The sequence below is a fragment of the Triturus cristatus genome, chromosome 2_1 (assembly GCF_964204655.1).
Source record: "Triturus cristatus chromosome 2_1, aTriCri1.1, whole genome shotgun sequence".
Taxonomy (NCBI): Eukaryota; Metazoa; Chordata; class Amphibia; order Caudata; family Salamandridae; genus Triturus; species Triturus cristatus.
This window is the reverse complement of record NC_140581.1, coordinates 1,191,358,946-1,191,431,034: the sequence shown is the minus strand read 5'-3', so window position 1 is coordinate 1,191,431,034 and position 72,089 is coordinate 1,191,358,946.

Here is a 72,089-nt window from a genome sequence, read left to right as displayed (position 1 = left end):
TAATTAGACGTCGGTAGCCGGCTCGGGGAGGTTGAAGGGAAATGGCGCAGGCTCTGCCGTCCCAGTCGAACAGGAGCTCCCGCAACAGGCGCGCGGCTCACCTCAGCGTCCGGCCGTTCGATGATCACAGGCACAGATAATGGAGAGCATGCACCAGCGGGGCAGACAGAAGAACGGTACGCTGTAAAAGGTCCCAGATCAGTCTTAGGGGTCAGCAGGCCTAGTCCCACGTGGGAACCAGGGGACTAGTGTAGAGGCGGCAGCCGAACAGGTCTCCAACCGAAACACCCGTCACCAAGCCCACAGCAGAAACTTTATCACCAGAGCGCATGGGCTAACATCCCAGAGCCTGGTGAGTACACAAACAACATACCCAAGATTGTGCGGCAAGGGAACAGTGAAACCATGCACCGTAAGCAAAGCTACAGTAACCAATAGATAATCATACCAAGATGTGTATGCCAGTCAGACAAACACACTACCTGCCATCTCATAGTGACTTGGAACTGTGTCATGACATGCACCAACCTACAAACAAATAGAGCAATTCAGTGGCACAAAGCTAAATAGACACTGCCAGACAGTTTGCCACCACAAACACAATACCTCACAGTGCAGCTGACTGACAGGAAGGAATAGTGGGGATGCAGGTGAAGTGAGTGTATCCAAAAGCATGATGGGGACTATAGTCACAGATAATGCTCCCCCTCCTGATTGGCCCATCAAGACCTCTCTGAAACATGCCCACATCACAGGGAGTGGAAAATGACTGACAAGATGGCTGACACTGGCTCCTGCTGTGGGGAGCACAAGGCCTTGCTAGGGCATGTGCACAAATCAGAAGCAGGACACCACTCACTGACATCCTGAAAGACAACTTGCACACCCCACAATGGAAGCAAGTTTCATGGTGGGATGTCTGGCCGGGTGGGAAGGAGGACTGACAGCTCTGACCATACTTACCAGCATGTGGAGACACACACACCCCTCAACACAAACTCCACACAACTCACCGGGTAGAATGCATTGACACACACCTCTGTGAAATATCAGCAAAAGATACACCATACTGGGTGCTGGGCTCTCTTTGGACTTGTAGCCAAACAAACACCAGGATTTCACAGTCAGCCATCTTGCCATTGCTGTCACCCCCCCTCACAGGGAAGCTGAGTCAAGAGGAAGGAAGTATGGGCATGCTGGGACGGGGGTGTAGCCAAGAGTATGATTGGAGTCGCAGACAATATACACCCACCCACATGGCCCAGTAAGCATACACTGAACCATGCTCGCCTCACAGGGAGTGGGAAGGGACTGACAAGATGTCTGACACTGGGCTCTGTTGTGGGGAGCACAAGGCCCTGCTGGGAAATGGGCTACAACAAACACCAGGACTTCACAGTGAGCCATCTTGCCATTGCTGTCACATCCCCTAACAGGGAAGCAGAGTCAAGAGGGAGGAAGTATGGGCATGCTGGGAAGGGGGGCTGTCGCCAAGAGTATGATGGGAGTCGCAGTCACAGATAATCTACACCCACCCACATGGCCCAGCAAGTTCTAACTGAATCATACTCGCCCACATGGAGTGGGAAGGGACTGACAAGATGTCTGACACTGGGCTCTCTTGTGGGGAGCACAAGGCCATGCTGGGAAATGGGCAACAACAATATCAAACTCTGTCCGTGACAAGCTGGGAAAAAGCAGTGTACAGGCAGGCATCTGTTCGTAAAGTAGAAAATGTCATGTTTGTGAACCATCGATGCATGTAGAAACATAACTCACATCGTGTGTCTCTTCCAAACACAGGTGGTGCTGGGCACCCAGCATCAAATGATGAGGATTCCCATTCCCAGACTCTGGCGGACACTGAGCTCTGTGGTTTGGCTCTGTCTCTGTACTCTTCGGATGACGACGACCAACCTGGCCCCTCCGGTGTGAGTCATCATGCAGCACCAGCAGCATCAACATCTGCACCCCCTGTACCCATGCCTCCAGCCTCTGGAAACCCACATGGCACCCCCGCCAACATGGACAGACCAAGGCCACTGAACACCCACAGCACAGGGACACAGGACCCCCCGGAAGCTACAGCAAACACCACCAGCAACACCACCCAAGGGGTCCCAGTGTCACCTGTGCGTCCCAACGCTGGTCCTGCCTGTGTGGATAGGGGTGCTGGGAGGGGTGGGAGGCAGGGGGCGCTCCTTGCAGAGGGGTCTGGACTGCATGATGACCCCCACCTGGCATGCATCATAGATGCATACCAGGATAGCACCGGAGGACTTGGCCAGGTAGTGGGGATCCTCAAGGACATGCAACACGAGCAGGTCGCCCACAATGCCCGCATGGAGGCAAAGTGGGATGCCCTTACTGCGGTGCATCGGGACATACCCCAATGCCTCCGCCAGATCAACACAAACCTGTTCACACCTCCCTGTGTGGCCACAACATCTGTTGCAACACCATCTGCCAGCGCCATAGGGAGGGAGGAGGACTCTGGCGGAGAGTCCCCTGCACCGCAGAGGCCTGCACCTGAGGATCCCCCCCCCAGGAAGAAGAGGGGTCGTCCGAAGAAGGACATGTGAGAGGCAGATGTCCCAGCACATCCCCCAGAGCCTCTAAACCTGTTCAGGACAATGTTCTTTGTGCGCAACCCGTTCACCTTGTCCAATCGCACACAACTCGCCCATATAACATGGAGGGTTCATGTTGGGCCAATGTAGCAGATGACTGTGGACTTTACTCTGGACATTTCATCTACCAGCACTTCCAACTCTAATGTCAACTTTGGATTCCAAAACCAATGTAAAGCACCCACCATCCTGTGCACTTTCCTCACACATGTTCGAAAATAAACTCACCAGTATACCATACTTGCCTCTGTTGTGATTCCACTTGTCATGTGTTATGGAGATGTCGATCTGCTACACAACACAGTGCATCCGAAATACTGCAACAATGTGACCAACGTAAGGTGAGTCATGGTGATGTGACACATGTGAGGGAGACAAACCACTATGGCACCACAACACATACTCACCATGGCCATGTTACTCATCCCACACAATGATGTTGACCTGAAAGACATTGGCATGCACAGACACAACACCAACCCCAGTCAGTGGTAACAAGTGCACAGGTGAGGTAAGCAGATGTCAGTCAGATGTGGGAAGACAGACAACGCACATAACAAAGCGTAGCACAGGTTCATTACACATCAGCAACATGTTTATTCCACAATAGTTGCACGGTAATTCAACGTAACAGTGGACACACGCTCACAAAGTGTTGGAGAATTGAAGTCCAGGGATGTGTGGTACATCAGTTGATGGGAATTGACAACTCGACTGGTGTTTGAATTCTGGGTGTTGGGGGTCAGTGTTGACCAATCAACAGGCAAAGTACCCTGGGAAGGACAGACACAAGACACAGTCAAAAGTACAGCAGAACAGGAGAGAAATGCAATACACATGCACAAAACATGTTGCAAGAAACCTACACAAAGCAAGTTAGCAGTACTACCCTATTGTGGAGTACACACCACCTGAATGGACACATCACTGCACGCATCCAGTCAAGTGGCACACAGACACACTCAGACAGCAACAGAGCAGCCACAACACATTCCAGGCTACCTCCATACATTGACATAACAACCCTGGAAACTCACATTCATGTGAAGAAGTTGTTGATGAGTTGTGAGCGGACGTCACCCTCATCCTCATCATCACTGGCACCTGGGCCCAGACCGGGATCCTCCACAGGGGTCGGAGGTTGGTCATCGTCATCGTCATCCTGGATGAGAGGCACCTCCTTCCGCACTGCCATGTTGTGTAGCATGCAGCATACAAGGATTATTTTGCACACCTTTGCAGGCTCATATGAGAGGGCCCCTCCGGTCTTGTCCAGGCAGCGAAAGCGGCTTTTCAGGAGGCCGAATGTCCGCTCAATCACCCTCCTGCTCCGACCATGTGCCTCATTGTAGCGCATCTCGGGTGGTGTCACAGGGTTCCGGAGGGGTGTCAGCAACCACGGCATGTTGGGGTATCCAGAGTCACCTACACACACAAAAATGAACAAGTAGCTGAGTTTTGTAGGAGTGCGGAATACAACATTGACAAACACACACAATGAGAAACAGTTAGTACACACCGACAAGCCAGGCATGCTGAGCTGGCATCTGTGACATCAGCGTTGCAATGCGACTACTCCTCATTATGGAGGCATCGTGCGCAGAACCAGGGAACCGTGCACACACATGTTTGATAGACATGTCAGCAAGACAGACCACCAGAGCATTGATCGAATGGTAGTGCTTCCTGTTACTGTATGCCTGCTCATGTGCCTGTGGTGGTATCAGGGCAACATGTGTCCCATCAATAGATCCGATGACGTTCGGCATCCTCCCCAGTGTATAAAAGGCATCCTTTATTTCAGAGATTTCAGCTGGGCTAGGGAACTTGATATACAGGTCTAGGAAATGCAACATCCCCTCCAAGACATCGCGTAGCACCCGACTAAACATTGTTTACGACATACCACCAGCAGTAGCCACAGTGTACAGGAAGGTACCGGTAGCAAAGAAGTGCAGCGCTGCCATCACCTTCACCTCTGGGGTAAGTGCTGTAGGGTATGTCTGGCCAGGTAGCAGAGGTGGCGCCAATTGCTCCGCCAACTCCTCAATCAGTGGCCTGGTGAAGCGGTACCGTCTGATGCAGTCGCGTTCCTGCATGGTCGCAAGGTCTGGGAATGGTCTATGGACAGCTGGTGCCCTGCAGTACAGAGATGCACAAAGGAAGATTGTCAGTTCATCCACCCATGTGGCCATGACCAGGCTCAATATCACATGATAGATCATGACATTACACAATATACTGAGGTGTGTGCTGTTGGGCATGGACACATATGTCACCTACATGACCATCACCTCACATCTCAATTCCACATGTCCACATGAGTCCCATGTAGTGCAATGGCCAATCATTTGGCTGTGTCACCCAACCTATGTACTGCTGTGACGTTCCAAACACACACCACAGTGACAAGTGAGGCCTGATGTCTCCCAGGCATCACAGAGCTTTGCCATGCAGAAACACAAGGTCCCTGTATTGCCACATCGACTCTGGCATGGACATAGCGTATCACGTACATACCACAAGGCAAGCGTAAGTCCCACAGGTAGTGGCCACTGTTGTTCCTGCAGGTTCTATTTGTACGTCTCTTAGACACACACACACACCATCAAGGTTTATGCATATACCACATGGATGTGGAGACTGTCACCCATTGGGCACATTTGATCAGACATATCTGAGATACAACATGCACACAGACTGTGGGTACACATCAGTATTGTGGCTACAGGTTTCACTGTGACGTACATGCCATCACCCCCTGGACTCAGGGTGTATGTGACATGCCCCAAAAATATCCAACATGAAACTGTGTCCGTGACTCATGCCCATTACTGTACAATTGCACATCAAAGTCGTAATGTGCACGACACACAAAGGATTCTGCCCCCATGTACATGTGCACAGCCTGGGAGCTGCACAAAAGTGCCACCCAACAAACCAAATGTGCCCCCCCAAACACCCAGGGAATGCAGCCTTACATGCCATGGGACACTGTGGCCAATGCTGTAGTGTGGTAGGTGTGCACAGGTGTCCCTGGCTAGTAATTGTGTGTTGAATCCATAGAATGGTCACACCAATGAGGTCCGACGCGGGTGACAATGCGTACGCATTGCACGGTTCATGACCGAGCCGTGTGTAATCTTTGCCATTGAATGCAATGAGGTCCGATGCGGGTGACAATGCGTACACATTGCACGGTTCATGACCGAGCCGTCGGTACGCTTTGCCATTGAATGCAATGAGGTCCGACGCGGGTGACAATGCGTACGCATTGCACGGTTCATGACCGAGCCGTGCGTACGCTTTGCCATTGAATGCAATGAGGTCCGATGCGGGTGACAATGCGTATGCATTGCACGGTTCATGACCGAGCCGTGCGTACGCTTTGTCATTGAATGCAATGAGGTCCGACGCGGGTGACTATCATGCATACGCGTCGGGCAGGCATGGTCCGAGACAGGCGTACGCCTTGGCCATTGAATCGTATGGAGACGGGTGCATGTGTATTTTCAAAATACGCGTTGTTACAGTCAGTTAACAGAGCCGGGCGCACCCATTGGCTCTGGACTGTCATGGAGACGGATGCGGATTCAAAACTTGTACGAGTTGTGCACTTGAAATTCAGTTGGATGCCTACAACAATGTTGCAATTTCAAGTGTTTCATGAAGGTGAAGATTTGAATGATGCAGAAGGCGTGTACGAGTTGTACAGTTCCATGGATTGGCCAGATTCATAGAATGCAACCGTGTTGGACCTATCACTTGGGACACATGGCACAGATTCTGCCTCTGCAGCACAGATATAAGGCTGGCTGGACCCCAGGGAGCTCATTTGCCTGCACTACATGCTACTGGACCACATCCCTGCTACCACTGCTGCTGTCTCTGCATCCTCTGGCTCCTGCTATGGCACGTACTCTGGAGAGGGCCCCAGCCTTCACTGAGGAGGAGAACCAGGCCCTGCTGGACGGGCTCCTTCCACAGTAGAGCAAGCTCTATGGGAGACCAGGGGAGCAGGTGAGTGTGCAGTCCACTGCCTTCCTAATTCTGTATGTTGTCTGACTAGCAGTACTAGCAGTGTGTACACCAGTGGCAAGCATTCTCACTGACTACTTTCATCCCCCAAAGTGTTTAGGTACATGTAATGAACAGGTGTCCTGCTGCTAAAGTGCATTAGTGCAAGCTTAAACTATCCAGGCATTGTTAACATGTCAGACATGCAGGTGATTTGTCCTTCCCCATGGTTGCACTACCTGTGTAACTCATTTCCCTTTGTGATGATGACATGTATATCCAAATGTGTGCAGCACAAATCTGGGGCATGTGTGTTAATGTACTTTTAACTTTGTCATCCTCACAGGTTGATGCCCACCAGAAGCAGGAGATATGGCTGACCATCGCCCGGGCTGTTCGTTCGGTGGGGGTCTACAAGCGCCGGATCCGCAACTGCCAGAAAAGGTGGCAGGACATTCAGGGCTGGACCCGGAGGATAGCTAGAGTCCAGCTGAAGCTGTCACCTCCACGCAGGAGGGGCGGACACCGGACCCTGACCCCCCTTATGCTCCGGATAATGGCAGTGGTCTTCCGGGACCTGGATAGGCAGCTGAAGGCCAGACAGCAGCAGGAAGGGGGTAAGTCCATGCTTAATCTGTGTACTATGTCTGACATGCTAATTGTAGTCTTTTGGCCTGGTCACAGTTCCACATTACGTAGGTTTTGTAGTCCAATACTCAGGTCCATTAATTGTGTGATGCACCCTTCTCATCTGTTCCACAGGTGTGGCCCCTGCAGTCTGTTGCTTGTGTCACTAGGGCACTGTGTCCCTACAGTCACCCTCCCATCTGCTCCCATCCCAGAGGTCCCTGTAGGCTCCCGTGTCTGTGAGCATGTCTCCTTTGTGCCAGGCACCGCACCCCCTGCCCCTGTGTCCCCTGCTGCCCTGAGTGAGGAGTCTGTGGACTTACTTAGACAGATCCATGTAGGGCAGACGTCGATGCTGAAGGTCCTCCATGCACACACAAGTCTGTTGACACAACTGGTGTCGTTCATGGAGGGAATTTCATCGGGCATGTCTGCCCTACAGAGGACCAATCAGTCCATGGCCTCCTCCCTGACGACAGCAGTGTCCCTCCTCCAACAGTCCCGCACCCCTCCTACCCCTGCACCACCCACGATTCCTAGCAGCCTACCTGTCCCAAGCACACAAACACCTGTACATTCTCACAGAGCCACAGACAAGGGCAGCACACAAACACCCAAACCAAGGTCTAGACGTGCACACAAGCAAGCGCAGGGGACTGATACCACACTCACAGAAGCTGGTTTGCAGACACACACACAGTCATCCACAACCACTCCGCAGTCCTCCGAAACCTCTCCTTCCCAGACCCCTTCCCTTGCCTCACCTGCAACCCCATCTCCCCAGAAGCTCTTCCTCTGTGACCTTGGTCTCTTCCCCACCGACCCAGCAGATCCTGATTACAAGGGGAAGAAGAAGTCCCCACACACAGAGGGGAGTGCCGCTCACACCCGGACACCCACCCCCAGGTGCAGTCAGACTGAGACCCCCACCTGCAAGTCCCCCTGGAGCCGGAAGAGCAAGACCCCCCCGCCACCACGCAGCTCCAAGGCAAAGTCTCTGTCCTCCATCCCCCAGGCCACCACTCCAGAGGTTCCCCCACGACTCCCTGCCCCGGGTTCCCCCACCCACAGATACACCATACCCAAAATGCTAAGGCCCTCCCCCCTACCACTTGCTCCTCCACACCTGGTCAGACGGTTAGTGCCACTGATGTGGGGACCGTGTCCCCCCCTGTCCTGCCGACCTCACCTGCACCCCATTCCGCTCACATGGATGTAGGCACTGCAGTGGAGTCCACGACCACCCCGTCTGACATGGGCACTGCAGTGGGGACCCAATCCCTCCATCTGACCTACCCACTGGAGTGGTGTCGGCACCCACCCCATCTGACTTGTGCCCCACAGTTGTGACTGCACCCACCAGTTCAGTCATCTCCACTGCAGTTGCAAGTGTCTCGCCTGCATCCACCACCTCTTCACTGCCTCCTTCTGCTGCGCCCTGATCCTGTCCCTGCGGTGCCTGGCCTGCCCCCATGTTTGCCCCTCCGAGGGGATGACCCGGTCCTTAGCAGTGCAGGTAAGCAATGTGTGACAGTTGTCACTCTAGTTCACTCCTTGGCATTTGGACATGGACTGGCCATTGGCCTTTTGTTTGAACGGACGTTTAACTTTTAATATGCTAAATAAAGCTTTTTTCTTTATCCCTGTGAACTTGATTTAGCTGTACGTTATGTTGATGATGTTTAACATGCCCTTGCACCTGTAATGCTTTGTTTCCAATGTTGAATACTGATGTGTTGATGTGAGGTACTCCATGTAGTCCATGAGATATGTATCCTATTCTGGTGGGTATCCATGCCATCCTTTGCAGCTACCTGGGTGTGTCATGATCAACTATTTGTGGACATCTCTGTGAACATTTCAGTTGCATGGTCACATCTCTGGCTTGCACCCATACACATATGATGTGCTTCCCATTGTCCAATTTGTCAATTTCACAGACTTTGTGCGCATCACCACTGGACCTACAGGTGTGGGCATCATTGGTATAGGAGCAACTGGGTCCCTGTGCAACTTGCTAGACATATGTTTTGAGTATGTGCAGATGACTTAGGGGAGACTCACGTACCCAGGCTGTTGTGACCAGAGCCTTTATTGTGTGCTAACTGATGGCTGACTGACCAAGAGTTCTGCGGACATGAGTGAGACGTGCTGTGAATATGTTTGGCACAGCTGGACTTCCACAGGAGTAGGGTCCCCTCAAGTAAGTGTGTTGTCCCGTGACATAGCCTGGGCCCATGGTGTGTGTTGTATGAGCATGTGTGTGTGTGTCCACATCCCTTTTCATACACAGGCAGTGTTCCCTTGATATGTTCCTGTTGTTGATGCTTGCTGAGTGGTACTGGGTTCATCCCACTACTTTCCCATGGGCTACCAGATGTGTGGGTGCATGACACACTACTGTTGATGGTGTATCATCATTGGGATTTGTCAGTTCTGAGTGGTGATGATATTGTCAGACACAGACGGGACACAGTCAGGGTTCCCCAAGGCACTTGTTTATTTGCAATATCATGTAGTTGTCCCTAGGTAGTACCTTTCAGTGATTGAGACACGTGTATGTGTGTGTGACTGCTCCCACTTGTCGGGTTCATGGCTGCAATGTTGGCAGGTGTCAGCATGTGTGCCTTGTGGTTCTCCTTGGCTTCTGCATTGTCCTGGGACTGTGGCAGGTATTCTGAAGGTTACGTGAGTTTTGACGTCATGGCCATGTACCGCATACTGTGCAGTATGTCTGTTATTCCCCAGGGTTGTAAACTGTCCTTGTGTGATGAGTCTGTGCACCTTAGTTCCTCCCAACATTACTGTGTTTGTCATGGGTGCATGTGCAATGTCACCTGTCCATGTGGGCTTCACAGATGCACATTGTTGCAGTTCAGGGTGTGTGGTGTTGAGGGTGGACTGATGTAAATGTTTGCATGGATGGTCCCCTAGCTCCCGTTTGTCCATGGATGAGGGGCCATGCTGAGTGATTTATGTTTGTGAATGTGTGATGTACGTTTGTGGAACAGAACACATGTCTGGGTTTCCCAGTTTGTACGACATCTGCCTTTGTTATCACAGTGGAGGTGTCATGCATGCTTGTGTCACCCCAATGTCCGGTCACTGGGGGTAGTGCTGTTGTGTGTCAGTCTCTGGCTGTGTTAGTTTGTGTTCATTCCAGCTTGTGTCACATGTCTGTTGTGCTCCCTCTCATCTCACAATGCCTGATTGCCCACTAAGGGTGTCCCAATGATGGTTTACTTTTGTATGGCACTGTGTCCACATCTGTGTCACTGTGGTTCAACCCCCCTCATGTGTTGTCTAGTTGCCTGGGGATACTGAGACACACACACACATATGTTGTATCAGATGTGCAGTGTGAGGTTGCCTGTTTGTGATTGTGCATCTGCATCAGTGCATTGGTATTGCTGTTGTGGGCCATTGTCTGGATGCTGTTTCTGTTATTTTCCCTGCTGTCCCTGTGAGTCATATCACATCATTGTGCACATTCATCCTGGTTGTTAGGTGCCATTGCTGGCATGGAATGGGAGTTTGTGAGCTGACACCTACAGTCTACACAGGTTGTTTTGATTAGTGTGTCTATTTTCGAGATGTGTGTATGCTTTGTGATGGTCACTTCTGCTCCTGTGTCAATGTACACTGTATGCATTGTCAGCCCCCATGTGTGGTGCCTGTCTGCTCATGGCCGAGAGTGTGTTATGTTTTCACAGCACTGTTAGCCTCACCACATCTCTGTGGGAATGGGACACAACCACTACTTCGCCCCAGAAGTGTTTAATGTGTTGGGAGCAGGGATCATACATGCTGTTTATTATTTGCAGTTTTGACCATGATGACACTTACCTTTTGGTCACTGTGATGAGGGTGGTTTAGACCCCATCACCACAATGCTCAACATCTGCTGCAGTTTGGAAGCCCACACTTAACTTTTGTTCTACACAGTGAGGGGGTGTTCTGTTTACGTTGACACAGTGCTATGGTGATGCTTGCCTTGTGTAGGGCACACACATGTGCTGTTATTTACATTGTATGTTCGAAGTCAGAATCACTGTTGTGGGCATTTGTCACAGACTACACACAGTTGTCATGATGTTAGGGGGGGATGTATTTTGCTGACATACATAATATTGGAGTATGATGGATGTGTGGCGCATCACCCATCCTATGAGTGGGGGTGGCAGTAGTGATGGGCAACAGGTCCCCTATGGATGGGGGTGGCAGGGGTGATGGGCACCAGGTCCCCTATGAGTGGGGGTGGCAAGGGTGATGAGGAACAGGTCACCTATGGCTGGGGGTGGCAGTAGCGATGGGCAACAGGTCCCCTATGAATGGGGGTGGTAGAGGTGATGGGCAACAGGTCCCCTATGGCTAGGGGTGGCAGTAGTGATGGGCAACATATGCCCTATGGGTGGGGGTGGCAGGAGTGATGGGCAACATAAGCCCTATGGGTGGGGGTGGCTGTAGTGATGGTCAACATATGCCCTATGGGTGGGGTGGCAGGGGCGATGGGCAACATAAGCCCTATGAGTGGGGGTGGCAGGGGTGATGGGCAACAGGTCCCCTATGGGTGGGGGTGGCAGTAGTGATGGGCACCAGGTCCCCTATGGATGGGGGTGGCAGTACTGATGGGCACCAGGTCCCTATGAGTGGGGGTGGCAGGGGTGATGGGCAACAGGTACCCTATGGCTGGGGGTGGCAGTAGTGATGGGGAACATGAGCCCTATGGGTGGGGGTGGCAGGGGTGATAGGCAAACAGGTCACCTATGGCTGGGGGTAGCAGTAGTGATGGGCACCAGGTCCCCTATGAGTGGGGGTGGCAGGGGTGATGGGCAACAGGTCCCCTATGAGTGGGGGTGGCAGGGGTGATGGGCAACAGGTCCCCTATGGGTGGGGTGGCAGTAGTTATGAGCAACATATGCCCTATGGCTGGGGGTGGCAGGGGTGATGGGCAACAGGTCCCCTATGGGTGGGAGTGGCAGTAGTGATGGGCAACAGGTCCCCTATGGATGGGGGTGGCAGTAGTGATGGGCACCAGGTCCCCTGTGAGTGGGGGTGGCAGGGGTGATGGGCACCAGGTCCCCTATGGGTAGGGGTGGCAGTAGTGATGGGCAACATATGCCCTATGGGTGGGGGTGGTAGGGGTGATAGGCAACATAAGCCCTATGGGTGGGGGTGGCTGTAGTGATGGTCAACATATGCCCTATTGGTGGGGTGGCAGGGGCGATGGGCAACATAAGCCCTATGAGTGGGGGTGGCAGGGGTGATGGGCAACAGGTCCCCTATGGGTGGGGGTGGCAGTAGTGATGGGCACCAGGTCCCCTATGGATGGGGGTGGCAGTACTGATGGGCACCAGGTCCCCTATGAGTGGGGGTGGCAGGGGTGATGGGCAACAGGTCCCCTATGGGTGGGAGTGGCAGTAGTGATGGGCAACAGGTCCCCTATGGATGGGGGTGGCAGTAGTGATGGGCACCAGGTCCCCTGTGAGTGGGGGTGGCAGGGGTGATGGGCACCAGGTCCCCTATGAGTGGGGGTGGCAGGGATGATGGGCAAGAGGTCACATATGGCTGGGGGTGGCAGTAGCGATGGGCAACAGGTCCCCTATGAGTGGGGGTGGCAGGGGTGATGGGCAATAGGTCCCCTATGGGTAGGGGTGGCAGTAGTGATGGGCAACATATGCCCTATGGGTGGGGGTGGCAGGGGTGATGGGCAACATAAGCCCTATGGGTGGGGGTGGCAGTAGTGATGGTCAACATATGCCCTATGGGTGGGGTGGCAGGGGTGATGCAACATAGGCCCTATGAGTGGAGGTGGCAGGGGTGATGGGCAACAGGTCCCCTATGGGTGGGGGTGGCAGTAGTGATGGGCACCAGGTCCCCTATGGATGGGGGTTGCAGTAGTGATGGGCACCAGGTCCCCTATGAGTGGGGGTGGCAGGGGTGATGGGCAACATAAGCCCTATGGGTGGGAGTGGCAGGGGTGATGGGCAGCAGGTCACCTATGGCTGGGGGTGGTAGTAGTGATGGGCACCAGGTCCCCTATGAGTGGGGGTGGCAGGGGTGATGGGCAACAGGTCCCCTATGGGCGGGGTGGCAGTAGTGATAGGAAACATATGCCCTATGGCTGGGGGTGGCAGGGGTGATGGCAACAGGTCCCCTATGGGTGGGAGTAGCAGTAGTGATGGGCAACAGGTCCCCTATGGATGGGGGTGGCAGTAGTGATGGGCACCAGGTCCCCTATGAGTGGGGGTGGCAGGGGTGATGGGCACCAGGTCCCCTCTGAGTGGGGGTGGCAGGGGTGATGTGCAACATAAGCCCTATGAGTGGAGTTGGCAGGGGTGATGGGCAACATAAGCCCTATGAGTGGGGGTGGCAGGGGTGATGGGCAACAGGTCACCTATGGCTGGGGGTGGCAGTAGTGCTGGGCACCAGGTCCCCCATGAGTGGGGGTGACAGGGGTGATGGGCAACAATTCCCCTATGAGTGGGGGTGGCAGGGGTGATGGGCAACAGGTCCCCTATGAGTGGGGGTGGCAGGGGTGATGGGCAGCATAAGCCCTATGGGTGGGGGTGGCAGGGGTGATGGGCAACAGGTCACCTTTGGCTGGGGGTGGCAGTAGTGATGGGCACCAGGTTCCCTATGAGTGGGGGTGGCGGGGGTGATGGGCAACAGGTCCCCTACGCGTGGGGTTGGCAGGGGTGATGGGCAACAGGTCCCCTATGGGTGGGGTGGCAGTAGTGATGGTCAATTTATGCCCTATGGGTGGGGGTGGCAGGGGTGATGGGCAACATAAGCCCTATGAGTGGGGGTGGCAGGGGTGATGGGCAACAGGTCCCCTATTGGTGGGGTGGCAGTAGTGATGGGCACCAGGTCCCCTATGGATGGGGGTGGCAGTACTGATGGGCAACATACACCCTATGGGTGGGGGTGGCCGGGGTGATGGGCAACAGGTCACCTATGGCTGGGGGTGGTAGTAGCGATGGGCACCAGGTCCCCTATGAGTGGTGGTGGCAGGGGTGATGGGCAACAGGTCCCCTATGGGTGGGGGTGGAAGTAGTGATGGGTAACAGGTCCCCTATGGATGGGGGTGGCAGTAGTGATGGGCACTAGGTCCCCTATGAGTGGGGGTTGCAGGGGTGATGGGCACCAGGTCCCCTATGAGTGGGGGTGGCAGGCATGATGGGCAACATAAGCCCTCTGAGTGGGGGTGGCAGAAGTGATGGGCAACATAAGCCCTATGAGTGGGGGTGTCAGGGGTGATGGGCAACAGGTCACCTATGGCTGGGGGTGGCAGTAGTGCTGGGCACCAGGTCCCCTATGAGTGGGGGTGACAGGGGTGATGGGCAACAATTCCCCTATGAGTGGGGGTGGCAGGGGTGATGGGCAACAGGTCCCCTATGAGTGGGGGTGGCAGGGGTGATGGGCAACATAAGCCCTATGGGTGGGGGTGGCAGGGGTGATGGGCAACAGGTCACCTTTGGCTGGGGGTGGCAGTAGTGATGGGCACCAGGTCCCCTATGAGTGGGGTGGCGGGGGTGATGGGCAACAGGTCCCCTATGCGTGGGGTTGGCAGGGGTGATGGGCAACAGGTCCCCTATGGGTGGGGTGGCAGTAGTGATGGTCAACATATGCCCGATGGGTGGGGGTGGCAGGGGTGATGGGCAACATAAGCCCTCTGAGTGGGGGTGGCAGAAGTGATGGGCAACATAAGCCCTATGAGTGGGGGTGGCAGGGGTGATGGGCAACAGGTCACCTAGTGCTGGTGGTGGCAGTAATGCTGGGCACCAGGTCCCCTATGAGTGGGAGTGGCAGGGATGATGGGCAACAGGTCCCCTATGAGTGGGGGTGGCAGGGGTGATGGGTAACATAAGCCCTATGATTGGGGGTGGCAGGGGTGATGGGCAACAGGTCACCTATGGGTGGGGGTGGCAGTAGTGCTGGGCACCTGGTCCCCTATGATTGGGGGTGGCAGGGGTGATGGGCAACAGGTCACCTATGGGTGGGGGTGGCAGTAGTGCTGGGCACCTGGTCCCCTATGAGTGGGGGTGGCAGGGGTGATGGGCAACAGGTCCACTATGAGTGGGGGTGGCAGGGGTGATGGGCAACATAAGCCCTATGAGTGGGGGTGGCAGGGGTGATGGGCAAAAGGTCCCCTATGAGTGGGGGTGGCAGGGGTGTCGGGCAACAGGTGCCCTATGAGTGGGGGTGGCAGGGGTGATGGGCAACAGGTCCCCTATGGGTGGGGGTGCCAGTAGTGATGGACAACATATGCCCTATGGCTGGGGGTGGCAGGGGTGATGGGCACCTGGTCCCCTATGAGTGGGGTGGCAGGGGTGATGGGCAACAGGTCCCCTATGAGTGGGGGTGGCAGGGGTGATGGGCAACATAAGCCCTATGAGTGGGGGTGGCAGCTGTGATGGGCAACAGGTCACCTATGGCTGGGGGTGGCAGTAGTGCTGGGCACCAGGTCCCCTATGAGTGGGGGTGGCAGGGGTGATGGGCAACAGGTCCCCTATGCGTGGGGGTGGCAGGGGAGATGGGCAATAGGTCCCCTATGAGTGGGGGGGCAGGGGTGATGGGCAACAGGTCCCCTATGGGTGGGGGTGGCAGTAGTGATGGGCACCAGGTTCCCATGAGTGGGAGTGGCAGTAGTGATGGGCACCAGGTCCCCTATGAGTGGGGGTGGCTGTAGTGATGGGGAACATGAATCCTATGGGTGGGGGTGGGAGTAGTGCTGGGGAACATAAGCCCTATGGGTGGGGGTGGTAGTGGTGCTGGCCATACAACCCTTATGGTGGCCTGTTGTTAGTGTTGGTAGTATGTATGTGTCATTTTGTGGGTACGTGTCATTTGTTTGTGTGGTAGGTGTCTGACTTACCGCCTGCGCCGTCGGCGTCGGTTCCTGATCCGGTCATAGATGTAAAGTACTGGTATGACCTGCGCGGGATTCATGATTTGTTTGTGTCGTACACGCTGCTTGTTGCTCCGTCTCGTACCTGCTGCAAGCTGGTCCGTCTCGTTGCAGTGGATTGAGTTGTGGCGCGAATCGTAGCTGATATGCTTGTTTTCCGGATGCTGTGACGTCCTGTACGTGGCGACCCGTCTGGAACACGTAGCAAGTACGCAACGTACTTGTCAGGCCGGAACTTGCTATGGATAATGCTTCCGGGCGACTCGGTTCAGCGTTAGGAGTTACGGCTTGGACGGAGAATGTAGCTTGAATCAAAGCCTACGTGTCGGTCGTGTTTTTGGCAGTAATGCTCATCGTACTTCCTCTGCAGGACGGACCGGCTAAGAGTACGTGTCGGTCGCACGGTAAGGCTACGGACAGCTCTCGGAGAGCTGTCAGACCCGGGATCGGAATCGACCCCCTAGTGTTAGACTTGGTTCTTCTAGATATAGGGAAAGTAACTACCTCTGGAGTGACAATTCTGGAAGATATATCTAAAGCTCTCACCTCCGAGATTTGTTTGCAGGAAACTAAGCACAGAACTTTGGCCATCTTTGCAGACAGATGCTTTGTAGATAGAAAAACATTATGTTGCCATTTGGAAAGAAACCCAACATGCACATACCACAGATTGGAATATATGGGTTCTCATGGACATGAAAGTCTAATCTCTCTTAGGAGTTTACACACTAGCAGGTGTTCTTTCACTCTGATGACATTTGCCGGGATGTCCACTGCAGATATTGCTGATCTGGGAGTACTGACGGTCGTGTAGGCTAAATATGACTCTGCCAGTTGATGGATGAATAATGTTTCTAAAGTGCACAGATGCCTCAGAAAGGAGTGTCCAGGCACTGAGAACTTGAGGATGAGCCAAAACATTTACACTTGTTGAAACAACCAAATTTTCAGGCCCCTTCTAAAGACAACATAATCCGGCAAAAACCTTAAATAGAGAAGGGAGCGCATTCTACATCTTAGCGCTGCAGTAAGAGAACAACGAGCCTCTGAATAAGCTTCTCTGAAACTAGGAACCACAGGAGCATAAAGCCACAGTGTAAGGAAAGTAGTATCTGCTTCTTATGGTTACCCCCACTTTTTGCTGATGTCACACTGTTTTTAGCCTAGTCTGACTGGAATCCTGCTATCCAGGACCCCAGTCTATCTGCTTTCTCCTCTAAATTGCTATGCATGTACTTTAGGTACACTCCAGATTGGATTCTGGGGTACCCTTATCAGTCCCTAGTATATAGTACACTATGTACCCAGGGCATAGGTACCCCAGAGGCCTCCCATGGGCTGAAGCATGTATTGTGCCACCCCTGAGAGGCCATCTAAATTGACACGATCAGCCTGCTATAGCAGACTGTGTAAGCTGGTGCTTGCACCACCTACTTAAGATATAGGTTCACTATATCCATTTAAATCACTACACTTAAATACCTATCAGTCACCCCTATGGCAGGCCTTAACAATCATGAAGGCAGGGTGCTGGGTTTTACATGAGAGGATGCCACTGCATGAGCCGAGTCCCTCTGCAGCCTTCGGAGACCATTCTCCGGGTTGTCTGTGATGCAGCCAGACATATATGTTTAAGTGCATTATAACCTCGCGGTAAATGCTAACTTTAAAATGGCTGTTAGAAACATGTTGGAATCATACCTCCTCGCTAGTAACTGGTGTGGGATGTATGATTTCACCCTTCTGAAGGGACATATGTGTGTCACTGGTATACCCGGTACCAGCTTTCTCAACCTGGGCAGCACAAAATGGATGCTGCCAGCCACAGACACAATTCTGCGCTCCCGCTGCTTAGCCAAGCTTGCGCAGAGGAGGGCATGACAATAGGCATCCTGTCACAGGGAGGTGTAACCACCTCCCAGACAGGATTTAGTGTATTGGGGCTGGGTGGGTGTACTCTTTGAGTGCTAGAAAGTCTGCACTGAGGGCACATTTGGTGTCCCTGTGCATAGTACAGCTCAATCAAGTTCTAGGAGCCATTTGCTCCTGCTCTGGCTTGAAACTGGACAAAGGACATGGGTGTAGCCACCCCTCTGTCCTGCCCCTCCCCTAGGAGGGTTCACAGAATCTTTACAACCCCTTCCCGTGGGTATAAAGTGGGATACCTGGCTACAGGACTTTAGATTTTACCTGGACAAGATTCTGCTAAGAAGAAATCAAGTACTTCAACTGCCTGCACGACGCTTACGACAGAAGAATCTCCCTTGGAGTAAAGAAGTTACTCCCCTGCAAAAGCAGGCACCTAAACGCATCTGACCGGTTTGCTTCTCCCAAGCTACTGAGAACTCTGAAGATTTCAGCAACACAGGAGGTGGGATCCCGAAGGTCCCTGAGGTTGATCTGCTCTCTCAGTGATTCTGAGAGCAGTATCCCTCGTGGGGACCATGCAACCCAAACCTCTGAGCACTGCATACATTTGCAGTTGCATATGCTTAGTGACAATTCTTGAGCTTCTACATTGGATTCTGTGTAGTCCTGACCCGAGCAGTATTTGCACCAAAGATTTCTGGCCTCCACTCCACGAGTGCCCTCTGAGTGCAGACTTGCTTGAGGTCTCCTCGCGATCCCTGGTCCGTTGGCCTATAGGTCCTGGCGAGGGTCACCTTGTTAATTCTTGGGTTTACCTGGTTGCTCCAGACCTGCTTAGACTCTCCATTGCTTGGAGAGTCCCCTGGACCTTGCTGGTCCTCACCGTAACCTGTTTCTTCTGACCGATGGGTTGCAGTTGCCAAGGCTTGTTGGTGCTCCAGCCAGACATCGACCCTTCAGCTTTCGACATCCTTCGTGGGACAGCTCACTTCTGGACTCTGGTCATCCTCAACATCTCCTGGTCTCCGTGGCTGCAGAGTCAAGCAATCCTTCACTCCTGACGCACTTGACATCGGCGGGCATTCGACTACCGAGCCCCTGGTCACCTGAAGGGACCCATACTCTGTCTCCTTTGCTTTCAGGTTCTTCTCACCTCGAATCCAGGCTTGGATTCTACCGGACATTCTTCGCCCTCATGGCAGCAGGACTTCTTTGCAGCTCTTCACTGAAAACGACGAAGATTCCCGACACCACTTGACCCCTATGCACCCGGCTCCTCTGGGATAGGTAACACGGGTACTTTGGTACTCATGGGTGGGTTGGCCTTAGAACCTCCTAAGTTCTAAAGGGTTTGCTTGAAGTCCTCTTAGAAGTGTCCTTAACTTGTAAATTTCCAACCGCGACTTTCCCATAGAGTTGTACAGAGCACGCGTCTGTGTTTCCTCACTGCACCCGTCCTTCGTGGTCTCCCTGTGTCACTCCTCTGGATGGTTCCTTGGGGTCCCAGTGATTCTACGTGCTCTAGGCACTATGTCTATTTAAGTCGTTGTTGTTATACCATTTTTTTAGTATATGGTTCGGTCTCCCCCTAGAGCCCGCTGTGTATTTCGCTATTTACAAATGTTCTATTGATTTAGTATTGTGTGCTTTATGCCCTAGTCTTGTGTAGAGACTAGTAGAGAGTATTATATTAATAAATACATATTTTTATATAAACACTGTGTGGTTCTCCTTTCATTTAATCATTTAGGAGGTGATATTCTGGTAAAACAAGCTGCTTTACATTCCTTCAAGATTAAGCCTGAAGGCTGCTCTCCATAGCTACCACTAGGATAGCTTTCAATAAGGTTATCTTTGACCTCAACATCATAAGGGTCGTATGGCCTGGTACGGGATGCCCACTTTAACTAGTGGACAGCATATACCAACCCACCTTCTCACACACAGAAATGAAGTGCCTGCGCTAGAGGCAACATTTCTTGGACACGTAGATAGAGGCAATGCCCTTGATGGATTCACAAGTCAGTCAGTGAGTTTTAAAAGAACATCCCTGCTTAATAGACAGCAAGTGTAGAGAAGGAAGGATAGGCTTAACTGAAGTCCAACAAGAAAGATTTTCTGGTCTATCCACAGTCTTTTCAGAAGACTTGCAGGAAAACCTGAGCAGAGGGAATCTGCATTATCCGGACCTGAAGAAATCAGAGCCTGGACTGTGGTTTTCTGTACAGATGCAGGCAAGTAAGCAAGGATTTTCTCTATAGAACGAAGTAGGGCAAAACATTCAGCTGCTACTATCGTAATTTGTGGGGTGAGTAATAGCCCAGAATCAAACAGTACCCTGATAGTTCTAGCACACAGCGTAGGAGATTAAGGGCCCCAGGTCTTGCGGTTACTCATAACTTTGAACATCATTTAGAACATTTAGAGACTGAGTCAAAGAACAGAGCAGAATTTCTGATTTGCCAGAGTTCAGCCTAAACAAAACATGTATTCTTTCAATTCACTATTGCTCTCACACAAGCAGAAAATCAGCTCTGGGCTTCACCAGGCCTGTCTGAGATGAAAATGACAATCTGGGTGTCATCAATATGACATGTTGGAAAAGCCAAAGGATGTAATCGAAGGTGCCACAGGGGCTATATAAATGTTAAATAGGGTTGGACTAAGCACAGATCCTGAGGGATACCATAAGGAAAGCTAAAATCATCTTATTGAGAAGGAGCTAAGAAGACGCAGTTTGAGCTGTCTAACAAAGTATTTAATCATCTCTAAAGCACCATCAGAAACTACAATATTAATCAGTTGTTCAATGAATACAGAGTGAGCAACCATGTCGAAAGCTGCATAGCGTTCCAAAAGGACCAGAGGGGCCGAGCAGCCCTCCATGATAGCTTTAATATTTTCTACTACAGCAAGAAGAGCTGTCTTGATGCAGTGAAATGCTGTAAAACCATACTGAGCTTCATCTAATAGCTTGTTCATTTCCAGATAAGATGTCAGATAAACATTGACTTAACTTTCAATAACCTTGGTATAGAGAGGTAGAAACAAAATGGTTCGAAAATTGGAAATAATGGTCATATCCACAGACGGCTTCTTACGAAGAGTGACAATGAAGGCATGTTTCCAATTCAGCAGAACGTCTGCCACTGTGAAGGACTTATTAGAGATTTCCAAGAGTTTTGGAGCTATAATATCTTTAGCCAGGGCCATAGTCTGAGGAGGAAAGGGATCCAGAGGTGAACCAGATTTAATTTGTTCATAAATGATTTTACTGTGTTGATGGTCATAGGAGAAAATTCAACTAAATGGGTGCAGGAGCTAACAGAGGAGTTTTCAGAAATATCGCTAACAATAGCCACTGAGTCAAAATTAGACCATATTTTAAAGATTTTATCCTTAAAAATAATGCCATGTCATTGCAGATGGTCTAACACTTTTGAGAATGGTGAACACTTCTTTGGTGGGATTTTTGGCACCCACAATCTTGCCGACAAAAAAGGCAGCTTTAGAAGTGCGTATAAGCTGTTGCTTCTTAATGGCCTGTGCAATAGCATTCTTTGGGTGCTAAATCATTGTGTTTTCTCCACTTTCGCTCCATAGCTGTACAGCGTGTTTTGGCGACTCTTAGTTAATCTGAACACCAGGGAGCAGAATGCTTAGTCCTCTGTGATTTGAAGTGGATCAATTCTATTGCGAAAACTTAAAATCCATATAGTAAAAGTGGAAACTTTGTCTGCTAAGCCAGTGGTGGTTTATAGGCAGGGGACTCCAAGGCTGCTGTCTACTTTTATTTGGGGCACTGTACGGCAAGGTCTAGCCATCCTGTCAGCTACTTTGGGAGTACCAAGAGCAAAATCGCAATTAATAGGAAGTGGCACCAAAAAGTGATCTCGGACCAAGTAAGATGAACAGGTGTGTAAACCACACGAGACTTGAGAGATGTGAAAATCGGGTTTAAGATATGACCTCTTAGGTGAGTTGGCTGAGAGACAATCTGTTGTAATCTAAGATCCTCAATCACTTTGATAAGCTCACTAGAATCTATGTCATCCACCTTATCTAACTTAAAGTTTAAGTCTCCCAATAGCAGAAATTGTAGGATTTAAGGCTATAGGGCGAGGAAGAAAAAGAAAAGCCATTTTGGCTGTGAACTAGTCTTAGGTTTGTGTAGCTGATAAATCAGTAGTTTTGTGATGGTGAAAATGTGGCTAACCTTCATGGAGAAAGATAGACATTCACCACTAAGGTAATGCAGAAGAGTTAAGGTACACATCAATGTGCTCATATGGATAATAGTTAAACCCCCAGTAAACTTATTAATGCGTTCAATACTTTTCAAGAAATAGCCTTCTGGTATCAAGGCAATATGTGGTGCCAAACGTTCATTCAACCATGTTTCAGTAAGAAACAGAGTGTCAGGTTCATAATCTGAGAGTGGCACAAGAATATCAAAATAGTGCTTCACTCTGGCCTCATGATTAAAAGATAGCCACTTTGTAATCCTATTACCGCTAGTAGAAACATGTAGTTCTGCCCATTGTACCATTTCTGGGTGAACAGATCTGTGGCCTCTGCTAGAGGGTCTGATCTCCAACTGAGAACCTTGGGAATTTGTGATTGAGGTAAATGGATTGTAAGAAATTGGGTTACTGGTTGCAAGGGGTGGAACCCTACTCATTCAACAACAACAATTCCTGTCAGGGTGATGTCACAAGAAAACTCCAAATTAACTCATGCTTAACGTTTTGGTAGCTGGGCACAAACCAGTCAGGCTTAACTTGGAGGCAATGTGTAAACTATTTATGTAGCACTTCAAACAGTAATAACATGAAAAAAATCACTCACCAATTTAGAAAAATAGGGTCATTTCTTATTAATTATTTGACACCAGAATGATAAAAATCCAATTTGTAGAACCAGAGAAATGCAGTGTTAAAGAGCTAGGTAAAAAAAAGTGTCCAGAAGGACAAAGCTCCAACTGTGGTTATGTGGTTGTGCCGGACCGAGACCAAGTCAAAAGTTCAGGCCAACCGCGATGGAGCGCAGGCTGGATACAAGGACCAAGTTAGGGGCCTACTGAACAAAGTACCTTAAATTCTGACTGCAAAGCATTGGGAGATCCTTTGTTGAGGATGTGTTGTGCAGCATCTGTTCAGATGGCTGTGTTTTGCAATGCGAGGTCCTATGTTGAAGATGTGTCAAGCAGTGGTGGTTCCAGGGAGCTGCGATGTGAGGTCCTGCATCAAGGATGGGTCATGCAGAGGTGGTTCTGAGGAATTACTGGGCTGCAGTGCAAGGTCCTGTGTTGAGGAGGAGCCACACAGTGGCGGTTTCTAAGAGCTGCAGGTCAGGAATACATTGTGCAGCGGCGGTTCCGATGAGGCACTGTGAGACGAATCATTGAGGGGCATCAGTTTTGCATGGACCACAGCTGGGCTGGAACAGCACCTTCAGAGTCCAGGACTGAGGTAGCACCATCAGGGGCCAAGACTTATAGGAGACAGAGTCCATGTGCTGTGTTCAAGGAGGTTGAAACCTTTTCTGTCCCTGATGTTCTGATGAGGAGGCCAGTCAACTAGCTCTTGGAGTCACTCTGGTGGTCCTGGGGTCAAGATGCATGTCCAGTTCTTTTACATCAGGAACAAGGCAGCAGAGTAGCAGTCCTTCTTGCAGCAGAGCAGCACAGCAGTCCCTCTGAGCCTTCTATTGGTCCAGATGTTTTCTGAAGAGTTGAGTCTTAGGGTACAACATTTATATGTGGTGCTAGCTTTGAAGTAGGAGAAAGTTCTGTAGCTTTCCACCCACAGCGGTGTTTGGAACTTCCTGCCTCCCTGCCCTCACCCCAGCTTGTCTGGGGGCACAAACAACTAGTTTCACACCTTTTGTGAGTGTGCTTAGGTAGAGCCTTTGTGATGAGCAAGTGAGGTAGGTGACAGCTCTGCCCACCTATCAAGTTAGAGATGACCCATTCTGCCAACACCTATTCCCCATTTGCCTTACTGTCTGGGAGCAATACACAAAACCATTTGCCAGCTACACCTAGGGCCTGATGTATGACCCACCAATTTGCCATACGCAAATTGTGTCGCATTTGTGACTCGCAATTTGCTACTCGCAAATTGGGATGCACAACAGTGTCTCAGACACTGTTTGCAATTCCTAAATCACACTGCAGAAGTGCTTTGTCTGTTGAAATAATGCCTAAAAGCTACGGAGGGCTGTAGGTGTTATATCTAGGGAAATTCGTATGAGAGTAGAGTGTTTATAATAGTGAAGGGTTTACTTCCAAAATTCTAGCCTTATATCCAGGAAAATGGCAAGACTGTTTTTCACACCAAAAAGTCCTCTTGTGAAATCTTGGTTTTATCCCTAGAAAAGTAATAGGTTCACCGGAAGCTTTTCTGAAGGGTAAAAATAACGCTGGACTCGTAGTAAGATAAAATCTTTTAAGAGTGAAAAAAACCTATCTCTTTACTTAGTGGAACAGACAAAGTAGCATTGTTTTATGTTGTCACTAATAGAATTTTGATTAAGTAAAATCCAGAAAAATATTGCCGTACATTTTTGTAAAGGGAGGGTCAGTAGAAGGAGTAATACTGAGGTCAGAAAAAGCAGTGCTAACATTGGTTAGGCAGTGGGCATGCACTGTATGGTAATTGGTTGATTGGTGTGAGACGCGCTAGTGTTGGTTGAGACATTGCTTACGTAGCAGTGCTGTGATTGGTTGGTTAGTGTGAGATGCGCTGCTATAGGACGAAAGTTAACTGTTAGAATTGGGAATCTCTGGTTGGCACAGGTATGCACTTGTGACAAGCAGGGACTCTTACTTCTAAGTCAGAGTAAGGGGATCACCCGTTCAAATAACCCCTGCTCACCCTTTAGGTAGTGTGGCGCAAGCAGTCAAGACTATTCTCAGGGCGTCATAGGTTAAGCATTTGTGAACGCATACAGTACTATAATGACACACCACAAATGGACACAAGTCAAGGTTGTATAAAAATAGTTTTCTTTATATAAGGCTTAGCACAAGACCAGAGTAACCTGCGGGACAACGAAGCTTGGGTCCGATGTACAGGATTAGGCAGCCAGGGGTGTACGACTCACATCGGCGGGGAAGGTTAGGTGCGATGCGGCCGGGAGGGATACAGTGCGTACTAACGCTTTTAAATCAGTGTAGACACACGTGCCGGGCGGCAAAGACACGGCTTCGCGGCAGATGGGGTACGGGTCGTACCGGGGCCAAATCCAGCGGGAAACAAGCAAGAATTGTCCAGGCAACTCAATTTTGGAAGGCAGATGAGTCCAATGGTCCTGGGACTCAGTTCAGGGGGCAAGCTCTCTTCCAAGCCCTTGGAGATTGTTGAAAACAAAGTTGCAAAGTCTCTTTTAGTCCTTTCCTCTCCTTTCTCAGCAAGGCACCAACTGCAGGCCAATCCCCCAGGTTAGGGAAAGTTACTCCTCCTTCAGCTTCTTCCAGGTCCTTCTAGTCAGGCAGAGTTTCTTCGTGGTTCAATCAGGATCTGATTTCTTAGGAGCAGGGCTCCTACATTTATACCAAGTGTCTTTTGTCTTTACAGGCCAGGGGGGCCTTTGCCTAATCCCAGTCCAGTTCTTTTCAGTGAGGAGCACTTTGTTGTTGGGACTCTGGCTTCTTCTTTCAGCAGGCAGGGCAGAGACATCAGATGCTCCCCAGGGGGTGGAGCCAGCATTGTGGTGGCAGAGCACGGCCCTATTCAGAGTCAAGGTGCACTCCTCCCACCCATCCTGGTGTAATCTCTCTATTCACCACCTGGCAGCCCCAGCCTGTCTCCTGGAACTTCCCAGCCCTGTCACTCAAGCTACACACAAAGAAGATAGCCCCCCCCCTCCAGAGGCGGACTGAAATGGTTAGGCACGCAAAGGCTAACTTTCTAAAAGTAGACTTTGCAAACCCAGGATATTAAAATAACCTTTGCTAAAAGATGTATTTTATTATTCTGAGTTCAGGCATACTAAACATGAATTTCTACCATGCTTCCTGAGCCTGCTAGGATTATAGAGTGTTATAATCTAGCAGCCCATTCTGGCCTATGGAGAGCAGGTAGCCTTACAATAGTGAAACACGAAAATGGCTGTAATTCACTATTAGGACATGCCACACACTTCAGGGCATGTCCTACCTTATCCTTACAATGCACCCTGCCCTAGGGCCTACTATAGGGGTGACTAACATGAAGGTACGGGAAGGTTTAGGGACTGGCAAGTGGGGACACTTGCTCAGTCGGCATGACAGTACCAGACTGCATGCAGGTTCTGCAATGGCAGACCTTAGATACATTTTACCAGGCTGCTTCTGTGGGTGGAACAACCAGTGCTGCAAGCCCACTAGCAACATTTGGATATACAAGCCCCTGGCACCCCTGGTGCACTCTACTAGGGACTGATAGTAAACCAAATAAACCAAACATGGAAGTCAATTCACATAATACATTTTCCCATAGGGAGCACTTGCCCTGTGGCACTGGATGGCAGTGGCACAGGGCCCTGAGCAGCTAACACCAGCACAAAAATACATTGCGGCACAGACAAAAATGGGAGGGTGACCCACGCCAATGGTGCCAGGTCTAACACGTGTCCCCTCCAGCTGAAATGTGGGGAGAACTACTCTACCCCAGGGAGTTCTCATCACTAAGGCGGAAAAATCTGGAAAGACCATCAGCATTGGCGTGGTCTATACCGGGGTGATGTTCCACCGTAAAATCCATCCCCTGTAGGGAAATGGACCACCTCAACAACTTAGGATTCTCACTCCTCATCTGCATCAACCACCTGAGGGGCCTGTGGTCTGTTTGAACCCGGAAGTGAGACCCAAACAAGTTGGGTCTTAGCTTCTTCAATGCCCAGACCACAGCAAATGCTTCTCGCTCAATCGCACTCCACTTTTGTTCCCGGGGAAGTAACCTCCTACTTATGAAGGCTACAGGTTGGTCCCAGCCCTCCTCAGTCATCTGTGAGAGAACAGCCACTACACCATGCTCTGATGCATCTGTCTGCACAAGTAATTCTTTGGAGAAGTCAGGAGCGAAGAGCACGGGCGCCATGCACATGGCAGTCTTCAGGGTGTGAAAAGCCTTCTGACAGGTGTCAGTCCATATCACTTTTCTGGGCTGCTTCTTCGAAGTCAGCTCTGTCAAGGGGGCAACAATGCTGCCATACCCCTTGACAAACCTCCTGTAGTACCCTGTGAGTCCTAAAAAGGCCCTCACCTCTGTCTGGGTCTTTAGGGGCTCCCAAGCCAGGATGGTTTCAATCTTGGGTTGGAGGGGCGCCACCTGGCCGCTCCCAACTTGTTGTCCCAAGTACACCATTAATCCCTGCCCGATCTGACACTTACTTGCCTTGATCGTGAGGCCTGCCTTGCACAGTGCCATCAACACTTCCCAGAGATGTTGCAGGTGTTCTTTCCATGTGTCACTGAACACTGAGATGTCATCCAGGTAGGCGGCGCTGAACTCGGTCAGCCCAGCCAACACCTGGTTGACCAACCTCTGGAAGGTGGCAGGGGCATTCTGCATCCACAACGGCATAACCCGGAACTAGGAATGCCCATCTGGTGTGGAGAATGCTGACCTCTCTTTGGCCCCATCAGTCAAGGCGATCTGCCAGTACCCAGACGTTAAATCAAACGTGCTGAGGTACCGTGCAGCCCCTAACCGATCGATGAGCTCGTCAGCTCTGGGGATGGGGTGCGCGTCAGTCTTCGTGACTGAGTTGAGTCCTCTGTAGTCCACACAGAACCGGAGTTCGGGTGTGGCACCCGGCGCGGCAGCCTTTGGGACCAAGACCACTGGGCTGGCCCAAGGACTGCTGGAGGACTCAACCACCCCTAGAGCAAGCATCTTTGAGACCTCCTCTTTGATGCAGGCTCTGACCCTGTCAGTTACACTGTAAGCTTTGTGCTTCACAGGTAAGCTGTCTCCTGTATCCACATCATGGACGCACCAATCTGTGATACCAGGAACCAGGGAGAACAGGTCAGGAAACTGCCCCAGCAGCTGGCGGCAGTCATCCTGTTGCTCAGGGGTCAGGGTGGGTGAGAGGTTAAATCCATCCACTGACCCGTCTCGCTCTGAGGCTACCAGGAGGTCAGGAAGAGGCTCAGACTCCTCCTCCGTCCCATCATCTGTGGCCAAGAGCATGCCCACTTTGGACCTCTCCAAGTGGGGCTTTAGTCGATTGACATGTAGGACCCTTAAGGGGTTCCTAGGAGACTGCAAGTTCACCAAGTAGGTGACAGAACTCTTGTGCTCCACAATCTCAAAGGGTCCTGTCCACTTGTCCTGGAGTGCACAGGGCTCCACAGGGGCCAGGACCCATACCTTTTGACCAGGTTGAAGCTAAACCAGAGTGGCATTCTGGTCGTACCACCACTTCATTTCCTCCTGGCTGGCTTCCAGATTTGCCTCAGCATCTTGCCTGAAACGTCTAGTCTGGTTCCGAAAGGCCAGCATGTAACTATATACATTCTGGGGAGGTTTCCTGGGAGATTGCTCCCAGCCTTCCTTGACCAGACTAAGAGGTCCTCGTACTGGGTGCCCATACAGAAGCTCAAAGGGACTGAACCCCAGAGACTTCTGTGGCACCTCACGGTACGCAAAGAGAAGGCATGGTAAGAGGACGTCCCACTTACGCCTCATGGGCTCCTCAAGGCCCATAATCATGCCCTTTAGGGTTCGGTTGAATCTCTCAACCAACCCGTTTCCTTGGGGATGGTAAGGGGTGGTGAACTTGTAGGTCACACCACACTCTTGCCAAAGAGATTTCATATATTTCGATATGAAATTGGTCCCCCTGTCAGACACCACCTCTAGAGGGAATCCTACTCGTGAGAAAATTCCCATCAGTGCCCGTCCCACCACGGGGGCCGTCACTGTCCTTAGAGGGATGGTTTCAGGGTACCGGGTGGCATGGTCCACCAAGACCAGGATAAACCTGTTGCCCATGGCTGTCTTGGGGTCCAGTGGCCCCACAATGTCAATCCCCACTCGCTGGAATGGGGTACTGACCACAGGGAAAGGTTGGAGTGGAGCCCTCAGCTTCCTTCCACTCTTACCACTTGCCTGGAAAGTCTGGCATGTCCTGCAGTGAGTGTCAGAACTCCTGCGCATTTGAGGCCAATAAAAGTGGGTGACAAGCCTTTCGAAGGTCTTGTCCTGCCCCAAATGCCCTGCTAACGGATCGTCGTGAGCCAGCCCCAGTAGGAAGGCTCTGAACTTCTGGGGTACCACCAGCACTCGGGCTGACCCAGGTTCAGCAACCCTAGGCTCTGAGTACAGGAGGTCGTTCTCCCAGTAGATTAAGTGAGTACCGGACTGATCACCATTGGCCTGGGCTGCAGCCTGCTGCCGCATACCCACTAGAGAGGGGCACTCTTTCTGCTCCCTGCAGAATTCTTCCCTGGTGGGGCCTCCTTCTTGCTGCCAATGGGTCAGCTCAGGCAGGTCCCCCGGTTCGGCTATCTGTTCCCCGGTAGGCTCCAGGGCATCCCCCTCAAGGTCTGCTTCCTCTTGGGCCGTGGGAACTTTAGGAGACAGTTTCCCGTGCTTCCTGCGCCCTCTCCCTAAGGCCGGTTCCTGGGCCTCTCCTTCAGGCTCAAGGGTCCCTTCAACACCCCTACTGGCTGCCATCGACCGGGTGGTCACGCACGCCCAATCAGGTAAACCCACCATCCGCAGGTGAGTTGTCTTCTCCACCTTTTCCCAAGGGGAACTCTCCAAATCATTCCCTAGGAGACAGTCTACAGGCATGGCAGTTCTCACAGCGACTTGCAGAGTACCAGAGACCCCCCCCACTCAAAGGGAACTTGAGCCATTGGACAATGACTCTCTGTGTTGTCAGCGTTGACAACACGGCAGAATGCGTGTGGGACCACCTTCTCTTGAGACACCAGGTGTTGCTTGACAGCAGTCACACTGGCTCCTGTATCTCTAAGAGCCCCCACCCTTTTGCCATTTATGGTCACCCACTGCCCATACTTTTGAGTATGGGGGGCAGTTGGGCCTCAGCGACCATCTCACCATCTCCTAATGAGACTAGGGTCATCTGTACGGGATCCCCCTCCCCTTGGACATCTACCTCCCTCCCAAAGGCTACACTAGCCACCTGCTTGGGGGGTGGAGCACCAGGGGGTGCTGGTTTACCAAACATGGGGCACTTGGGATCCATGGAATAGTGCCCCAGGTTGTTAGACTTGTAACATCTGGGGGTCCCTCTTTGAACAGGGTTACCTGTTGGGGCCCCGGTCTGCTTCGGGGGCGGGGGTGGCTGAGAACCTTTCCCTTGGTTCCCCTGGGAATTACTTTGGGGCCCTCTGTAGAACTCCCTCTGTTTACCCTTGTCCCCCCCACTCTTCTGCTGGGCACCCTGACCACCTTTGGCGGGGCCTCCTACGGGACCCTTGTGGACCCTGGTGCTGATCCAGCGGTCCGCCTCCTCAGCAAGCTTCCTAGGGTTAGTTAGCTTGCTATCGATCAGGTGCTGGCGTAGCTCAGGAAAACAATTATCAGACAAGTGCTCCCATGCAATTAGATAAAACAGCCCTTGGTAATCATTTACTTTGCTACCCTTCACCCAACCATCTAGCGCTCTGGAAAAAAAAGTCACATATTCTACATAAGTGGTACCAGGCTTCTTGGTGCATTCCCTAAATCTCTGCCGGTACAATTCAGGAGTTAACCCATACCTTGTCATCAGAGCTTCCTTCATGTGTGGATAGGATGTGGTGACATCAGAGGGCAGAGGGGAGATCCAGCAGTGTGTCCCGCCCCTCACTCAGGAAACTTCCCCACAACCCCGCTCCCCAATCTCTCTCAGGGACCCGGTGGGAGGACATGGCTACTTCATAGGCCCTGAACCACTGCCCAGTATCATCCTGCTTGTAATACTCTTTCACCACATCTTTAGGAATGTGCACCCTTGACTCTGTTAAATTGCTGCCACCAGAGGGAGAGTGGTCTAAACTCCTGGCCTTGAGATCCAACTCCCTCATTTTTACTTCATGCTCCATGGCCAGCCTTTGTCTTTCCATTTCCATTTGAAGCTTTGCCATCTCCACTTCATGTGCTCTTGCAGCAATCCTGTCGGCCATCTCCTCTGGCGACAGGCCTCTGCCAGGCTCAGAAGCACCTTCTGGGGGTATCACCTCCAGCACATTCTCTGGGAACTTGGATTCGTACCAGGCCCTCAGCACCTTTGTATACTGCTCCTTGTTTTTCAATCCAGTTTGGTTAATTCTGTACTTGGAGAGGTATCCTTTCAAGACTTCACTTGTGCACCTCATCAGTGCCTTCTCCTCCCAATCTATGTCATCAACCCCAGAGAATATAGAGGCCGCCCTGCCTCCATTGACTGAGCTAGGCATGGTTTCTTAAAGTGGAGATTCTTCAGCAAAAACAAAAATCAATACTGTGTGGCTGCGTTATCGGTCTGAACTCACTACGTGGTGTTCACTCAACTACTGTACATGAATCACAAATGCAAATTCAAATCCTCACCGCTGACCACCAATGTTAGAATTGGGAATCTCTGGTTGGCACAGGTATGCACTTGTGACAAGCAGGGACTCTTACTTCTAAGTCAGAGTAAGGGGATCACCCGTTCAAATAACCCCTGCTCACCCTTTAGGTAGTGTGGCGCAAGCAGTCAAGACTATTCTCAGGGCGTCATAGGTTAAGCATTTGTGAACGCATACAGTACTATAATGACACACCACAAATGGACACAAGTCAAGGTTGTATAAAAATAGTTTTCTTTATATAAGGCTTAGCACAAGACCAGAGTAACGAGTAAAAAGGACCACAGTATTATTTTAACGTTCAATGTTCTTGTAGAAAGGCTTAAAATACAAAAATAGGCTTCTTTTAGTTAATTACGCTTCTTTCAAGGCTCTGTACGGTTCGTACCTGGATGTGCGACTCGTTGGCATTCAAAACAACGGAAGTACGAGTCTAACAATCGTTGCGGACTCCAGGGTCCGTGGCATGCATGCTGCGGTGCGAACAGAACAAAGTACCTTGGTTTTGTAGGGTCCGCGACGGACAGTGCGGGACAAGTCGATGGGTCCGGGTCGTAGCTCGCAGCGTATTCGGATGCTGGTCGGGTCGTGGCGTCGGTACGCGGCGTTGGTACGGGACCTTCAGGGATACGTGCGGATGGCCCGGATCGGCTTGCAGAGTCCGTGGCGTTCGGCGTTCGAGCCGTACCTTCGGTGCGGATAGGCGGCGACACTTCTCGGCGAGCCGTACGGCGTACGGGGAGGATCGGTGTGATGCGGCTTCTCGGCTCTGAGCACGGCACAGTGCAGTACGACTTAGCAGCGTACGGACCGTACCTGCGGGACAACGAAGCTTGGGTCCGGCGTACAGGATTAGGCAGCCAGGGGTGTACGACTCACATCGGCGGGGAAGGTTAGGTGCGATGCGGCCGGGAGGGATACAGTGCGTACTAACGCTTTTAAATCAGCGTAGACACACGGTGCCGGGCGGCAAAGACACGGCTTCGCGGCGGATGGGGTACGGGTCGTACCGGGGCCAAATCCAGCAGGAAACAAGCAAGAATTGTCCAGGCAACTCAATTTTGGAAGGCAGATGAGTCCAATGGTCCTGGGACTCAGTTCAGGGGGCAAGCTCTCTTCCAAGCCCTTGGAGATTGTTGAAAACAAAGTTGCAAAGTCTCTTTTAGTCCTTTCCTCTCCTTTCTCAGCAAGGCACCAACTGCAGGCCAATCACCCAGGTTAGGGAAAGTTACTCCTCCTTCAGCTTCTTGCAGGTCCTTCTAGTCAGGCAGAGTTTCTTCGTGGTTCAATCAGGATCTGATTTCTTAGGAGCAGGGCTCCTACATTTCTACCAAGTTTCTTTTGTCTTTACAGGCCAGGGGGGCCTTTGCCTAATCCCAGTCCAGTTCTTTTCAGTGAGGAGCACTTTGTTGTTGGGACTCTGGCTTCTTCTTTCAGCAGGCAGGGCAGAGACATCAGACGCTCCCCAGGGGGTGGAGCCAGCATTGTGGTGGCAGAGCACGGCCCTATTCAGAGTCAAGGTGCACTCCTCCCACCCATCCTGGTGTAATCTCTCTATTCACCACCTGGCAGCCCCAGCCTGTCTCCTGGAACTTCCCAGCCCTGTCACTCAAGCTACACACAAAGAAGATAGCCCCCCCCCCCCTCCAGAGGCGGACTGAAATGGTTAGGCACGCAAAGGCTAACTTTCTAAAAGTAGCATTTGCAAACCCATGAATTTCTACCATGCTTCCTGAGCCTGCTAGGATTTAAGGGGCATATGCATCAACATTAGCATTTGCGATTCCTTATTAGCGAAAAATAAGGATTCGCTAATAAGGAATAGCAAAAGGCTATGCATGTAGGAATCGCTATTCAAATAGCGATTCCTTAACTTTCCTTAATTGCTACTAGCAAATAGCGAGTAGCAATTAAGGAATGCCGTCCCAATCATTCCTATGGGCCTCCAGGCCCATAGGAATGAATCGGAGATTGCATGAGCAAATAGCGAGTACCAGTAGGTTCTCGCTAATTGCTCATGCAATTTCAAGGGTGCAAGGGTGTCAAAATGACACCCTATAGCACCCCTGAAAATGATATGTGCATATATGTTGCACACACACATGCTCTAAGGGCATGTGTGTGCGCAACATGAAACTTTGAAAAATGCACAAAAGTGCATTTTTCAAAGTTTTTGCAAATTACCATACAGTTCATCTTCATGGTAATTTGCTCCCCCTATTAGCGAAATCGCTAATTTTTTAACTTTGATGCATTGCATTTAAGGAATCTCACTTTGGGATTCCTTAAATGCAATCGCTATTTAAGGAATCGGTATTTAAGGAATCCCTATTTAAGGAATCGGTATTTAAGGAATCCCTATTTAAAGAATCGCTATTTAAGGATTCCTTAAATAGCGATTTCTGCTTTTGGGTTGATGCATTGGGATTGGGTATTTTTAACTTACTACCGGGAGCTATTAGCGAATCGGTATTTTACCGACTGGATTTTGGGTTGATGCATGAGGCTGATAGAGTGTTATAATCTAGCAGCCCATTCTGGCCTATGGAGAGCAGGTAGCCTTACCATAGTGAAAAATGAAAATGGCTGTAATTCACTATTACGACATGCCACACACTTCAGGGCATGTCCTACCTTATCCTTACAATGCACCCTGCCCTAGGGCCTACCATAGGGGTGACTAACATGAAGGTAAGGGAAGGTTTAGGGACTGGCAAGTGGGAACACTTGCCCAGTCGGCATGACAGTACCAGACTGCATGCAGGTTCTGCAATGGCAGACCTTAGATACATTTTACCAGGCTGCTTCTGTGGGTGGAACAACCAGTGCTGCAAGCCCACTAGCATCATTTGGATATACAAGCCCTTGGCACCCCTGGTGCACTCTACTAGGGACTGATAGTAAACCAAATAAGCCAAACATGGAAGTCAATTCACATAATACATTTTCCCATAGGGAGCACTTGCCCTGTGGCACTGGATGGCAGTGGCACAGGGCCCTGAGCAGCTAACACCAGCACAAAAATACATTGAGGCACAGACAAAAATGGGAGGGTGACCCACGCCAATGGTGCCAGGTCCAACATTAACCAATAGAGTGAGTAGAATTACGGAAAAATTGTTTTTGTTTATACACAAGACCCATTAGTGGAGGAAGTCAGAGACTAAAGAATTTTTCAAGAAGGACAAACCAATTGTAACTAGAGAGGGAATCCCAATTCTGCCTCCAAAAACGCCTGCTTCATTTATGATGTTAGAAGGAGGACATCACATGTGTATGTGGTTGTAAAATTGGATTGAGTACATGAAAGGCGATGGTGTTTTAGCTTTTCCGCAACATGGTACATTTAATGTGAGGATATTACAAAATGTGAGTAACCGAATGAATTCCTTAGTCTCAAATCCTAGATTGACTCAGTACGAAGCATTGGAAGAATGGGAAGTAGAAGCATTTGAGAAAGAAAAATATAGAATTGGTCATAAAGGTTGCAGAAGTATGATGTTCAGATACCCCTTTGGGAGTAGAGCTGAAAAATTTAAAAGATGGAGAAGAGCTATAGTAATGGAAGGATTATACCCAGTTTTAACAGTTGATGAACAGACTGGAAGTAAATGTAAAGAAAAAAGAAACCATTTAGGGACCGATTCCGATGTTGGACGGACTCAGGTCCGTCCGACATCAGTCAGGAGCCATAACCGACTGACCTGCTGTCATCGGTTACGGCCCTGCTATTACAATGCGACCGAACAGGGTTCGGTCGCACTCGTATACAAGTCAATGCAGGCATGCATTCTGAGCGGAATGCATGCCTGCATCCCTGAAAGCAGGGGTGCAGTTCATCCCTGCACCCTGTGGGCGGCACCCCAAGGTGCCTGCCACCGGGTGCAGGGATCAACAGAGGGGCACCTACCTGGGGCCCCCAAAGACAGTTTCCGATTGCCTTTTCGTGCCGGAAAAACCAGCATGAAAAGGCAGCAAAAAACTGCCATCGTACTCCCTCGGTCGTAAAGAGGCGGCCGGGGGAGTACTGGGAGATTTCCGGGCGGAGGACGGGCTCTCCGAGCCTGTCGTCCGCAATCCGGAAATCGGTGTCGGATTCCTTTCCGACTGAGCCCATCGGAATGGCTCGGTCGGGAAGGAATCCAGCCGGCATGATCCAAATCGGTCGGAAGGGCTCCGACCATCGGTCGTAGCCCTTCTGACCGGAGTCAGCCTCTTTGAGACTCCACGTATATATGAGGTGATATGAATGATTCTGACAATGATGAATTGATAGAAGTAATCATGAATAAAAGACCTCCGCCATATGAGGAAAATTTAGGGGGTTGTGACGCCAAGTGCCCCAAAATTTGGAACCCCGTTGACTCCGCAAGTTACAGATGTAGCGAAAGTAGTAAGAGAGAATGAAGCAAAGATGTTGAATAAGGCCAGATTGGAACAGGTTCAGAAATTGAATCAGTTGAATTTGAATGCAGAAGCATTGACGGTACCAGTAACGATTGGACCTGTAGTAACGTTGTATGGAGATAGACAGAATGTAACTAAAGTGCAATCAAATAACAACAAGGATTTCCTACACCTATATACTTGAATTTAAGGCCATGAATCCATATAGATAAAGTAATACCCACAGACTAGGTGTACAAAAATATATGACTAAGTCATTTATTAAATTTTTTTCATTTTTTTCAGAAGGACTATTATTTCTCCATTTTAAATTAGAAATGAATTACAACATTTAGACAAAATCATTATGTCAACAACAAAACACACCATATCAACAGAAATATAAATGAGAGACAACAATGGAAAACATCAAAACATCATACAAAGCTAACAAGGGTACAAAAAAGATACATATAAGACAATGCAATTTTTAAAAAAAGACAGTTCATCATAAAAAGTGCAACAAACTATGACCGCCAAGACAAGCGCCAACGCGCGTTTTGGAGCTAAACAGTATATAGGCTCCTTCCTCAGGGCGTGTAAGGTAGGTCTTTCAGGCGACAGCACAAACTACGCACATATCCTTGACAAACGTCAAATCGTGTAGAAGTTGACAAAGTTTCAAAGTTTATAAGCATACGTTTTTGACGTACTGAGTTTCTGAAAAAACATCCAGACTAAGATAGCTAGTATAGTAAGCTATCTGTTGTTGAGATTTCGACCGGTTTAGGTTCCACCGTTTAGGGAGCTTCCACTGGTTAGAAGGATCATTATTAGATAGTGTAACCAATCAGCTTCAATAAAAATGAAAAAGTAGGACCTGAAAGCTCTGTAGTTGGTCTGACCCGTAGAATTATCCCCGTATCATAAGTATCCAAAGTGGATAGATCGGCGAGGTATCTGGATAAGCAGATTATCACGGCTGACGGGTTCGGCAGTGTCCATGCAATTGGTAGAGATCGGAACCGGTCTAAGCGTCTTCCTTAACTAAACTAAAGTGCATGCATTATCTGTGCCATGTAGCAGCATTAGGAGCAGTACAAGTAGGAATGAACAGGCAAATGTGAACAACACTTTGTTAGATCTATCAATTAATGAGCTGATAACTTAAACCCCACAGAGAAATGTTCAATTTGAGCCCAGAAGAATAGAGCGAAATGATACTCCAATAGCGGGGAGTTCCACAGGTCCCTCCCGGGAAAAGTTAAACACTTGGATAAAAGAAATGACAAAACCAAAACCACAACCACAGAGTATAAATGTGAGTCAGTTAAAGGTTGACTTGGAAGAGCTCACTTACCTCTCATCTGCCTGCTGGTACAGCCTACCATAGTTGCTGCTACTGGATTTCTTCCTGTACCAACTAAGAGGAAGTCTGAGGATAAAACTTTACCGATTACAAAATATTTGAAAAGTTGCCATGGGCATTATCAACAGCGAGATTGTTCAGGTAGAGGAGCAATTGGCGGCTACTAAGACAGCCCTGAATGCTGCCCAAAGGGAGACTAAGTCAGTTCTGGAAGACCATGATAGTGAAAATAGTGTTGGCTTGGAGCCCGAAGTACAAGTTTTAAGCAACTGTAATGACAGGAGTAACCTGAAGGATAAGAGCCCTAACATCACTAAGTCAGATCATCCCACTAAGGGGGCGATTTCGATTCCGGCCGCAAAACGAACCGACCGAGACGGACCCGGACCGAAAACCAACCGTCACGGACCAGCGCCGTACGACCTGTACAGTACGATGCAACGCGTGTGAATTACAACCGACACGTACGGAATACAAGCCGTACAACCGAGCCGAAGGGAAAATAGTGATCAGGCCGGAAAACCAACGCGATTATCACCGACCGACCCGAACCCGGAATGAACCCAACCGACCCGTACCCGAAATGTACGATTCGCGCAGTACGATGCAATGCGTGTAAAACTCGCACGGAGACCAAGCCGCACAGACAAACCCGCACACAAGCAATAGAGACCACCGCGACCGACGCATACCAAACACAGAAGATAGGCAGCGTGAACGAGGCGGAGAAGTCCGCATGAGACAACAGCAGCATCCGTTTCTGTTACATGAACGTCTCCTTCATGCCTACAAAACCCAAAGGAAAAAAGACAAAAAAAGACCAAACAAGCAATGACCAAGCCAATAAATACCAAAGAAAAAAACATGGGACAAAGACACACCCAAAACTCCAACTATATAAAGGACTATAATCACTACCATCATCCCTTGCAAACAGGAGACACAGCCAGCAGCAAACACCAGCACACAGCAACCACAGACACACACCCAACCCCCCATCACACACCTCACACACCATCAGCACCTCATACAAAAGCACACACACATACACCCAGCAAAACCAACACCAAACCACCCTCACTTGCACCCTCACACACATATCCCTCACCACCACCACCCATCACCATGCCCCCAAAGAAGAATCCAAAGTTCACAGATAGTGAGTTAGAAGTGCTGGTAGACAAGATCATCAGAGTAGAGCCACATTTGTTTGGTACATTGGTCCAAAGGACCCCCATCTCACAGAAAACCAAGATGTGGGCGAGGATTGTGGACAAGGTAAACGCACAAGCACCAGCAAGGTGCACAAAAGACGATATCCAGAACAGGTGGTATGACGTGCACAGGAGGGTCAAGAAACTCATCGAAAAAGATCACGCCCTGAGTCAGTGCACCGGCGGTGGCCCTTGTGCCAAACCAGTCAACTTCAGGACCTGGGAGGAGAAGGTGCGGGACATCCTACCACCAGAGAGCGTCCATGGCCTAACAGACATCCCAGAGCCTGGTGAGTACACAAACAACATACCCAAGATTGTGTGGCAAGGGGACAGTGAAACCATGCACCGCAAGCAAAGCTACACTAACCAATAGAGAATCATCCCAAGATGTGTATGCCAGTCAGACAAACACAATACCTGCCATCTCATAGTGACTGGGAACTGTGTCATGACATGCACCAACCTACAAATAAATAGAGCAAGCCAGTGGCAAAAAGCCAAATAGACCCTGTCAGACAGTTTGCCACCACAAACACATCACCTCACATTGCAGCTGACTGTCAGGAAGGAATAGTGGGGATGCAGGTGAAGTGAGTGTATCCAAAAGCATGATGGGGCCTGTAGTCACAGATAATGCTCCCCCTCCTGATTGGCACATCAAGACCTCTCTGAAACATGCCCACATCACAGGGAGTGGAAAATGACTGACAAGATGGCTGACACTGGGTCCTGCTGTGGGGAGCACAAGGCCCTGCTCGGAGTTGTGTGCAAATCAGAAGCAGGACACCACTGACTGACATCCTGAAAGACAACTTGCACGCCCTACAATGGAAGCACGTTTCATGATGGGAAGGAGGACTGACAGCCCTGACCATACTTACCAGCATGGGGAGACACCCCCCTCAACACAAACTCCACACAACTCACCGGGTACAATGCATTGACACACACCTCATTGAAATATCAGTAAAAGATACCCCATACTGGGTGCTGCTGTGTGAAGCACAGGGGCTCACTTTGGACTTGTAGCCAAACAAACACCAGGATTTCACAGTCAGCCATCTTGCCACTGCTGTCACCCCCTCGCAGGGAAGCAGAGTTAAGAGTGAGGAAGTATGGGCATGCTGGGAAGGGGGTGTAGCCAAGAGTATGATGGGACTCGCAGTCACAGACAATCTACACCCACCCACATGGCCCAGCAAGATCAAACTGAACCATACTCGCCTCACAGGGAGTGGGAAGGGACTGACAAGATGTCTGACACTGGGCTCTGTTGTGGGGAGCACAAGGCCATGCTGGGAAATGGCCAACAACAAACATCAGGACTTCACAGTCCGTGATCTTGCCATTGCTGTCACACCCCCTCACAGGGAAGCAGAGTCAAGAGGGAGGAAGTATGTGCATGCTGGGAAGGGGGGTGTAGCCAAGAGAGAGCCTCACAGGGAGTGGGAAGGGACTTACAAGATGTCTGACACTGGGCTCTGTTGTGGGGAGCACAAGGCTATGCTGGGAAATGGCCAACAACAATATCAAACTCTGTCCGTGACAAGCTGGGAAAAAGCAGTGTACAGGCAGGCATCTGTTCGAAAAGTAGAAAAAGTCATGTTTGTGAACCATCGATGCATGTAGAAACACAGGTGGTGCTGGGCACCCAGCACCAAATGATGAGGATACCCAGTCCCAGACTCTGGCGGACACTAGGCTCCCTGGTCTGACTCTCTCACTGTCCTTTTTGGATGACGACGATCAACCTGGCCCCTCCGGTGTGAGCCATCATGCAGCACCAGCAGCATCAACATCTGCACCCCCTGTACCCACGCCTCCAGCATCTGGACACCGACAGGGCAACCCCGCCAACACGGACAACACCCACACCCACAGCACAGGGACACAGGACCCCCTGGAAGCTACAGTAAAAACCACCAGCAACACCACCCAAGAGGTCACAGTGTCACCTGTGCGTCCCGTCGCTGGTCCTTCCCGTGTAGATAGGGGTGCTGGGAGGGGTGGGAGGCAGAGGGCGTGCCTTGCAGAGGACTGCATGATGACCCCCACCTGGCACGCATCTTAGATGCGTACCAGGATAGCAATGGAGGATTTGGCTAGGTAGTGGGGATCCTCAAGGTCATGCAACACGAGCAGGTCGACCACCATACCCGCATGGAGGCCAAGTGGGATGCCATTACTGCGGTGCATCGGGACATACTCCAATGCTTCCGCCAGATCAACACCAACCTGTCCACACCTCCCTGTGTGGCCACAACATCTGTTGCAACACCATCTGCCAGCGCCACAGGGAAGGAGGAGGACTCTGGCAGAGAGTCCCCTGCACCACAGAGGCCTGCACCTGAGGATCCCCCCCGGAAGAAGAGGGGTTGTCCGAAGAAGGACATGTGAGGGGCAGATGTCCCAGCACATCACCCAGGGCCTCTAAACCTGTTCCTTGTGCGCAACCCGTTCACCTTGTCCAATCGCACACAACTCGCCCACATGACATGGAGGGATCATGTTGAGCCAATGTAGCAGATGACTGTGGACTTTACTCTGGACATTTCATCTACCAGCACTTCCAACTCCAATGTGAACTTTGGATTCCCAAACCAATATACAGCACCCACCCTCCTGTGCACTTCCCACACACATATTTGTAAATAAACTCACCAGTACACCATACTTGCCTCTGTTGTGATTCCAACTTGTCATGTTCAGGGAGATGTCGATCTGCTACACAACACAGTGTATGCCAAATACTGCAACAATGTGACCAAAGTAAGGTGGGTCATGGTGATGTGAAACATGTGTGGGAGACACACCACTATGGCAACACAAAACATACTCACCATGGCCATGTTACTTATCACTCACAATGATGTTGACCTGAAACACATTGGCATGCACAGACACAACACCAACCCCAGTCAGTGGTAACAAGTCCACACGTGAGGTAAGCAGATGTCACTCAGATGTGGGAAGACAGACAACGCACATAACAAAGCGTAGCACAGGTTCATTACACATCAGCAACACGTTTATTCCACAATAGTTGCACGGTAATTCTACGTAACAGTGGACACACGCTCTCAATGTGTTGGAGAATGGAAGTCCAGGGATGTGTGGTACATCAGTTGATGGGAATTGTCAACTTCCACACTGGTGTTGGCTTCTGGGTGTTGGGGGTCAGTGCTGACCACACAACAGGCAAAGTACCCTGGGAAGAACAGACAAGATACAGTCAAAAGCACAGAAGAACAGGAGAGAAATGCAATACACATGCAGAAAACATGTTGCAAGACACCTACACAAACACTAGTTAGCAGTACTACCCTATTGTGGAGTACACACCACCTGAATGGACACATCACAGCACGCATCCAGTCAAGTGGCACACATACACACTCAGACAGCAACAAAGCTGGCAACAGAGCTGGCACAACACTTTCCAGGATACCTCCATACATTCACATAACAACCCTGGAAACTCACATTCAGGTGAAGAAGTTGTTGATGAGCTGTGAGCGGACGTCACCATCATCTTCATCATCACTGGCATCTTGGCCCAGGACGGGATCCTCCACAGGTGCCGGAGGTTGGTCATCGTAATCGTCATCCTGGATGAGAGGCACCTCCTTCCGCACCGCCATGTTGTGTAGCATGCAGCAGACAAGGATTATTTTGCACACCTTTCCAGGTTCATATGGGAGGGCCCCTCCGGTCTGGTCCAGGCAGCGAAAGCGGCTTTTCAGGAGGCCTAATGTCCGCTCAATCACCCTCCTGCTCCAACCATGTGCCTCATTGTAGCGCAGCTCGGCTGGTGTCACAGGGTTCCTGAGGGGTGTCAGCAACCACGGCATGTTGGGGTATCCAGAGTCTGCTCTCTCTAAAAATTCTACTATCATTATTAAGCCCGCCGATAAGGGCGGAGCTATTGTGATCCTCAATGCACAAGATTACAGGATCGAGTGCTTAAGACAATTAAGCGACAAGAGATTTTACAAACTCCTGGAAAGGGATCCCACACCCCGTATCAAAAAAGAAATCTTTGAGCTGGTCACTGAGGCCAAGCTGGAGGGTTGGATTTCAGCACGGGAAGCAGAATATTTGGTGACTGAACATCCGATCACTCCCTACTTCTACGTGCTACCTAAGATACACAAGGCACAACGTCCCCCGCCGGGTAGACCCATTATCTCTGGGCTGGGTTCACTCCTTGAACCATTGTCCACTTTTGTGGACATCTTTCTGAGACCTTTAGTGAAAACCATGCCAACTTACTTGCAGGACACTAAAGACGTTTTACAGCTGCTCCCTTGTCTGGATTTCAATACTGATACTGATTTCCTCGTCACTTTTGACGTGGAATCACTGTATACCTGCATTCCCCAGACAGAGACCCTTGAAGCCATCAGAGGGCTCCTCGAAGTGAATACAACTGGGTTGAGTTCGCTAGTGACATTTATTATGAATTGTGCCAGGCTGGCTATGACCGAAAACGTTTTTAAGTTCGAGAATCAATTCTACCTCCAAACATCGGGTACTTCGATGGGCAGTGTTGTTGCCCCCAGCTTGGCCAATCTCTATGTACATTTGTTTGAACAAAACTCTGTTCTGAATACCAACAACCCTTTTCGCGACTGTATAGTCGAATGGAAACGTTACATTGACGACATTTTCGTCATTTGGCGAGGTGAGCTTGCCACTTTAGAGACCTTTCACTTGTGGCTTAATGATCAGAACACCTTCCTTAATTTTACCATGGAAGCTAGCAAATTCATCTTGCCATTTTTGGACCTTCGTATCTTTCCTATTGATAATGGTTTGGGCAGTGAGCTATACACCAAACCTATGGCAAGAAATTCCCTCTTGTCTTATGACAGTTTCCATCCTAAGTCACTCCGTTCAGGTTTACCTTTTGGGCAATTTCTCAGACTAAGGCGGAATTGTTCCACTGTGGACAGTTTCAAGGAGCATGCCGATGTCCTTTCTCACAATTTGAAGGCTCAACAGTATCCCTCAAAGTTGATTCGACAATCGTACAAACGAGCTGGCAACAATAACCGAGAAGCCTTACTGGAGCCATCTGTTCCGAAGGCCCCTCTGGATAGACTGACATGCGTACAAATGTTCAGTACTCATTCGAACCAATTACAGAAAATCATACGCAAACACTGGCGCATTCTGAATGTAGGACAGGTACACTTATCTCCTCCATTATTTTCATTTAAGAGAAGCGCTAATTTGCGTGACACTTTGGTTCACACACGCCCCAGAAACACGATTTCCTCCACGACTAACACTCTCTGGAATATGCCACCCATCCAGGGCCATTATGCTTGTGGTAATTGTGTGGTTTGCATACACACGCAACATACCACCGAGATTGACATAGGAACAAGCAAACCATGGAGACAGTTGAAACACACAAACTGCAACAGCGAGAGGGTAATTTATCTGATTACCTGCCCCTGCGACAAGAAATATGTGGGGATGACCACCAGGAAGGTCAAAATGCGGATAATGAAACATAAAAGCACCATTAGATGCCAGAGACAGGCCACTCGCCTAACCAGACACTTTTTGGATTTGAAGCACAGGCCTGAAGACATAAGTTGGACGATACTCGAACAACCTTTCATTCCGTCCCATGTCACTGACATTTCCAAATTTCTGTTTAGAAAAGAACAGCGTTGGGTTTTTAAACTGAGTAGTGGCCAAGTGGGGTTGAATGAGGCCATTCCCTGGACCTCACTGTGATATAGGCGCGTCTCGCTTGCTAAGTGGTCATGGGGTCTTTACCAGCAACTCACGACCATTTTGTTGCGGTGTCTGTATCTATGACCTTAAGCAAATAATGACCTTAAGCAAATAATAACTTATTGACTGGTAGATGGCATCACCGGTTCCTCATATGCCTGTGAACCAGGGCTTATTGCTGTTTATAGGCTACATGTCACGAAAATAAATCCGTGTTACTTTGGTAATAATGTAGCTGTCATTCTATGAGTCCCCCCTCTTGGGCTGGACTGCCTGACGCTAGGCATTGGGCCAGCTTTACCAACCACATAGCCTCTTTGCTTGTCTCCTTTTCTTTTGCTCTGTGCCCAATACATCTGGTCATAACCGCTTTTTCTACATTTTGTATGCGCTGTCCACAAGGTGTCCGTTTCTTAGATTTTGGCACTAAGAGCAATATCCAGCATTATGTTGGACTGTGGGACACCAATAAACACTCTTTGTAGATTTGATCGCTCTTGATCCCACCCAAGGATGTTCATAACAGTACGCTATCTCTGAGCACCCTTCGGGTTTCATTCCGTATGAGAGATGGTTAGTTTGGCACACGCAGATAATCATATTGTCTTTGACATACTTTCGCCCTTGTTAGGTCCTATGTGTGAAAAGATTTAAGAACCTGACGCGCCCGTAGGACACTGGGGTTTTTTAGAACAAACTACATTACCCGGCATGCTCCCCTATCGACACGCTTCACATCGCGTATGATGCGTGGTCTCCCCAGTCATGTGACGAGGGTCACGCACAGGATTGGTCTAGCGATGTGGAGGAGACACCGTGAGTTTTCAAGTTCGGTATGCTTACACTGTTCCGGTTACCACTCGGAACAACCAGGAAGAAGGTCCGGGGTAACGACGGACAGGTAATCATGCCTTAGATTGAAGTTTGCTGTCTACATACTAGAGGCTGAATCCATAGGTTCGGATACTTCCTTTAACGATTGTTATCTAGATCTAATCAGCCATAGCTCTGGGATATCACCCCCTGTAACTATTTTCTACTAGATCGAATCGGCCATAACGCTGGAGTGTCACTCCCTTGACGCTCCATGACACTGTCGTTTATGGGGGTCAGTAACCTGGGCTCACAGATTCGTCACTTAATCCAGTGCTCCGGGGACGTTATTGTACTATTGGCATTTGAATTCACCCGGTCACACCGGTGTGGCGCACGTTGGTCGCTTCTTGACACAGTAGCTTGCCATTTGACACACAGGCCACCGGCTCGCATGTAGCTGCACACCGCGGAGCTGCTTCAGTGCTTTTGGTGTTCTTGGTAGTTTTATTAAGAATCTCTGGATTTTACCAGCCGATACTTGGATGAATGCCAGTATACCCAGGGTGGGGTCCACCTTTACATTCATAGTCATTTTATCGCCCTTGTTATGTTTTTTGAGTGTTTAGCCAAGCTTGTTTGTGTTGGCTTCAGTGAATAGACAATACTGCGTCGCTTTAGTATTAGTCTGCTCCTTTTGTTTTTTAGAGCGTTGCCTCACGCCCTGAGTTGTTACCAGGAGTGTAGGACGTTCCCCGATCCTTGACGGGTAAGAAGGCATTTTAGATTCCTTCATGACAAACGTTTACTTTTGATATGTTTGCATTAAGTCTATCTACACTTGTAATTTTGACCAGCTTTGATCGATTATGCATTTCTTTTCCTGTTAAAATTATCTCTTTTTCTACAGGCGACAATTGTACTTCCCTACGGTGCCGCATATCTCCAGATAAGCAGGTACATGTGTAGGTTGTATCGTTCCTTTTATATTCACTTCTCACAGTTTTTCACATTGCAGTAGTGTTATGTTATGGTCCTGAAGAAAGCCACTGTCATTCTGTTTAGACACTAGTTGGCTGAAACATGTAGACCTAAGAGGACGTGTTCCTACAATACTTGCGTACACGATTTCCTCCAATATTTCTGCTTTTTTATTTTGATACCACTGGATATCGAATAAAAATATTTTTCTATTGGTAATTAATTTTAAACCACTTTTCCAGTTTCACACACTGCACTTAGTTTCACTACACTTTTGGCAGCTTTTTTCACTAGGAGATGTATATCCTCCATTTTACATCAATTAAAAACATCCTTGAGCTCCTCCTCTTTATAGTAAATAAAGGAGTTGTAGCTCTTTAACCGCACCAGGTGCGGTTAAGGGAGGTCCCAGATGATGAAGCATGCCACTTCGGTGGGTGATGGCACTTGGTCCCTTTTAAAAGGACATTTGCATATCTGAATTTAGCTGGTGCTTTGCTCTCGTGCTTTAGGTAGACTGCTGCAGACCCGCGGACTCTTGTGTTGTTTAAGTCTCAGTTATTTGGGGATTTGTCCGCGCAGGTCTTTAAACTCCCTTAGACCCTCCTACTAATTGTGTTTTTCGGTATCCAGAGTCACCTACACACACAAAAATGAACAAGTAGCTGAGTTTTGTAGGAGTGCGGAAGACAACATTGACAAACACACACAATGAGAAACAGTCAGTACACACCGACAAGCCAGGCATGCTGAGCTGGCATCTGTGACATCAGCGTTGCAATGACAGACCACTAGAGCATTGATCGAATGGTAGTGCTTCCTGTTACGGTATGCCTGATCATGTGCCTGTGGTGGTATCAGGGCAACATGTGTCCCATCAATATATCAGATGACGTTTGGCATCCTCCCCAGTGTATAAAAGGCATCCTTTATTTCAGGGAGTTCAGCTGGGCTCGGGAACTTGATATACAGGTCGAGGAATTGCAACATCCCCTCCTAGACATCGCGCAGCATCCGACTAAACATTGTTTGCGACATCCCACCAGCAGTAGCCACAGTGTACTGGAAGGTACCAGTTGCAAAGAAGTGCAGGGCCATCACCTTCACCTCTGGGGTCAGTGCTGTAGGGTATGTCCGGCCAGGTAGCAGATGTGGCGCCAACTGTTCCGCCAACTCCGCAATCAGTGGCCTGGTGAAGTGGTACCGTCTGATGCAGTCGCGTTCCTGCATGATTGCATGGTCTGGGAACGGCCGATGGACAGCTGGTGCCCTGCAGTACAGAGATGCACAAAGGAAGATTGTCAGTTCATCCACCCATGTGACCATGACCACGATCAATATCACATGCTAGATCATGACATTACACAATGTACTGAGGTGTGTGCTGTATGGACACATATGTCACCTACAAGACCACCAACTCACATCTCAATTCCACATGTCCACATGAGTCCCATTTAGTGCAATGGCCAATCATCTGGCTGTGTCTCCCAACCTATGTGCTGCTGCAACGTTCCAAACACACATCACAGTGACAAGTGAGGCCTCATGTCTCCCAGGCATCACAGATCTTTGCCATGCAGAAACCCAGGGTCCCTGTATTGCCACATCAACACAGCAATGGACATGGCGTAGCACGTACACACCACAAAGCAAGCGTAAGTCCCACAGGTAGTGGCCACTGTTGTTCCTGTCGGCCCTACATGTATGTATCTTAGACACACACCCCATCAAGGGTGATGCATATACCACATGGATGTGGAGACTGTCACCCATTGGACACATTTGATCAGGCACATCTGAGACACAACATGCACACAGACTGTGGGTGCACATCAGTATTGTGGCTACAGGTCTCACTGTACATGCCATCACCCCCAGGACTCAGGGTGTATGTGACCTGTCCTAAACATATCCAACCTGAGACTGTGTCCGTGACTCATGCCCATTACTGTACAATTGCACATCACAGTGGTAATATGCACAACACACAAAGGATTCTGCCCCCATGTACACGTGCACAGCCTGGGAGTGGCTGCACAAACTGCCAGCCAAAAAAACAGATGTGGCCCCCCCCCAAACACCCAGGGAATGCAGCCTTACATGCCATGGGACACTTTGTGGCCAATGCTGTAGTGTGGTAGGTGTGCACAGGTGTCCTTGGCCATTGAATCGTATGGCGACGGGTGCATGTGTATATTCAAAATACGCGTTGTACAGTCAGTTGAACGAGCCGGGCGCACCCATTGGCTCCGGACTGTCATGGAGACGGATGCGGATTCAAAACTTGTAAGAGTTGTGCACTGGAAATTCTGTTGGATTCCTACAACAATGTTGCAATTTCAAGTGTTCCATGAAGGTGAAGATTTGAACGATGCAGAAGGCGTGTACGAGTCGTACTTTTTAATGGTTTGGCCAGATTCATAGAATGCAACCATGTTGGACCTATCACTTGGGACACATGGCACAGATTCTGCCTCTGCAGCACAGATATAACGCTGGCTGGCCTCCAGGGAGCTCACTTGCCTGCACTACATGCTGCTGGACCACATCCCTGCTACCACTGCTGCTGTCTCTGCATCCGCTGGCTCCTGCTATGGCACGTACTCTGGAGAGGGCCCCAGCCTTCACTGAGGAGGAGAACCAGGCCCTGCTGGACGGTTTCCTTCCACAGTACAGCAAGATCTATGGGAAACCAGGGGAGCAGGTGAGTGTGCAGTCCACTGCCTTCCTAATTATGCATGTTGTCTGACTAGCAGTACTAGCAGTGTGTACACCAGTGGCAAGCATTCTAACTGACTACTTTCATCCCCGAAAGTGTGTAGGTACATGTAATGAATAGGTTTCCTGCTGCTAAAGTGCATTATTGCAAGCTTAAACTATCCAGGCATTGTTAACATGTCAGACATGCAGGTGATTTTTCCTTCCCCATGGTTGCACTACTTGTGTAATTCATTTCCCTTTGTGATGATGACATGTATATCCAAATGTGTGCTGCACAAATCTGGGGCATGTGTGTTAATGTACTTTTCACTTTGTCATCCTCACAGGTTGATGCCTGGCTGACCGTCGCCCGGGCTGTTCGTTCTTTGGGGGTCTACAAGTGCCGGATCCGCAACTGCCAGAAGAGGTGGCAGGACCTTCGGGGCTGGACCAGGAGGATAGCTAGAGTCCAGCTGAAGCTGTCACCTCCACGCAGGAGGGGCGGACACCGGACCCTGACTCCCCACATGCTCCGTATCCTGGCGGTGGTCTTCCAGGACCTGGATAGGCAGCTGAAAGCCAGACAGCAGCAGGAAGGGGGGTAAGTCCATTCCTGATCTATGTACTATGTCTGACATGCTAATAGCAGTCTTTTGGCCTGGTCACACTTTGTAACGCCCTGAACGTCTCAGGATCGTTTAACAGACACGACAATGAGGACGCAACCACTTGTGAAGGGTTAGTTCTTTTAATGAAGGCAAATAAAATACAAAGAACAAACAAAAGTTATAGTCACTGGAATCCTCCAGGCTAAGTACGTTACCAGCCCACAGCACGGATGGTCCTAACCGTCCTCTGCATATACGCCGATCCCGGCGTATGCCAACAGAGGGTAGAAATGAAATGGCCGACAATGCCAATCGGTAGGCTGTGAGGGGCACGAAGAGTGTTGGGGAGAATCGAGGAGTCAGGGAAACACCCAGCCGGGGTCTCTACCTGAAGGGAGCAGCCGCTCAACCTCTTCCTCAGACTGCACCGGGACGCGGAGTCACCTCCTGGTGATGCGTCACCGATACCCCAATCACAAGCAAGAAGACTGAACCGAGAGCAGCCGCTCGATCGATCCTGTGGACTTCCGAGTCTGTAACGCGGCAAACACCTCCTGGTGTGCGTTACAGCTGGCAGTCCCTGTGTCTCTGGTCGGGCTGGGAGTTACGACTCCAACCAGCAAAAGCGCCACTGCGCTTGGACTCAGCCGAGTCAAAAAGCGAAGCTCAATGGTTGACCGGTAGAGCTTCCGGGTCCTTCACAGGTGACGATGGGGCAAGACACGGCCCAGGGAGTAACGACTCGACCTACCTCCGTTCTTGCCTTACTGGAGCACCACTCCGGAACACTGCTCTTCACGAAGCAGGTACGTCGGTGTAAACACAATATCCGACAGCCTTGTACCTCCCGGTTCCTCCCTTTATAGGGCGTGTTTTCCTTGAGTTATGTAACAGCTCTCCTGTTTACATAAGGGCGTGTTTCCCTTGAGTTATGTAACAGCTCTCCTGTTTACATAAGGGCGTGTTTCCCTTGAGTTATGTAACAGCTCTCCTGTTTACATAAGGGCGTGTTTCCCTTGTATGACAGGAATTCTTGACAGTACATCCTCCCTCTCAGCGGCTCCCCACGGGTCCAGCGCTGGCAGGAAAACGCCGATGGAACAAGGAGACCAAGCGCGGAGCATGAACCCCTTCAGCCGGTTCCCATGAATGCTCCTCCGGGCCATAGCCTTTCCACGCAACCAGGTACCACAGCTTCCCCCTGCGCCATTTGGACGCCCGTATGCCCGACACTTCATACTCCACCTCCGACTCCATGCATACCGGCCTAGGTGTCCCAGACGGCTTGGAGGGTGCTGGTTTGAGCAATGATACATGAAAGACAGGGTGTATCCGCAATGACTGGGGCAAGCACACCTTCACGTTCACGGGACCCATACACTTGGTAATTCGATAGGGGCCCATGTACTTGGGATGGAACACACTGTTCTTTCGAAACCTCATGTTTCTTGTGGATATCCAGACGTAGTCTCCAGTGCGGTACAGTGGCCCGGGCCTTCTCTTCCTATCTGCCGCAGCCTTGTATCTTCTCTTGGCCTCTATTAGGACAGCCCTTGAGCGCATCAACGTGTCTTTTATGTGTGCCACCCTGTCCGCTGTGGCGGGAATCCTGTCCTCTCTGAACGGACGTAGAAATGGCAAGAACCTGGGATGTTGGCCATAGTTGCTATAGAACGGAGATGACTGTGTGGAGCTGTGAGTGGCGTTGTTATAGGCTATCTCTGCAACCCATAGCAAGTCGACCCATTCTTCCCTGCCCTGGTCCACAAAACATCGCAGATACTGTTTGAGCGTTTGGTTCAGGCGCTCGGTTTGGCCGTCCGTTTGAGGGTGGTAGCTCTTCCGCCTTCACCTCATCAAATACATCCTCAAAACTGTGATAAGCCTGGGGGAGAGCCACATCTTTTTCTGCCGCTGTAGCCACCGTCTGACTCCCGCTCTCATCTGCGTCAAGGGATTCCGTTCTTATTCCACAATGCAGGATGCAATACGGTGACGTCATTTCGATGCAATGTGTTGGCCAATCCACAAAGGGGTTGTGTTTCTGTAGCCACGGCAATCCCAATATGACGCCATATTGGGGCGCTCGGATGATGTTAAAATCGATTTGTTCCAAATGGTTCCTCCCATATCTCATCGGAAGGACCCCCGTGTGCTGTCCGATGGGCCCCGTCACCAATCGCCTTCCGTCTACCGCATAGACGTCTTCGGGTACTGCTTTGGGAAGAAGCACTAGCCCTAGCCTGCATGCCTCGTTGTGGTCCATAAACATGCCAGTGGCCCCTGAATCCACCATGGCCACAACGGGTATCCACTGGTCATGCACTCCCACGTGCACCGTGATAAACAGGTGTCGTTGTCCCTTAGTGACCGAGTTGGAAAGTGAAGGGATGGATGAGAGACTCCGAGATGCCCCTTCTCTGGTCTTGGAGTCCTCTAGTTTTCCGCCGGTATGTCCACCACGGCTGTTACCGACCGGTTGGCCCGATAACGTGACGTCTTCGGTTTGGCAGGGCATTCACGTACGTAGTGGCCTTTTTTGCCACAATATAGGCACAATCCTTGTTTACGGCGTGACTCTTTCTCCGTGGCTGTGAGGCTCGCTCGTATTGCGCTGATGTCCATGGGTTCTCCCTTGGATGCGGTGGAAGTTTCAGGACTTCCCACCGTCACATAGGATGGAAGGGATTTTCCTTTTCTCCCATGATCCCCCTTTCTTTCACTTAGCCTATGTTCCAGCCGTAATACCAGGTTGATAAGGCCCTCACATGTCTTGGGTTGAGGGTCAATATGAGCCACGGCGTCCTTGAGCTCATCGCACAGCCCTTGATGGAAGAGCGCCATCTGTTTAGCAACAGGCCACTTGGTTTCCGCAACCAGCCTTCGGAACGCGTTGAGATACTGCACCAGGTCGTTGGATCCCTGTCTCAACTCAAGCATTTCACGGTCCGCCGTGTACGAGTCAGCCCTTCTGTCGAATACCTTCAGGAATTCCTCGCGAAAAGCACCCCAATCACATAAGAGGGGGTCGTCCCTGCTCACCAGAGGTACGGCCCATTGTGCCGCGTTTCCAGCCAAATAGGATATAAGGAAAGCCACACGAGCCTGACTCGTGGGGAACGCCTTTGGTTTGCACGATAAATGTAGCGCCACTTGTGTGAGGAATACCTGCACTGTGTTAGGATCCCCACTGTACCTCTCTGGTGTTGCCAAGGGGATGGCTACCGGCATTTCCACTACTACCGCAGGGGTCTGGTTCGTGAGGGAGGTGCTGGGCGTGAGCGGGTCCAATTGGATAGCATCCAGTCTGGCTTTTACATCGGCTGTTTCTTGCCTAGAGGCAGCCACTTCAACTTGCATGGCCAATAAAGCAGCCAGCACATCATCAAGTGTTGCCATGTCTGTTAACGACCGGGAGACAGTTAGTGTTATTAAGGTCGGATATTTTGTAACGCCCTGAACGTCTCAGGATCGTTTAACAGACACGACAATGAGGACGCAACCACTTGTGAAGGGTTAGTTCTTTTAATGAAGGCAAATAAAATACAAAGAACAAACAAAAGTTATAGTCACTGGAATCCTCCAGGCTAAGTACGTTACCAGCCCACAGCACGGATGGTCCTAACCGTCCTCTGCATATACGCCGATCCCGGCGTATGCCAACAGAGGGTAGAAATGAAATGGCCGACAATGCCAATCGGTAGGCTGTGAGGGGCACGAAGAGTGTTGGGGAGAATCGAGGAGTCAGGGAAACACCCAGCCGGGGTCTCTACCTGAAGGGAGCAGCCGCTCAACCTCTTCCTCAGACTGCACCGGGACGCGGAGTCACCTCCTGGTGATGCGTCACCGATACCCCAATCACAAGCAAGAAGACTGAACCGAGAGCAGCCGCTCGATCGATCCTGTGGACTTCCGAGTCTGTAACGCGGCAAACACCTCCTGGTGTGCGTTACAGCTGGCAGTCCCTGTGTCTCTGGTCGGGCTGGGAGTTACGACTCCAACCAGCAAAAGCGCCACTGCGCTTGGACTCAGCCGAGTCAAAAAGCAAAGCTCAATGGTTGACCGGTAGAGCTTCCGGGTCCTTCACAGGTGACGATGGGGCAAGACACGGCCCAGGGAGTAACGACTCGACCTACCTCCGTTCTTGCCTTACTGGAGCACCACTCCGGAACACTGCTCTTCACGAAGCAGGTACGTCGGTGTAAACACAATATCCGACAGCCTTGTACCTCCCGGTTCCTCCCTTTATAGGGCGTGTTTTCCTTCAGTTATGTAACAGCTCTCCTGTTTACATAAGGGCGTGTTTCCCTTGAGTTATGTAACAGCTCTCCTGTTTACATAAGGGCGTGTTTCCCTTGAGTTATGTGCTCTCCTGTTTACATAAGGGCGTGTTTCCCTTGAGTTATGTATCAGCTCTCCTGTTTACATAAGGGCGTGTTTCCCTTGTATGACAGGAATTCTTGACACACTTCCACATTACATAGGTCTTGTAGTCCAATGCTCAGGTCTGTCAATTGTGTGATGCACCCTCCTCATCTGTTCCACAGGAGTTTCCCCTACAGTCTGTTGCTTGTGTCACTGGGGCACTGTGTCCCTGCAGTCAGCTATGCTTCAGCTACCGGTCAGCATCTGTTCCCGTGACTCTGTTGTGTGTTTCATGGGTGGGTCAATTGTTTACACAATGCCTGAGATCTGACATGTGATCTGTGTGTGCCCTTGAGATGTGTACCAATTGCTGGTGTGACTCGCAACATGTGGCTGGGGTATTCCAAACAAACCCATGCAGCAGGGGACTCCAATGTTTGAGCCTCTGGAGTATGTATATCAAGTATGTCACACTTGCTTAGCCACCTGACTATTGTCCAGGCCCAAACACTGTTTCACGTAGACCTGGCCAGTCATGCCTCCTCAAGGGCATTTAGAAACACTCTGTAATCCCACTCCTGTGTATGAAATTGCAGGTTGTGCTTAGTGACATGTGCCCTCAGGTCTCTGCCTCTGTGTCATTAGGGTGTGGCTTGTTGTTACGTACAACTGGGGTGTCCATGATTCAGAGGGTCAGCATGACATCTGAGATGTGACTGTGAGAGACAAGACCTGTGTGACAAATAGGTGTGTGATCATCTGACAGCGCACAATGGTGTATGCAACTGTGTCCTTCATGCAGCTGGGTTACATGCATGGCAGACTGTGATGTGTTAATGTGCAGGGATTTGTGTTTGCAGAGACTCATATGTATGATTTGCATGATGTGGGGTCTTCTGGGTCCTGGATATGTTGTTTGCATAGGATGGGCAAGTGCGCCGGTCATCTGCAGAGTAAGCTTTACCCCTGAGCTAGGATTGTGAGTCAGTGCATATTGTTTTTGTCTGGATGCCCTGCCCCTGTGACAGGAGACAGTGTTGACTGACTTTCAGGGCATCCCAGTGCCATGGCATTTAACTTGCTATGAGTGATCCTGCATTGTGTTCAAGTGTGCACCATGCACCCCATTGTGGCATTGCCCATCAGGACATGAGTACATCATAGTGTGTGTTGCTGGCATGCATCACAAGCATGTGAAATGAGACTCTGCCCATCCCTTCATCCGGACACCTGTACTGAGTCAGTAGCAAGAGATATGCTGTGTGTATAGTGACATACTCCTACATGTTCACTTGCATGTACTACTAATGTGTGGGTGGTGCATGTTGGCACATTGGGGTGTTAGCATCCAACATGCAGCAGACATATGTTTGAAAGTCAAGGAGGGATATATGTGCCATGGTTAATGTTGAGAATGACAATTGTCTTATTCTAAACAGTGTTGGCACTTTGAGCTGTTTTCAGCTGATGATGCCAGGGCTTTCCCTGTGATGTGATGTACTCACTGTGGTGTGTGCAGTCGGTGCAGGTGACTGATGTTTTTCTCTTACTTCCTATTCCTATCCAGATACATCCACGGCCACAGGAGGGGACAGCTCCACGGACCAGGAGGAGCCACAGAGCCTTACAGGGACAGAAGGAGAGGAGTCGGGTGGACCCAGTGGCACGGAGGGTGAGTGGAGCCACACAGAGGAGTCGTCAGCACCATCCCCCCCAGCTGAGGGCCACAGCAGCTCTGATGATGTCTCCCTTGTGGAGGCAGGTGTCAGCAGCCACCAAACCCCAGCTAGTGAGGCTGTCCCCGCCACCACCACCACCACCGCCACCACCACCACCACCCTCCCATCGGCTCCCATTCCAGAGGTCCCTGTCGGCTCCCGTGTTCGTGAGCATGTCTCCTTTGTGCCAGGCACCGCACCCCCTGCCCCTGTGTCCCCTGCTGCCCTGAGTGAGGAGTCTGTGGACTTACTTAGACAGATCCATGTAGGGCAGACGTCGATGCTGAAGGTCCTCCATGCACACACAGTGTCAAAGATGTTAGTGACTATGACCAAGGAAGTGTCACTAACCTCGGAAAGAAGCCGTCAGGAGCGATGGAGCGTAGCTGATCCCCCCTCGACCCTGAGACGCTGAATCTCGCAGAGGAATGGGAACCCTAATGCTTGAGAAAGCCTCCCGGGGAAAAGGGAAGTGGACAAAATAAGAAAACGCTGCTCTGCTGTGGTGTGTCTCTGGTCCTGCACTGGTAGGAATCAGGGTTATGGCCAAGGCGCACTCTCAGGGTAAACTGCATAAGAAACAGAAGAAACAGAGAGTAAGTACCTCCCACCCTCTACGCACCCCAGGTTCTCCAGGTTACAGTCCCCACTCTGCCACCCCTGATACTTACAAGAGAAAGTGGAGCAGCAGGCGTGGTACTGGGGTTCATTAATGTGACCTGTGAATTTGGATCCGTGTTCAGACACCCTGTTCTTCACCTTGAGGTTGGAACATGGTCTGGGCGTTGGCTCTGTAACAGGAAGGCAGGATGAGGGAGCTGGGAGTCGTGCAAGAGCGTAGAAGAGAGTCTCTGGCACTCGGAGCAGAGCTTGAGCAAAAGTACTAGTCTATGCGCAAGAAGACGAAGAAGGTCTGAGGGTGCAAACGTGAAGTTCCGAATCACCGGGAGAGACTACTCACGCTTCCGGGGATCACTGGAGAATCGTAGAGTGGCGGTGTAACTGACGACTCGCTTCTGGAACGAGTAGGCAGCCGAGTTGATAATTCCGCCTCCGTGCTGTAGCGCTTCTGGAATGTCCGTAACAAAGGTTTCCGGGACGATAGGTATCCCGCGGGGAATACCATCCGTGATCCGCAAATGAGCTGATATCCAGATTGTCAAGCCCCGCTCCTTTGCCAAGGGGAGGACTTTATCGTGTTGTCGGCGGAACTGCCGGGGACCACTTCCGGGTCGCCTTTCTCCGGCATGCTGGGAGTTGTAGTCCCTTCACGTGCCCGACCTTCCTTGCAGCGCGCTGAACTGAAAAGGTACCTGGGTAATGGCGAGTGTATCTCGCAGCGCCCTGGCCATGTGGGAACGAGGTACCGTGGGAGTAGCGCGTGTAGCGCGCAGCGCCCTTGATGTGTGCGGTGCAAATCGCGACACACAGGTCTGTTGACACAACTGGTGTCTTCATGGAGGGCATTTCCCCGGGCATGTATGCCCTACAGAAGACCAATCAGTCCGTGGCCTCCTCCCTGACGGCAGCAGTGTCCCTCCTCCAAAAGTCCCGCACCTTTCCTACCCCTGCACCACCCACGATTCCTAGCAACCTACCTGTCCCAAGCACAGAAACACCCAAACCAAGGTCTAGACGTGCACACTAGCAAGCGCAGGGGACTGATACCACACTCACAGGGGCTGGTTTGCAGACACACACACAGTCATCCACAACCACTCCGCAGTCCTCCGAGACCTCTCCCTCCCAGCTCCCTTCCCTTGCATCACCTGCAACCCCATCTCCCCAGAAGCTCTTCCTCTGTGACCTTGGCCTCTTCCCCACCGACCCAGCAGATCCTGATTACAAGGGGAAGAGGAAGTCCCCACACACAGAGGGGAGTGCCCCTCACACCCAGACACTCTCCCCCAGGCGCAGTCAGACAGAGATCCTCACCCACAAGTCCCCCCGGTGCCAGAAGAGCAAGACCCCCACCACCACGCAGCTCCAAGGCAAAGTCTCCGTCCTCCATCCCCCAGGCCACCACTCCAGAGGTTCTCCCGCCACTACCTGCCCCGGGTTCCCCCACCCACAGATACACCCTCCCCAAAATGCTAAGGCCATCCCCCCCTAGCACTTGCTCCTCCACACCTGGTCAGTCGGTCAGTGCCACTGATGTGGGGACCGTGTCCCCCCCACCCTGCCGACCTCTCCTGCCCCCCATTCCGCTCCCATAGATGTAGGCACTGCATTGGAGACCACGACCACCCCGTCTGACGTGGGCACTGCAGTGGTGACCCAATCCACTCCATCTGACCTGCCCACTGGAGTTGTGCCGGCACCCACCCCATCTGACTTGTGCCCCACAGTTGTGACAGCACCCACCACTTCAGTCAGCTCCACTGCAGTTGCAGAAGTATCGCCTGCATCCACCATCTCTTCGCTGCCGCCTTCTGCTGCGCCCTGATCCTGTCCCTGCGGTGCCTGGCCTGCCCCCATGTATGCCCCTCCGAGGGGATGACCCCGGTCCTTAGCAGTGCAGGCAAGCAAGGGGTGACAGTTGTCACTCTACTCCACTCCTTGGCATTTGGACATGGACTGGCCATTGGCCTTTTGTTTGAACAGACGTTTAACTTTTAATATGCTGAATAAAGCATTTTTCTGTACATTATATTGATGATGTTTAACATGCCCTTGCACCTGTGATGCTTTGTTTACAATGTTGAATACTGATGTGTTGCTGTGAGGTACTACCTGTGGTCCATGAGATATGTATCCTATTCTGGTGGGTATCCATGTCATCGTTTGCAGCTACCTGGGTGTGTCATGATCAACTATTTGTGGACATCTCTATGAACATTTCAGTTGCATGGTCACATCTCTGGCTTGCACCCATACACATATGATGTGCTTCCCATTGTCCAATTTGTCAATTTCACAGACTTTGTGCGCATCACCACTGGACCTACAGGTGTGGGCATCATTGGTATAGGAGCAACTGGGTCCTCTGTGCAACTTGCTAGACATATGTTTTGAGTATGTGCAGATGACTTAGGGGAGACTCACGTACCCAGGCTGTTGTGACCAGAGCCTTCGTTGTGTGGTAACTGATGGCTGACTGACCAAGTGTTCTGCAGACGTGAGTGAGACTTGCGGTGAATATGTTTGGCACAGCTGGGCTTCCACAGGAGTTGGGTCCCCTCAAGTAAGTGTGTTGTCCAGTGACATGGCCTGGGCCCATGGTGTGTGTTGTATGAGCATTTGCGTGTGTCCACATCCCTGTTCATACACAGACAGTGTTCCCTTGATATGTTCCTGTTGTTGATGCTTGCTGAGTGGTACTGGGTTCATCCCACTACTTTCCCAATGGGCTACCAGATGTGTGGGTGCATGACACACTACTGTTAATTGGTGTATCACCATTGGGATTTGTCAGTACTGAACGGTGATGATGATGTTGTCAGACACAGATGGGACACAGTCAGGGTTCCTCAAGGCACCTGTTTATTTGCTAAATCATGTAGTTGTCCCTAGGTGGTATCTTTCAGTGATTGAGACATTTGTATGTGTGTGTGACTGCTCCCACTTATCGGGTTCATGGCTGCTGCGATGCTGGCAGGTGTCAGCATGTGTGCCTTTTGGTTCTCCTTGGCTTCTGCATTGTCCTGGGACTGTGGCCGGGATTCTGAAGGTTATGTGAGCTTTGAGGTCATGACCATGTACCGCACACTGTGCAGCATGTCTGTCATTCCCCAGGGTTGTAAACCGTCCTTGTGTGATGTGTCTGTGCACCTTAGTTCCTCCCAACATTCCTGTGTTTGTCATTGGTGCATGTGCAATGTCACCTGCCCATGTGGGCTTCACAGATACATATTGTTGCAGTTCAGGGTGTGTGGTGTTGAGGGTGGGCTGATGTGAATGTTGCATGGATGGTCCCCTAGCTCCCGTTTGTCCATGGATGAGGGGCCATGCTGAGTGATTTGTGTTTGTGTATGTGTGATGTACGTTTGTGGCACAGGACACATGTCTGGGTTTCCCAGTTTGTACGACATCTGCTTTTGTCATCACAGTGGAGGTGTCATGCATGCTTGTGTCACCCCAATGTCTGGTCCCTGGGGGTAGTGCTGCTGTGTGTCAGTCTCTTGCTGTGTTTGTTGGTTTACATTCCAGCTTGTGTCACATGTGTCTGTTGTGCTCCCTCACATCTCCCAATGCCTGATTGCCCACTGAGGGTGTCTCAAAGATGGTGTACTTTTGTATGGCACTGTGTCCACATCTGTGTCACTGTTGTTTTGTCCCCGTCATGTGTTGTGTAGTTGCCTGGGGATACTGTGACACACACACACACACATGCTGTGTCAGATGTGCAGTGTGAGTTTGCCTGTTTGGGTTTGTGCATCTGCACCAGTGCATTGGTATTGCTGTTGTGGGCCTTTGTCTGGATGCTGTTTCTGTGATTTTGCCTGCTGTCCCTGTGTATCATATCACCGCATTGTGCACATTCATCCTGGTTGTTAGGTGCCATTGCTGGCATGGAATGTGAGTTTGTGAGCTGACACCTACAGTCTACACATGTTGTTTTGATTGGTGTGTCTATTTTTGAGACGTGTGCATGCTTGGTGATGGTTACTTCTGCTCTTGTGTTATTGTACACTGTATGCATTGTCAGCCCCCATGTGTGGTGCTTGTCTGCACATGGCCGAGAGTGTGTTATGTTTTCACAGCACTGTTAGCCTCACCACATCTCTGTGTGTATGGGACACAACCACTAGTTTGCCCCAGAAGTGTTTAATGTGTTGGGAGCAGGGATCATACATGCTGTTTGTTATTTGCAGCTTTGACCATGATGACACTTACCTTATCGTCACTGTGATGAGGGGGGGTTTAGTCCCCATCACCACAATGCTCAACATCTGCTGCATTTTGGAAGCCCACACTTAACTTCTGTTCTACACAGTGAGGGGGTGTTCTTTTTACATTGCCACAGTGCTATGGTGATGCTTGCCTTGTGTATGTCACACTCATGTGTTGGTCACACATGTGCTGTTACTTACATTGTATGTTCGTAGTCATAATCACTGTTGTGGGCATTTGTGTCAAGAATTCCTGTCATACAAGGGAAACACGCCCTTATGTAAACAGGAGAGCTGTTACATAACTCAAGGGAAACACGCCCTTATGTAAACAGGAGAGCTGTTACATAACTCAAGGGAAACACGCCCTTATGTAAACAGGAGAGCTGTTACATAACTCAAGGAAAACACGCCCTATAAAGGGAGGAACCGGGAGGTACAAGGCTGTCGGATATTGTGTTTACACCGACGTACCTGCGTCGTGAAGAGCAGTGTTCCGGAGTGGTGCTCCAGTAAGGCAAGAACGGAGGTAGGTTGAGTCGTTACTCCCTGGGCCGTGTCTTGCCCCATCGTCACCTGTGAAGGACCCGGAAGCTCTACCGGTCAACCATTGAGCTTCGCTTTTTGACTCGGCTGAGTCCAAGCGCAGTGGCGCTTTTGCTGGTTGGAGTCGTAACTCCCAGCCCGACCAGAGACACAGGGACTGCCAGCTGTAACGCACACCAGGAGGTGTTTGCCGCGTTACAGACTCGGAAGTCCACAGGATCGATCGAGCGGCTGCTCTCGGTTCAGTCTTCTTGCTTGTGATTGGGGTATCGGTGGCGCATCACCAGGAGGTGACTCCGCGTCCCGGTGCAGTCTGAGGAAGAGGTTGAGCGGCTGCTCCCTTCAGGTAGAGACCCCGGCTGGGTGTTTCCCTGACTCCTCGATTCTCCCCAACACTCTTCGTGCCCCTCACAGCCTACCGATTGGCATTGTCGGCCATTTCATTTCTGCCCTCTGTTGGCATACGCCGGGATCGGCGTATATGCAGAGGACGGTTAGGACCATCCGTGCTGTGGGCTGGTAACGTACTTAGCCTGGAGGATTCCAGTGACTATAACTTTTGTTTGTTCTTTGTATTTTATTGGCCATGCAAGTTGAAGTGGCTGCCTCTAGGCAAGAAACAGCCGATGTAAAAGCCAGACTGGATGCTATCCAATTGGACCCGCTCACGCCCAGCACCTCCCTCACGAACCAGACCCCTGCGGTAGTAGTGGAAATGCCGGTAGCCATCCCCTTGGCAACACCAGAGAGGTACAGTGGGGATCCTAACACAGTGCAGGTATTCCTCACACAAGTGGCGCTACATTTATCGTGCAAACCAAAGGCGTTCCCCACGAGTCAGGCTCGTGTGGCTTTCCTTATATCCTATTTGGCTGGAAACGCGGCACAATGGGCCGTACCTCTGGTGAGCAGGGACGACCCCCTCTTATGTGATTGGGGTGCTTTTCGCGAGGAATTCCTGAAGGTATTCGACAGAAGGGCTGACTCGTACACGGCGGACCGTGAAATGCTTGAGTTGAGACAGGGATCCAACGACCTGGTGCAGTATCTCAACGCGTTCCGAAGGCTGGTTGCGGAAACCAAGTGGCCTGTTGCTAAACAGACGGCGCTCTTCCATCAAGGGCTGTGCGATGAGCTCAAGGACGCCGTGGCTCATATTGACCCTCAACCCAAGACATGTGAGGGCCTTATCAACCTGGTATTACGGCTGGAACATAGGCTAAGTGAAAGAAAGGGGGATCATGGGAGAAAAGGAAAATCCCTTCCATCCTATGTGACGGTGGGAAGTCCTGAAACTTCCACCGCATCCAAGGGAGAACCCATGGACATCAGCGCAATACGAGCGAGCCTCACAGCCACGGAGAAAGAGTCACGCCGTAAACAAGGATTGTGCCTATATTGTGGCAAAAAAGGCCACTACGTACGTGAATGCCCTGCCAAACCGAAGACGTCCCGTTATCGGGCCAACCGGTCGGTAACAGCCGTGGTGGACATACCGGCGGAAAACTAGAGGACTCCAAGACCAGAGAAGGGGCATCTCGGAGTCACTCATCCATCCCTTCACTTTCCAACTCGGTCACTAAGGGACAACGACACCTGTTTATCACGGTGCACGTGGGAGTGCATGACCAGTGGATACCCGTTGTGGCCATGGTGGATTCAGGGGCCACTGGCATGTTTATGGACCACAACGAGGCATGCAGGCTAGGGCTAGTGCTTCTTCCCAAAGCAGTACCCGAAGACGTCTATGCGGTAGACGGAAGGCGATTGGTGACGGGGCCCATCGGACAGCACACGGGGGTCCTTCCGATGAGATATGGGAGGAACCATTTGGAACAAATCGATTTTAACATCATCCGAGCGCCCCAATATGGCGTCATATTGGGATTGCCGTGGCTACAGAAACACAACCCCTTTGTGGATTGGCCAACACATCGCATCGAAATGACGTCACCGTATTGCATCCTGCATTGTGGAATAAGAACGGAATCCCTTGACGCAGATGAGAGCGGGAGTCAGACGGTGGCTACAGCGGCAGAAAAAGATGTGGCTCTCCCCCAGGCTTATCACAGTTTTGAGGATGTATTTGATGAGGTGAAGGCGGAAGTGCTACCACCACATAGACAGTTTGACTGCCAGATCGACCTGGTGCCAGGGGCCAGCGTTCCCAGCGGCAGGCTGTATGCCCTGACGGAGCCTGAAAACGTGCATCTCCGGGGGTACCTGGATAAACTCCTCAAGCTAGGATTCATCCGCCCGTCCAAGTCTCCGGCCGCTTCGCCACTCTTCTTCATCCCGAAGGCTAATGGGGAGCTGAGAGCCTGTGTGGACTTTAGGGCATTGAATGCGATAACCATAAAAAATCGGTACCCCTTGCCTCTCATCAGTGTACTTCTGGAACAGGTCAAGAAAGCTCGTATCTACACCAAGTTGGATTTGAAAGGGGCATACCATCTGGTGCGCATGAGGGACGGAGACGAGTGGAAGACCGCCTTTAAGACCAGGTTCGGCCTTTTTGAGTACCTCGTCATGCCGTTCGGTCTGTGCAACGCCCCGGCAGCCTTTCAGTAATTTTTGAATGAGGTATTCAGAGAGGAGTTGGATATCTACGTGGTCGTATATATCGACGACATCCTCATCTATTCGTCCAGTGTGGAGGAGCACGTACACCACGTCAAAGCTGTGCTCCAAAAGCTGAGGGAAAACATGCTGTTTTGTAAACTCAGCAAGTGTGACTTCCACGTCACATCCGTGGAATTCCTCGGAGTGATGCTGAGTCCAGAGGGACAGGAGATGGCAGAACGAAAGATCAAGGCGGTGAAAGAATGGCCAGTGCCCCAAAGCGTGAAGGACGTCCAAAGTTTCATTGGCTTCGCCAACTTTTACAGGCGGTTTATAGATGGATTTTCAGGAGTGGTGGCCCCAATCACACAGCTACTGAGGAAGTCCAAGGAGTTTGTCTTGTCCCCTGAAGCGAACAAAGCCTTTGAGGCCCTGAAAAGCGCCTTTGGTAAGGCGCCGGTGTTGGCTCACCCCGATCCGGATCTCCCCTACGTGGTGGAAGCGGACGCGTCGGATGTGGCGCTGGGGGCTATCTTGTCCCAACGCAACCACGACACAGGGGTGCTTCATCCCGTTGCGTACATGTCCCGCAAACTCAACGACGCCGAACGCAACTACCATATTGCGGAGAAGGAGCTTCTCGCAATCAAGGACGCCTTCACCGAATGGAGGCATTGGTTGATGGGGGCAAGACATGTGGTATCGGTGTACACGGACCATCGGAACCTACAGTTCATGACGGCCACTAGACACCTTTCTCCCAGGCAGCTGCGGTGGATGATCTTCTTTGCGGGGTTCAACTTCCGCATCACATATCGGCCGGGGACGGAAAACCGGAAGGCGGACGCCCTGTCCCGTCAATCTGCAGTTAAGGAACCCTTGCCTGCAACCGAGCGTTCCATCATTTCCCCGAGGATGGTATTGGGGGTTATCCAACCGGATACTTTCCTGAGGGGAATAAAGAGAGGGATCAGGTCATTCGCATGGCGGAGGTGGCTCCTCAGTCACAGAGAATGGCAGCTGAAGGACGGGATACCCCTGAAGGGCAGGTGCCTATTGATACCCACGCCTAGGCTAAGGAAACAAGCATTCATCTGGTGCCATGACTCTCCATGCGCAGGTCATTTGGGCTTTGAAAAAACGGTGGCTAGCATGGGACGGCATTTCTGGTGGCCAACCATGAGAGTGGATGTCAGGAGGTGGGGACAGGAGTGTCCTACGTGTGCTACCATGAAGGCCGACCATGGCCGAACCCAAGGGCTCTTACATCCACTTCCGACCCCGGATAGACCATGGGATAGCATATCACTGGACTTCGTGGTGGGCCTACCGGTAGACCAGGGGATGACGGCAATACTGGTGGTGGTGGATTACTTGACGAAAATGGGGCACTTCATCCCCTGCAAGAGAGTCCCTACGGCCGGGGAATTGGCGTCACTACTCCTAAAGAATGTGGTACGACTGCATGGATTACCTGGGGTGATCGTGTCGGACCGGGGGTCGCAGTTTACTGCGCAATTCTGGAAGACTTGGTGCACTGCGCTGCATGTTAAGACCGCCCTGTCCACCAGCTACCACCCTCAAACGGACGGCCAAACCGAGCGCCTGAACCAAACGCTCAAACAGTATCTGCGATGTTTTGTGGACCAGGGCAGGGAAGAATGGGTCGACTTGCTATGGGTTGCAGAGATAGCCTATAACAACGCCACTCACAGCTCCACACAGTCATCTCCGTTCTATAGCAACTATGGCCAACATCCCAGGTTCTTGCCATTTCTACATCCGTTCAGAGAGGACAGGATTCCCGCCACAGCGGACAGGGTGGCACACATAAAAGACACGTTGATGCGCTCAAGGGCTGTCCTAATAGAGGCCAAGAGAAGATACAAGGCTGCGGCAGATAGGAAGAGAAGGCCCGGGCCACTGTACCGCACTGGAGACTACGTCTGGATATCCACAAGAAACATGAAGTTTCGAAAGAACAGTGTGTTCCATCCCAAGTACATGGGCCCCTATCGAATTACCAAGTGTATGGGTCCCGTGAACGTGAAGGTGTGCTTGCCCCAGTCATTGCGGATACACCCTGTCTTTCATGTATCATTGCTCAAACCAGCACCCTCCAAGCCGTCTGGGACACCTAGGCCGGTATGCGTGGAGTCGGAGGTGGAGTATGAAGTGTCGGGCATACGGGCGTCCAAATGGCGCAGGGGGAAGCTGTGGTACCTGGTTGCGTGGAAAGGCTATGGCCCGGAGGAGCATTCATGGGAACCGGCTGAAGGGGTTCATGCTCCGCGCTTGGTCTCCTTGTTCCATCGGCGTTTTCCTGCCAGCGCTGGACCCGTGGGGAGCCGCTGAGAGGGAGGATGTACTGTCAAGAATTCCTGTCATACAAGGGAAACACGCCCTTATGTAAACAGGAGAGCTGTTACATAACTCAAGGGAAACACGCCCTTATGTAAACAGGAGAGCTGTTACATAACTCAAGGGAAACACGCCCTTATGTAAACAGGAGAGCTGTTACATAACTCAAGGAAAACACGCCCTATAAAGGGAGGAACCGGGAGGTACAAGGCTGTCGGATATTGTGTTTACACCGACGTACCTGCGTCGTGAAGAGCAGTGTTCCGGAGTGGTGCTCCAGTAAGGCAAGAACGGAGGTAGGTTGAGTCGTTACTCCCTGGGCCGTGTCTTGCCCCATCGTCACCTGTGAAGGACCCGGAAGCTCTACCGGTCAACCATTGAGCTTCGCTTTTTGACTCGGCTGAGTCCAAGCGCAGTGGCGCTTTTGCTGGTTGGAGTCGTAACTCCCAGCCCGACCAGAGACACAGGGACTGCCAGCTGTAACGCACACCAGGAGGTGTTTGCCGCGTTACAGACTCGGAAGTCCACAGGATCGATCGAGCGGCTGCTCTCGGTTCAGTCTTCTTGCTTGTGATTGGGGTATCGGTGACGCATCACCAGGAGGTGACTCCGCGTCCCGGTGCAGTCTGAGGAAGAGGTTGAGCGGCTGCTCCCTTCAGGTAGAGACCCCGGCTGGGTGTTTCCCTGACTCCTCGATTCTCCCCAACACTCTTCGTGCCCCTCACAGCCTACCGATTGGCATTGTCGGCCATTTCATTTCTGCCCTCTGTTGGCATACGCCGGGATCGGCGTATATGCAGAGGACGGTTAGGACCATCCGTGCTGTGGGCTGGTAACGTACTTAGCCTGGAGGATTCCAGTGACTATAACTTTTGTTTGTTCTTTGTATTTTATTTGCCTTCATTAAAAGAACTAACCCTTCACAAGTGGTTGCGTCCTCATTGTCGTGTCTGTTAAACGATCCTGAGACGTTCAGGGCGTTACAATTTGTCACAGACTACACACTGTTGACATGATGTTAGGGGGATGTATTTTGCTGACATACCTGATGTTGGAATATGCTGGATGTGTTGCGCATCACCCATCCTATGGCTGGGGGTGGCAGTAGTGATGGGCAACATAAGCCCTATGGCTGGGGGTGGCAGGGGTGATGGGCAACATAGTCCTTATGGCTGGGGCTGGCAGTAGTGATGGGCAACATAAGCCCTATGGCTGGGGGTGGCAGGGGTGATGTTCAACATAGTCCCTATGGCTGGGGGTGGCAGTAGTGATGGGCACCAGGTCCCATATGGGTGTGGTGGCAGGGGTGATGGGCAACATAAGCCCCATGGCTGGGGGTGGCAGTAGTGATGGGCAACATACCCCCTATGGGTGGGGGTGGCAGTAGTGATGGGCAACATAAGCCCTATGGCTGGGGGTGGCATGGGTGATGGGCAACATAGTCCTTATGGCTGGGGCTGGCAGTAGTGATGGGCAACATAAGCCCTATGGCTGGGGGTGGCAGTAGTGATGGGCAACATACCCCCTATGGCTGGGGGTGGCAGGGGTGATGGGCAACATAGTCCCTATTGCTGGGGGTGGCAGTAGTGATGGGCAACAGGTCCCCTATGGGTGTGGGTGTCGGGGGTGATGGGCAACATAAGCCCTATGGCTGGGGTTGGCAGTAGTCATGGGTAATATACCCCCTATGGGTGGGGGTGGCAGGGGTGATGGGCAACATAAGCCCTATGAGTGGGGGTGGCAGGGGTGATGGGCAACATATGCCCTAAGAGTGGGGGTGGCAGGGGTGATGGGCAACATAAGCCCTATGAGTGGAGGTGGCAGGGGTGATGGGCAACATATGCCCTATGAGTGGGGGTGGCAGGGGTGATGGGGAACATATGCCCTATGAGTGGGGGTGGCAGGGGTGATGGGCAACAGGTCCGCTATGTGTAAGGGTGGCAGGAGTGCTGGGCAACAGGTCCCCTATGGGTGGGGGTGGCAGGAGTGCTGGACAACAGGTCCCCTATGAGTGGGGGTGGCAGGGGTGATGGGCAACATAGTCCCTATGGGTGGGGGTGGCAGCAGTGACGGGCAACAGGTCCCCTATGGGTGGGGCTGGCAGTAGTGATGGGCAATAGGTCCCCTATGGGTAGGGCTGGCAGTAGTGATGGGCAACAGGTCCCTTATGGGTGTGGGTGGCAGGGGTGATGGGCAACATAAGCCCTATGGCGGGGGGTGGCAGTAGGGATGGGCAACATAGTCCTATGGGTGGGGCTGGCAGTAGTGATGGGCAACAGGTCCCCTATGGGTGGGGCTGGCAGTAGTGATGGGCAACAGGTCCCCTATGGGTGTGGGTGGCAGGGGTGATGGGCAACATAAGCCCTATGGCTGGGGTGGCAGTGGTGATAGGCAACATAAGCCCTATGGCTGGGGGTGGCAGTAGTGATGGGCAACATAAGCCCTATGGGTGGGGGTGGCAGGGGTGATGGGCAACATCAGCCCTATGGGTGGGGGTGGCAGGGGTGCTGGACAACAGGTCCCCTATGAGTGGGGGTGGCAGGGGTGATGGGCAACATAGTCCCTATGGGTGGGGGTGGCAGCAGTGACGGGCAACAGGTCCCCTATGGGTGGGGCTGGCAGTAGTGATGGGCAATAGGTCCCCTATGGGTGGGGCTGGCAGTAGTGATGGGCAACGGGTCCCCTATGGGTGTGGGTGGCAGGGGTGATGGGCAACATAAGCCCTATTGCTGGGGGTGGCAGTAGGGATGGGCAACATAGTCCCTATGGGTGGGGCTGGCAGTAGTAATGGGCAACAGGTCACCTATGGGTGGGGCTGGCAGTAGTGATGGGCAACAGGTCCCCTATGGGTGTGGGTGGCAGGGGTGATGGGCAACATAAGCCCTATGGCTGGGGGTGGCAGTGGTGATAGGCAACATAAGCCCTATGGCTGGGGGTGGCAGTAGTGATGGGCAACATAAGCCCTATGGGTGGGTGTGGCAGGGGTGATGGGCAACATCAGCCCTATGGGTGGGGGTGGCAGGGGTGATGGGCAACAGGTCCCCTATGGGTGGGGGTGGCAGTAGTGATGGGCAACATAAGCCCTATGGCTGGGGGTGGCAGTAGTGATGGGCAACATAAGCCCTATGGGTGGGGGTGGCAGGGGTGATGGGCAACAGGTCCCCTGTGAGTGGGGGTGGTAGGGGTGATGGGCAACATAAGCCCTATGGCTGGGGGTGGCAGTAGTGATGGGCAACATAAGCCCTATGCGTGGGGGTGGCAGGGGTGATGGGCAACATAAGCCCTATGGGTGGGGGTTTTAGTGGTGCTGGCTATGCAACCCCTATGGTGGGCTGTTGTTAGTGGCCAGGATGTGGATCCCCTGTGTGTGGGTGCCATTTTGAGGGTACGTGTTGTTTGTTTATGTGGTATGTGTCTGACTTACCGCCTTCGCCGTCGGCATCGGTTCCTGAGCCGGTCATAGATGTAGAGTACTGGTATGACCTGCGCGATGGGATTCATGATGTGTTCATGTTGTACACGCTGCTTGTTGCTCCGTCTCTTACCCGCTGCAAGCTGGTCCGTCTCGTAGCCGTGGATTGAGTTGTGGCGTGAATCGTAGCTGATATGCTTGTTTTCCGGATGCTGTGATGTCCCGTACGTGGCGACCCATCCGGCGCGTAGGAAGTACGTATCATACTTCTCATGCCAGAAACTGCTATGGATACTGCTTCCGGGCGACTCGGTTCAGCGTTAGGAGTTACGGCTCGGATGGAGAATGGAGCTTCAATCACAGCCTATGTGTTGGTCGGGTTTTTGGCAGTTATGCGCATCGTACTTACTCTACAGGACGGACCAGCTCCGGGTACGTGTTGGTCGCACGGACAGCTGTCCGACCGGCTATCGGAATCGGCCCCTAAGTCGGATCCTTGTGTATGGACAACCGCCCTTGAAATCTCCACAGCATCGGATATACCTGATTTGACTTCCCCACCCACGAAAAGGTGTAAACAGTACACAGCAGCAGCAAAGAATAGTCTCCAGAAAACTAAAAAAAAGGGGAAGATCTTAAAATTAGATGGAAAGAAACTGGGGACAGGACCTGAAGAGTCAATACGACATATGCAAGGCATTGACATACTCTTCAAAAAACTACATGGGAAAATTGACACTATTGAAAGGCGGCTTATGACTGAAATAAAACTAGTGCAATTAATGGAACTGGTTGCAGCTCTGCGGACACCGAGGTGCCGATTCCGATCCTGTAAAACCTGGGTACGAATGGTCGTACGGAGCGTATTCTCCGTACGACTCGTACCCGTGAAATCCTCCTTACAAACCAGCAAGTACGAATCGTACAGAAATACCATTTCCGTATGATTTGTAAAAAACTACGTGCGGCGAAAAAATACCCACAATTCTGATCCGGGACATCGTGTACGTGACGTCCGGATGAAGGTAGGCAGCGTTTTACGGACCAGCAAGTACGGTTCGTGCCTACGTCACTCCGCACGGCTCATTTTTTACGGCAGCCAAAAACTCCCGGGAAATTGAGGACGACGCGAAGAAGGAGCACCGGTACGCGATGGACAGCCATGGACCCCATCCTACGTATCATCCCGGCCCTCCTAGCCTACAACCTGGTGCACCAAAACCGCCGCGCACGCCGCAGAAGTTCAGAACAACACCCAGGGGCAGAGGGGGGGCAAGGGGCAGGAGACATAACCTCTACCTAATTTAAAAAATACCATATCTGTACATACATTACCTCCAGGGTCTGGTCACTTCGTACCTGTCACCACTACAATGGTGGTACGTGCCTTACCCACGCCCTCAGAGCGTGGGTACGGCCCGTACCACCATTGTAGTGGTGATGTAGGGGTACGTGCCGTACCCACGCCCTCAGAGTGTTGGTACGGCCCGTACCACCATTGTAGTGGTGATGTAGGGGTACGTGTGGTACGGGCCGTACCCACGCTCTGAGGGCGTGGCTACAGCACGTACCACCATTGTAGTGGTGATGTAGGGGTTCCGCGCCGTACCCACGCCCTCAGAGCGTGGGTACGGCCCGTACCACCATTGTATTGGTGATGTAGGGGTACGCGCCGTACCCACGGCCTCAGAGCGTGGGTACGGCCCGTACCACCATTGTAGTGGTGATGTACCCCTACATCACCAATACAATGGTGGTACGGGCCGTACCCACACTCTGAGGGCGTGGATATGGCGCGTACCCCTACGTCACCACTACAATGGTGGTACGGGCCGTACCCATGCTCTGAGGGTGTGGGTACGGCGCGTACCCCTACATCACCACTACAATGGTGGTACGGGCCGTACCCACGCTCTGAGGGCGTGGGTACGGCCCGTACCACCATTGTAGTGGTGATGTAGGGGTACGCATGGTACGGGCTGTACCCACGCTCTGAGGGCGTGGGTACGGCACGTACCCCTACATCACCAATACAATGGTGGTACGGGCCGTACCCATGCCCTCAGAGCGTGGGTACGGCCCGTACCACCATTGTAGTGGTGATGTAGGGGTACGCGTGGTACGGGCTGTACCCAACCTATGAATGCGGGTGTACGGACCGCATCAACCGTACCCCTAGGGCACCAGTACATTTGTGATACAAGGCATACACACGCCACGAATGTTGGCTTAGGGCCTGGTGCAGCATATAACCAATATATTGGGGTGTGTTCATGGCCAGGACAGAAGTGTACTGCACCAAGGGTGCGGGTGGGTGGGTGGGTGTCTGCCTAGGATTCCCAGCAGTGGGCAAAGACATGTGAGGTGTGGGTGCAGAGGAATACCAGCAGTGGACAGAGACATGGGGGTGGGTGCCTATCACTCCCAGCAGTGGACAGAGACATGTGAGGGGTGGGTGCCTATCACTGCAAGCAGTGGACAGAGACATGTGAGGGGTGGGTGCAGAGGATTCCCAGCAGTGGACAGAGACATGGGGGTGGGTGCCTATCACTCCCAGCAGTGGACAGAGACATGTGAGGGGAGGGTGCCTATCACTCCCAGCAGTGGACAGAGACATGTGAGGGGTGGGTGCAGAGGACTCCCAGCAGTAGACAGAGACATGGGGGTGGGTGTCTATCACTCCCAGCAGTGGACAGAGACATGAGAGGGGTGGGTGCCTATCACTGCAAGCAGTGGACAGAGACATTTGAGGGGTGGGTGCAGAGGACTCCCAGCAGTGGACGGAGACATGGGGGTGGGTGCCTATCACTCCCAGCAGTGGAACGAGACATGTGAGGGGTGGGTGCCTATCACTCC